This window comes from Rattus rattus, chromosome 6 (genome assembly GCF_011064425.1).
Source record: "Rattus rattus isolate New Zealand chromosome 6, Rrattus_CSIRO_v1, whole genome shotgun sequence".
Taxonomy (NCBI): domain Eukaryota; kingdom Metazoa; phylum Chordata; class Mammalia; order Rodentia; family Muridae; genus Rattus; species Rattus rattus.
In genome coordinates, this window is record NC_046159.1 from 48271379 (window position 1) to 48343467 (window position 72089).

Consider the following 72089-nt stretch of genomic DNA (forward strand, 5'->3'; position numbering starts at 1 on the left):
CAGTCGTGTGCATTCCCTCCTGGCCTGGACTATGTGCACAGTTCTGGCTGGCGAACAGTTGGTGGAAGGCCACCGCAAGGCTTCTTGGGGGGCTTATGTTCCCAGTCTTACAGACCAAACTAAAAAACAAAATAATCTCTGTTGATAACTTCCTTGATTTCTTTGCTGCTTCTTTCTTTCAGAAAAAGGATGCCACAGAGAGCAACTACGGAAAGAACAGGTGGCCAGCATGAAGGCAAAGCTGAATCACGGGGAAAGGTGCAGCAGCTAGAGGAATCGGGCTCCTGCCAGCCTTGGAGAGCAGCTAGAACAAACCTGGAGTACCTCTTGGCAGTTTTTGCAGCATACAGTTTGCAGCTTCAGTTAAGTGAGCTCCCTGCTGCTTCTTCACTGCTCTGAAACACACTGACTTCACTTCCGCAGCGTCCACAGATCTTGACTTTACCTGTGCATTTCTTGAGGGAAGGAATGGTTTCCTTTATCCAATGCTCCTTGTCATGCTTAACCTGAGGCTGAAGACCCAGGATACCCTGAAGTGATTTTGCATGGAGAAAAGGATGTGAGAAATTTAGATCTGCTCTCACAGGCAGACTTAACCAGAGCTGACCCCAGATTTACTGTCCCATATATGTGTGTAGACAGAAACACGGTCATTTACTGCACACCCACCTGAACCCCATCTTCAAACAGTAAGATTCAGAAGGGCTGAGATGGGAATCTGGCATCTGTATGATAACAAGACTATCTCCAGGACTGGGCACTGAACTCTACCAGTTAATTGCCTTTGTGAGATGAGGTCCTGTCTTGGGATTTCAAGCACCCACACAAAAGAATGACAGCATACTTCTCTGTATCGCCAGCATTGGGGCCTTAGAGATAGAAAGATCTGAGGCACTTTAGTTAAATAGGTAGAGAGCAATTAAGGCAGGCATTTAACAGTGACTTTTAACCTACATTCACTCTCTCTCATACCATGTATTATATGTGCTTTTCCATTCCTGCCTTCAAATTCTCCTTTCCAGAAGAATCTACCATTTAAGGAGTTCCTACATGGCTTATGCCACACCCAGAGCTTTTTATATTTGAGCCATTTGGAAAGAGTATAAATCAGATTAAGGAAGGGTTAATTCATCTGCCACATTCTCAATGAGGAGATGTCTAGTGTGTGCTTAGCAAGGAGTGATGAATATGACATTTCTTACATAATTAAAAACTTTCGTGGTGACTAAACTGTGAGTGGTAGGGTGGTGAGGGGCAATGGAGTAGGGTCACTTTGGGGCTCCTTTTAAATTTACTTTATTTTCTATTATATGTTTTATATATTTTGTGTACATGTATGTAGACACACTCATATGTGTGTAGGTGCATGTGCTTGTACTCATTCATGTGTGTGTATGTGGGCCCTCGGTGAAATTTGAATGTCATCTATCAAGGGTTGTTCACTTCATGTTTTGAGGCAAGGACTCGCTCGCATTGGCCTGGAACTCACAGAGTAAAGGAGGCTGGCACTGGAAGACCAGTGAGAGCCAGGGATGAATTTTACTGACTCTGTCTCTGCAGAGCACTCGTTCTCCCTTACAAATTAGGTTGTATGTCCACAAAAATTGTTATCCTTATGCCTAGTGGTTGCATGAGAGAGACACTGGGTACATGTTTTTTGTATTAAAAACTTAAAACTATTCATCGAGTACAGGCAAAGGGCATGGCAACCTTCCACTCTCCAAAGAATCTAGAGACAAACAGTCAACCAAGGCTAAGCAAATGAGAAAGGGGCCGCACGCTATCCAAGTGTGCTGTCAGAGCGACAGTTCAGCCTCCACCAACAACGGCTTTCCTACTAACCCCTCAGCGCACCAGTTTCCCTGATTTAGGAAGTCATCTGCAATGAAATGCAGCCTGGGTGTGGGAACTAGCGGAACTCTTAAGTAACTGGCGTTTTTATTGAGAACACGGAGGACACCATCACTTTCCATTGACCCCGACTTCTAAAAGGGAGGGCAGGTCACAGAGGCTGTACATCTTTCTTGTTTTATTTCCAAACAGATTTTATTTTTATTTTGGCCTCTTGAGCTTAGCCTTCTAATAATTGTACTGCAGAAGAGAGATGAGAAAATACATGGCTCTTTACGGAGCAAAGACACTCGCTTCCTGTTCAGCCTGCACATCCCCTTTGAAGTAGACACAGATGGGTTGATATTTGCATGGATCTATAATTTTCTTTCCTTTCCTTAAGCTGATGGAAGATAAAGCAAGGTGATAGGACATAGATTATATCCCCTAGAACAAGGGTGCCTTGAGACCTTGGAGCCTCTCTCCCATAGAAGGGTTTGCTATCCTAGCATCCTGAACGCATGACTGCCATTTCTAATTGATCACAGAACTCTGTCCTATGGAGACAAACCATGGACTCAGTAAGTATATACACCACAGTGTCTTAGTCACTCCTTACTCCTCACTATTGAAGTGGACAAGCTATCTGGACTCATTTGACTTCGGGTGAAAGCAGAAAGCCAGCCCCTTGTGTGACTAGGAGTAATGAATCGCTCAGGAACACACACCAGTGTGATTCTACACAGCTAGCGGCCAGGTCTGTGAGATGGTATCTCGTGTAGGCTAAATGCACTACACTCTATTCTCTTTCTGACTCTTTTTATTATCACCTAGAATAATGGTTCTCAGGACACGTGTGTTCAGAAACGTCTGGAATCCTGCTTCCATAGAGTGAGGTATGTCATGGTGGGTATCATTTGATGCTAGCACAAGCAATCCACAGTCTTGTCCTCTAGAAAGATGGACCCTTTGAAGTGGAAGTTTCATTTTGGTGTCTTCTAGTGGATGGACACAAAGCATTCCTAGATCCGTTGCTAGTTCTTTAGGCTCAGAACTTGAACGTCTCACATAACATAAAGTTGGATCTTAATTTTTCTCAACAGATATATACATGATCAGAGTTGGGTTGGGAAATGTCACTCACAGCTGCACGTGCTTTGATTTTCTCCTCAGCTGATGGGTAAAATGGTGGAAAGGGTATGACTGTGGCCCAGAAGCTGACGTGCTTCCTCTGGGATGGGTACTACAGAAGATACCTACTTCTTGGCTGATCTTGTTGCTTCCTGATACAGTGAGATGTGAGCAAGCCAAGCCACGAGCTCCCCCTCACAGGGACTGAGCTCTTCTCATGACCTGCTCTGGCCACTTGTGTCTGCTACCCTGATGAACTGCGGCCCTATTGAAACTGAGCCAAAGCAAACATCTCCCTTAAGTTGCTTTGGTCAGATACTTTGTCACAGTAAGGAGAAAAGTCATTAACATAGAAAGTCAGTGATGCCACACCCCAAACAATAAACCCCCGACACATGACACATAGGGAGCTCTTCAAAAGTGTGTTGGGTGGGGGTTGGGGATTTAGCTCCGTGGTAGAGCACTTGCCTAGCAAGCCCAAGGCCCTGGGTTCGGTCCCCAGCTCCGAAAAAAAAAAAAAAAAAAGAAAAAAAAGAAAAAAAAAGTGTGTTGGGTGGATGAATGCATGAATTCAATTTTACTTTAGGGAATGGCTCCCAGTGGCCTTTTGAATGTCTAAATAATAACTGGAAACATAACAATGGTCGTCTCAAGTTCTCAATCTAAAACCAAATGGTGTCTGTCATAATGTAATCGGAGGTGACCTGGTCAGCAAGCATTTCTGCAGTGGGTAACTTAAAAAGCCCAGCTGTCAGCTTATTCAATGGCCCCACCACTGTTCCATAGCTTCCCTAGTATACAAGTTTCCACCATGCATGAAAGAACAAAGTGACAGATGTCTGCATGAGGGGTGTGGACTTAAAACCAGCCCCAAGTCCAATTATGAATAGAAATTTATAAACTAGAGCACACTTGTTCAGAGACAACACCCTCACCTGTCTTCTCATCACCCAAGGTCAATGTCGCCAGATGCCTTTTGTATAGTCTGCTGGCTCCCATGGTATATTTAAATTTTTTAATGCCATCTGTTAAGCAAATCTTACCCTACATAACTAAATAGGATAGTGGTCTCACTTTCCTGGAGTTGGCCCAGGAGCTCTCCATTATCCATTTCTCCAATAGGGTATCATTCTGCCATGGGACTATCAATGCGAATGATGCCCTATTAACATACGACCAGGTCTTATCTGTTCAGCCTACGTGCAGTGGGATTTGCAAGTCGCCAGGCTTTTCTGAAGACGCATGAGTGAATGAGTCAACTGTGGCTTGTCCTCATGGAGCTTCTAAACAAGAGGTGGGATCTGTCTGGCTTCGGACAGGAGCATTTCTGAGGTGTGGTGACGTCTCAGAACACTAGCCTCAAGCCTATTAAACCCATAGGTTATAGAGAAAAGCCACAGCAATGAAAGTGTTATTTAAAGTGATTGAAAACTCTGACGTAATGGACATGTGCTTCTGTGGGAGTACACATAAAGTGTGCAGCACCTGCAGAACACACTGTAACATAGAAACGGTGCCGAGCATAGAGAACATTTCAAGAGACCAAGCAATAGCTGCTGTGTGATGGGAGCTGTTATCTGTCTACTGCTGACAAAGGCACAGCTCCTACTATGTGTTTCTGTTCTGTAGCTTCCCTCTGCATTAGTAAGATCGGATGCAAGTTTGAGGTGAGTTAGCGGAGACGTGAACTTCCCCCCTAAGGGATTCACAAACAACGCCATGAGTACCTATGCAGGCATCACATGGGGATTTGCCAAACCAGGTTCTAGACGATGAATCTGATAATTGTATGTGTATGCTGTACGGAAATGCACACATTTCCATCCACAAGGTGTTAAAATGTGTGGCAGGTTATGTAATAAGAAGTCACATGATGCTGTTGTAAATGCTTCGGACTCCAGCACTGGGGGTTGGGGTAGGGGTGGGGAGTAGCAGGTAGTTTGGGGCATGACATACATGATTAAATGGTAGCAAAGAGACACAGATAGAAGCGGGTACTGTACTGTACAAAAATCCACACTTGCCAAGTTCTTAAAGGAAAACAGGGCAGAGTAGATGGTGAGGGGCTGTGTTTGAGGAAGGCTGAGAACCAAGCCTGAGTAATGGAGACATCAGAAACAGGAGAATAAGGGAAACGCATGGTCTTCACTCCAGGACCAGTGAGAAACCATTATTGATTTATAGGATGTGTGTTCATTAAGAAAATCACTTTGGCTATTATATGGCCACTGGGAAAAGGATACAGACAGGAAAACCAATGGGAAGGCCTCTGAGTTAATTTGGCCACTGATCTGACATGGGGAGGGGAGGAAGTGTGGGAGCAAGCCGAGACTCGATACACAGCGGTGTCATTTACTGATGTTGACACCACAGGAAGAGACACGAGTTTAGGGCAAAGGTAGAAAGACTAAATTTCGTTTTGGACATGATGGAGTTCAGGTGCCTGTGAGAAAACCAAGTGGCTTTAATCCGTTCTCAGTTCTCTCCCTGATGGAGTCTGAGATGGAGAACTGGAGCTTGGTTGTAAGTAGAAACTAAATAGTATGTGTCTTCCTGGACACCAAGGCAAACAGCGAAACTATTATGGCATGTAAAAGTGAACATGCTTGAAAACTACCACCTACTGCATAGCATCAGACATGGTACTGTATTCTCTGTATGCCCTCCCTCCCTCCTTTAAAGATGGATTGAAATAGGCGTGTTTATGTGATCTGTGCACACAGGAAGAGAGAGAGTCCAAATAATTTACCAGTCACATAGGATGAGACAGATCAAGGCTTTAAGCCAACCTATCTGATACCAAATCAAGGCTCCTAAATACTGTGTTAAAAATTGTGGCCATCAGATGAAATCACACTGCAGCTCACCTATAGAAAAGAAAACAGAAATACAAAATTCTTAGTTGATTTTTACAAATTACTTGATACATTTTTACATCCGGGCACAGACGATGCCTAAGGCATCTTTCTTCTTGTAAACCTCTTCCCCATCTTCTTACCTTGAGTTGTATGTATTCAGCACATATTTATGCAATGAATGGAAATAGAAATTTCACCAGTTAGGTTGATTAAGGAAGAAGACCATGCATTGGAATTTTTATGAATTAGGGGAAATTATGTTAGTGGCGAGAGACATAAATGCATAAATCAGATTCAAAGCACCGTGTGTGAGGGACCTAATTATTTCCTGGATGCTTGAAAAGCTGCCATCTTCAGGACGGCAGGATGCTGGATTCAGCTCTGGTTCCAGTTTGTTGCAGTAGTTGGTCTCTGTCTTTCTCCTACTGTGTGGGATTTGTCACAAGGCTGCCCTGGTAGGTCCAGGCTGACACCCTCTTAGATTCATTTCTGGGAACAGGAACTCTCTCTTCCAGTCACTCCAGTAGAATTCTTTGAATTGAATCTCTCTGGTCTGGCTGGAAACACACATTCATTTTGAGCCAATCCCAGTGGCCAAGAGGAAAGGCTGTAATGTCTGCTTGGGTCTGAGTCACAGGTCTGCCCTTCAAGGGAGGCAATGGGGGGGGAGGTTTGTAGGAAAGGATAGAGTTGCTCCCCAGATGCACAAAGCGATGAGAGCTGGAACTGGGTCTCTCTCTAGCCCAGCCCAGGGTCTGCTAATAGTAAAGGGAGGAATATATGCTGGGCAGGCAAAAACAACAGATGCCCATTGCATTTGGCCACAGCAAAATAAGATTCTGGTTTGTTATAAAGAATGCCGTTTTCATACGAATGTATTTGAGTCTGGAGATAAGACTATTCCGGCAACAGTGAGTTCTATACTTAACCATTCAGTCACCTTGCATTCTTTTATTAGTCACTCGGTGATTTTATTACTAGAATTGAGTAAACTAACCAAGGCACAAAAATTTAAGCACTTAATTTAAAAAAAAAATATGAGTACAACAACCAGCAATGTCACTTGGCCTAGTGTCAGGAATTTCTAACTCAATGTATTCTGTGATTTTTTTTTTAAATCCCTGACACCAGTGTAACTTCTATGCAAAGAATAAGACTAATCTTAGAGCCGAATAAGAAAATTTGCCCTCATTATCTAAAAATCTACTCGGTTCCTGATTTGGACAGGGTAAGAGTAGGGGAGGGGGATGGGGATGGGGATGGGGAGGGGGTGGGAGGTGGGGGTAGAGTAGACTAATTCTTGTGCTTTAGATAGGAAAACTTCTACTTTTTGGTGTATCTTCACAAACACCAATGACATACACAATTATGTAAATGTAACATTTAACAAAATAAGAACAAAATTCTATCTGTTAAAGATGAACTATAGCATTCTCAAGATGTCTGAAAGCGTTAGTTTTGTCTAGAGGAAAAGTGGAAGTGCAGAGAAGAATAAATAGCTACCTAGTTTAACCAGCAGGCTAACATGCAACACCATCAGAGCTGTCTCTGTGGTACCGAGGCAAACATGGCGGCGGATGATCGGGGTCCAGACATTTTGAGGGATAATTTCATCATACAACAAGACAGGTCAAAATTAGGCTGGGGATTTTTCTTAGGCTTTCTTTCTGCCCCCTCATTTTATTTTTGGGACCTAGAGAGATTCACAAAGACAGATGAAACAAACAAACCAAATGTTCTAAGAAACAGATAAGCGTATATGTCTCAAGGCCAACAGACGGTGAAAACCAGTCCTAACACTGCTTGACTGCCTACTCTGGGCATGACTCTCCACAATGAGGAATCTTCTGGCACACTCTTGAGTCTGCGTGTACACACATGTGTAGATGTTTGCATGCATGTGTGTAGAGGTAAGAGTTACATCTCAGCTCTTATTCTACAGATGCCATCCATCTTTCTTTGTTTGAGACATGGTCCTGGAGCTTACCAGTCATGCTAGGTCAGCTGGTCAGTCATCCCCAGGAGTCCACCCATCTCTACCCATCCAGGGCTAGGATTACAGGTACAGGTCAGCATACCTGGCTTTTTGACAGGAGTGTGTGATTGAACTGAGGACCTTGTGTTTGCAAACAAGTACTTTAAAGACTGAGGCATCTCTCCATCAATCAATGAAAAACCTTTTTATTTAAAATGTTTTCTATTTAGATTTACTTATTTTATGAATGTGTTTTGTCTGCATGTATGTATGTGTACCATGTATGTGCCTGGTGCCTCTGGAGATCCAAAGAGGGCATCGGATTCCTCAGAGGTGAAGTTACAAAGGGTTGTGAGCCATGGTGTGGGTGTCAGGAATGGAACCCAGGTCTGCTGCAAGAGCAGCGTGTGCTCCTTACTGATTAGCCATTAGTCTAGCCCTACATTCCTTAGGGTTTAAGGCTGTGATACTTACACAGGATAGCGCAGTGTAGCTGTGCACGCGTCACTCACCTTGGCTGTGCTAACACTTAATGTAACCAAAGAACATTTATCAAAATTAGATACAGATTTTAGAACAATACTAATTACTCAAATACAAGCTTTATTTGGGTTTCGTTGATTTTATAGTTTTGCTTGTAGAATTCCTTCCTTTCTTCTTTCCTTCCTTTCTTCTTTCCTTCCTTCCCTCCCTCCCTCTCCCTCCCTCTTTCTACTTCCCTTTCTCCATTCCTTTTTTCTTACCTTTCTTTTCCCCTTCCCCCTCCCTCCCTCCCCATCCTTCTCTCTCTCCCTCCCACTATGCTTCAGTTCCTCCATTTCCCCCTTTCTTTCCTTCTCTTCCTTCCTCTCTTTCTTTCTTTCTTTCTTTCTTTCTTTCTTTCTTTCTTTCTTTCTTTCTTTCTTTCCTTCCTTCCTTCCTCCCTCCCTCCCTCCCTCCTTCCTTCCTTCCTTCCTTGCTTCCGTCCTTCCTTCCTTCCTTGCTTCCGTCCTTTCTGTCCTTATTTCTTTCTTTGTCTTCCTCCAGTGATTAGTATTGAGTGGATGGCATTGCTCATGAAACCAGTCTATTACTGAGCTACATGCTCGGATAGGGTCTCACTAATTTTTGACTTACTGCTCTGCCCACTTCAGTCTCCTAAGTAGTCAGAATTGCCATACATGCCATGGTAGCGATTCTATTTCTTACCCTTTTTTTTTCTTCTGCTCCAGGTTAGAAGAAAATATCCCATATTGTATTTAGCACAATTTTTTAATGTGCACATACATGTATGTTGAATTTGTGTTGTTTTCGTGTACATTAAATAGTAGTTACTAGGAGTAACAAAAATTCCATTTAGCTGACTGTCTGACCTCAAATGTTACAATTTTCATATTTTATACTTTATTTTTGCTTATGAGTTTATTGATTTGAAATCATACTGCAGTTTAGAACACATACCTCACAAATGCTAGACCCTGGATCTTTCCATCAGCAGCCTACAAAATCAAAAACTGTGTTGAGGGGCCAAGTGTGTAGTTCAGAGGTAGAGTATGTGCTGAGCATGCAGAGGGCACTGGGGTTAATTCGCTAACTAGACAGACCACAAATAGCATTCAAGAGATTTGTATGCTTGTGTGTGGAGGTCAGAGGGCAACTTTGACATTGTTCTCAAGGTGATGCTCATCCTATTTTATGAGATAAGGTCTCTTCATTGGCCTGGAACTCGCTGAGTAGATGAGGTTTGCTAGCTCCATGGATTTCACTGGTTCCCCTCCCAGCATGTTCCACCTAACTTTTGTTTTTAAATATGTGTCTTCTTGGGGGTCAGGTTTCCAGGACATTACCAAATGAGCTATTCCACCAGCCTCCAGAAGGTGTTTTCCTAAATATTTTCAACAGAGGAGTCACAGCTGGATTGACAAAGAGGCTGGTTATGAGCCCCTCAACACACATTCTGAGAATAGAACTCTGCTCGTCTGCAAGTGTACTATGGGCTTTCAACAGCTGAGCCACTGCGCTGGTCTCCTCAGTTTTTCTTTTTGAGAATAACTTCTTCACAGAGATTCCTGGTGGTGGTGCCATTCCTGTGCTACTCAGAGGAGGGACCAGCAAACTCCAAGAGCCCAGAAAGAGGCACAAGCCTTCACTCAATCTGGAACAGTTTTTCCGTATTCAGGGTCTTGAGCATTTAAGAATGAAAAGACTCAACAGTGGCAATCCTCCAGCTGCTCCTCACCAGACATTTCTACTATTTGGGTGTTTGTTGTGGTTGTTTGTTTGTTTGGTTTTGGTATTTTGTGATTCTCCCTGCCCTGAGTAATGGGAATTGAACCCAGGGCCTTGCCACTGGCAAACACTGCCAGTGAGGTAAATCCTCAGCTATGTTCTCACCATTAGCTTTTGACTCCTGTCGCATGTCTCTCTTCCTGCCTGTTTGGAGGATGTTTGGTTTTGCTGCAGCCATAAGTTCCAAGAATTTAACCTTCCAGCAAATTCCTTGTTTTTAACTTCTGTGACTTGTGGATAAGGCATTCTTTTTGAGTGCCATGCTTTTCGCCTCTACTTGGAAGTTGAGAGGAGTACTTTCTTTAAATATAACTTTTTATTCGATCTTTCCTTTTGTATTTAAATCTCGAACTCCTGCTCCTGGCATATAATAAAGTCCTAGAGCTTACTTTGGGTGAGATTTTTCATGTTATTATTACTTTTTAGATTTGAAAAGATTAGTTGATGTGTATGAGCATTTACCTTCATGTATGTTTGTGGGCTGTACTTGTGCCTGGTGCCCAAGGAAGTTAGAGGAGGGTGGATGCCCTAGGAATTATAAATGGTTCTAAGTCACCATGTGGGTGCTGAGGACCAAGCCCAGGGTCTTTGTAAGAGCACCATGTGCCCTTAACCTCTGATCCATCTCTCTAGCCCATGATCACACACAGGTTTTGCTGCCTGACCACCTCTCTCCCCTCCCCACTTTGATGATGTCTTCTGTGCAGTCACTCCCCTGTTCACCAGCACTGTATAGGGCACCTCGCATGCACTCTTACAATGGCAGGGACAAAAATAAGGGAATGCAACATCTCTCCTAACAGTTTAGTTTGAGCATGCCACAAACCGGTGACCTATAAAGCAAGCCATCTTCCTCACATGCTGTCAGCTGAGAAGTCAAAGGCACCAGCAGACTTGTTATCTGGTGAGGTAGCCTTGACTCACACATCCCTGCGTTCTTCTCGAGGTCCTCCCACAACAGGAAGAGGAACTGAGCTTACCAGGGTCTCTAACACTATCTATGAGGACTCCACTCTCTTAAGCTGATCAGTTCTCAAAGTTTCACTTCCCAATGTCAGTGCCTTCACAACTATGATTTCCAGTATATACAAGCATTCAGTTCACAACACTCACTATAATGTGCACCAATCAGAACCTTTTTGATAGTGATATTAGCCGCTGGTGAAAAGCCAGTGTTTGTGTTCAAGCCCAAGTTGGCAAAAGCCGGATATTAAGAAAGAATACACCCTCAAAGTTTCCCAAATAGCCATCGTGTTCTTGTCCTGTGGACTGCAGTGTGGACTCCATCTAATGGGGCCACATTATTTACTTGCTCTACAATGATTGAGTAAGAAACTACTTCCAGATGCTGCATTGAACCTCATCATAGATCATTAATAAAGGAGACTACCTTTTCCCTTAGAGTTTAGGTACATTTACAATCATGAGCTTATAACCAGGGGGGGAAATTACTCCTGACCACAGACAAAACAGCACTGTTTGGAAAATGATGGTGATGTTTACAATTGGACCAAATGTGGTGGCCTTCAAGGCACCAGGTACACATCTAGGCTTCTCTGGGCATAGTTCTGACAGCATGTCAGTTATAATTTTGTAATAGCACGGATATAATTTATTAGAATTCAAATACAGAATAGAGCGAGCACAGGCTTCAGTCCACAGTACTCATTTGTCTATTGCTGACAGTTTTGTGTGTGTTTTAAGTAGAAATAAAGACATTGTAATTGAATAAACGTTTTCCTCTTGCTAACTGTGCCCTCTCAGGGTTAACAGTGAGCAAACAGAATAATGTGGAAACCTTGCAAGAGTAACCACAAACAAGGCGAGCAGGAGAGGTAGGTTTTGGCTCCCCTGGTTGCCTGCTGCAGAGGTTGCTCACGTGAGATTGATTGCCTGATGACTAATATAGTTGGCAGACATTAGGAACACTCTGTCTTGCTTTTGGTACAGTTGGTAGCTTTTTCTATGTTTAGCATGTTTTCATATTTTAATAAGAATCCTGAATATATATATATATATATATATATATATATATATATATATATACACACATCGCCAGCATTAGCCTGAAAGTTGACACTTCTGATTGTGGGGTAATTTATAGCTTCATCTGTATTTGACATAACCACAAGATGCTTTCAACATATGGAATCATGTCTGTAAAATTTAACCTTAGTACATTCCTTTTCCAGCCCCTTTGCATTTTTATACACATCTACTCTCCATTTTATACATTTTGATTCTATATTGTTACTGGAGTTGGCATGCTTTTGTGGGAGGCTGGAAGGCTAGGAGAAAACCAGGGCATCTGGAGTTGGTGCTTTTATTTTTCCTTCTGACAACTGACCAGGAGACTCCGTTTCATTTTTGAACCAAGATGGATGAGGTACCAGTCCAGAATCCTTTGTGACTTTGCCAGCAACAAGAGTACCAAGAATGTTTTTTACCCCCGCGCTAAAGTATCCAATGAGGTGCTGGAAACATGTGGACCGTTCCAATATTTTGCGTGGTACACTTGCTCCCTTCTGGGAGTTGGACCACATCCACCAGGCAAGCCATGTGAAAGGCATGGGCCTCCGACAATGGTGTGATGGAAATTTAAATAGGCAAGGACCCGCGCCAAGTTCATGGAGTATTGTTACAGGCTGCCTTCGGCTCAAGCCATTGAGTAGCTTGGCTTTCTTCTTTCAAGCCGGAAGTTGAAAATGGCTCACTGTGGTCTTTAAAGTTCTGGGAGCTCTCGGGCATGCAAAGAGTTTCCCAGTCCTTAGTAGAAGACAGTTCTAAGGTCTGGTGCGACCTAGAACATCACCTAAGGAAGAAATCTCTGGGCACTTTGAATCCACACTGACGTACTGCACCTAAAATTGAAAACATTGCGCCCCACTCTACCTCGGCCTCCTCCTGCTCACGGTACCAGTGTAGCACATGTACATGCCTCATTATGTCTCCTCTATGGAGTTCAGTGGACGTCGGCAGTGGCCAGAAGCAGAAGCGACTTGGAAGATTGTCTTAAACAAAAGAGAAGAGAGCCCGCTCCTGAAGCAGGTTCCCCAAGGTCACGGCCACTTCTAATTACAATTCTAATGAAACATAAGGCGATCTTCCCAGGAGATCATTACTTGGTAATTTTTCAACAATAGCTATACCATCTCCTTCCTTAGTTGGAAAATACAGAAAAATGGCCCATCAGCGGCCGTGCCGTAGATTTCATTTTCGCACTCTGAAATATTTCTGAATCCCTGATTAGTTCTCTGACAAGCACCACATTGATACACAGTATGAAATATGAGTGTTATCTATGCCTTGGTCTTAATTTAAGATTTGCATTATACAGTATTTATGTAGACCTCCTCTGCAACCTTTCAAGTGCTCAGATGAATGATTCTCCATTATAGGAGTTTATCTTGAAATATCTGTCCGAGCATTGTAAATAGCGTGTTATGGATCATGTGTTTATTTCGACAAGTGAAATACAACATTCAAAGCTATCGCTGAGAAGCTAGGCCAATACGGGCATTAAAAATATAGCACCATATATCTTGGGCAAGAAAGTTCCGGATCCCACGTGCAAAGACGAGGAATATTTAGACTCTCGAGCAAAGATTACATGTTTCTTGATTCATCTCACAGCACAAATCTACTTCATTTGCAAAGTGATAACCTATTAGCATAACTAAACCGCCTATTGCATGGAGGCTCAGAAATAAAATAAAAAGATTAGCCAGTTATCTTATTTACATATATTGAATTGCAGTAATACAGCCCGATCTCTGCCTCTCATTTGATTCTAATTAAAGCGTAGCAGAGAAACTGCAATCCACACAAGAGCTTATTTTAATAGTCAGAGCTGGCAAAGTCCCAATATCACAATGTAGCAATTAACAGCATGGCTGTATTTGCTATTCATGGTTTGATGTAAAAACTTGTTTATTAAGATGGGCTGGAGGCGCTGGTGTGCAATAGACCTGCATGTAATTAGATTCCAATTATTTGTCTGTTTCTGATATTGTAAACTGGCACTTAGCACATCAGTTAAATTGACACACGGCGCTGCATGGTTTACTCGGTAATTAAAACATGTTCTGTTAATTAGATGATGACCACTTTATTTCAGGGCTCTTGTGTTTGGGTTTTCTAGTATGCTCTGTTTGTATCATGAGCCACCAGACGCTCCTCTAATGAGTCCTTGTTTTGTTTCAATTACCACCTGCTGTTCAAAAGCAAAGCTTGTTTTAACTAAACAAAATTAATGCTTGTCTCTTCCTTTGTAAGAACTTAAACGTTAGACAAATTAATACGCTTATTATCGAAGTGTTAAGCTCTGGTTTTAAAGCCCGCTAAGGCAATTAGAAGAAAGTTATAAAATGTTGTAGAGAGCAGCATAAATATTGTTTCACGTATTAAGAGGCATTACAAACAATGAAATATTTGCTGGGGTTGAAAGAGAACATGGGGGCTTAGCCTGCCCACCCCCAAATTAAATTAGCTCCTGCAATTTGTACGGAGATCCAGAAATGAGAGACACAGGGCATGTTTTAGGAGATGGGATCAGATGCATTGTACAGGAAGGCTGGCAGCATAGCCATAACTAAACTATGAAAGATATTAGACCATCCCGAATGTCTTCCACAGCTATGCGCTAGCTGAATATTCCCTTGCACAAGATTTTCTTGTTCTTGCGTGCCTCATGACTAAGGCCAGCTGTTTCTTAAAACTTTGACTGCAAACCCTGGGAGGAGGAACACTTTGTATTTCTTGAGGGTTAGGGTCTGACCCTTTAACTCAGGTTCCTATGTCATAGCCACCCCCTTATTGCACATCCTTCTGGAGCCACCAGAGAACAGTTCATCTTCACAGCCCTGCCCATCCCAACGTCTCCTCCCCCTGGCACATATAATGTCATTACTGCCAGGCTTCCAGAGAGGCAAGAACTGACACTTTGCAAGGATAGAGAGCAAAGAATGGCTGCTTGTGTCCCAGAATATCTTCCTCACTAGGTTTGGAGGACCCAGGAACGAGGACAATCAAATGAAGGCAAGATAGGCCCTTGTGTGTAAGAAACTACTCTTGGAAGCTGAGGTAGGCACCGTCAGATGGCGTCAAAAGCTTTGGGTTTGTACTCTGGCACTGGACTCAGAGCATCCAAGCCAGCAGCTTGGGACTTGTCCTCCCCAGACAGTTCTATGCATGACAATTTCAGAGAGCTTCACAGGTGCTTTTCTGTCAGGTCACATTCAGAGTTCATTTCGATACGTGTTTGGGTTGGCAACCGGCATCTTTTTCTGTGCGCATGCATGAGCTTATGTGCATGCAGTGTATGACATGTGAACACACACATGGAAGCAAGAGGACAAACTCAGATGTTAGCCTGCTTCAGGTACCGTCTACCTTGTCCTTTGACACAGGGTGCCTCACTGGTCTGGGGCTTGCCAGTTAAATGTGGCTGATTGGCCAGTGAACCCCAAACGTCTACCTGTCTCTATCTCCCCAACACTATGGTATCATCATGGTAGGCTTCTATATGGGTTCTAAGGATGGGCCTTTAGTTACGCTGACAGGGCCCAGCATTTTCTGGATTGAACTACGCCACCAGCCTGACATCCAACATCTTAAGGAAATTCCAACCCCAGAATGGAATCATATACGTATGACGTAAAGGTTTTAGAAAGCATTTTAATTCCAAGGTAAATTGTGTCCACAAGTGGCGGTGGTGGCTTTCTTTATACTGGTGCCATTCCATTCCGGAGTTGGAGTCCTCATGCTTTCTACAAACTCAGCACCAGAGGTTTCACTGCACAGAATCCCATCCAATTTCGGAAGTATCGGTCCCTAGCCCTACTGCCCTAGGTGATATGCCTACCCACAAACAACTCCATACTTTATTCTGAAATTTCAATTGAAAAAAATTCTGCAGCAACTGACTTCCGTACCTTAGGGGTACATCGTCAAAGCAATGGGCGGCACGTGAGCTGAGAGAGTTCCATTGATATCGATGGCAGCTGTAGAACAAAATTACTGAGCCCCGCCTGGCAAACTTCTTCCCTAATGCTGTGGCTGCCTTAAATGAATATTTCACAAAGACCCAAAGTAATTAGACTGTGTCTCACTAAATGCCCCATTTACTCATTAGATGTTGCAAAATGCATCTTTTGCTGCAGGCCCAGTGGGGCCATGTTAACTATTCTAAAATATATAAATGACTTCAGTGGGACCTTTTTTAAAAATGCTGGTGCAAGGGAAGGCCACGGGCTCCTCACTAGTGACCAATTAACATTGGCCTATTAAAGTACACAGCACTGGGGCTCGGGGGACATGGCTTGATAATGGCTATGAGGATCCAGGAAGCAGTGAGTTGTCTGCAGTAATGTTTCAAGTGTGCATTCTAAGTGTAAGACTTCGTTTACATCCTGTGAATCCGCTGCCTTTGCCCTGTAGAGTCTGTTTGTCTCTGTATTCCCGACCCTGTCAGGATCCTGACTTCTTTACCAATTCTGAGGTGAGGAGGCTAAGTTAAGCCCCATCATTCTTGGTTACAGTGACTGCTTCAAAGATGAACCCATTAACTAAGATGGTCCAGTCCCTTGAGTATATGCTTACTGGACGACCGGAGTTTTTTTTTCCTTTTTCTTCTTCTTCTGATGTATGAAAGGAGAAAAAAAAATGCCTCAAGAATGCCTATCAGAGCTGTCTCACTGTATTTCTAATCAAAAGATTTATTTTGTTTCAGCTTATGAATATGCACATGTGTGCCTGTGTGTGGATATATGCACATGGGACCAGGTTCCCATGGAGGCCAGTAGAGAGCATCAAGTAGTCCAGAGAGGGAGTTTCAGGTGGTTGTGAACAGCCCCAACATGGGTGCTGGGGACCAAACTTGGGTTATCCTCAGTGCAGCAAGCACTCTTCATCGCTGAGCCGTCTCTAGCTCCTGATCATACCTTTTGAGTAAAGTGTTAGCCAGCACAGAGGAAGCAGGACATCTTAGTCCAAACCTTGGGACATGTATCAAGCCATGTGAAAGCCTGTATTCTCTACGCTTCTACAACCCAATTTAACTCACCACCGTGTTTGCACCTAAGTTACTTTAAGGTTTTTCTCTGTCTCTGTGTCTCCCTCCCTCCCTGTCTCTGTATCTGTTTCTCTCTGTCTTTCTCTGTTTCTCTCTATTTCTTTCTGTCTCTGTCTCCTTTTCTGTCTCTCTGTCCCTCTCTGTTTCATTAATTTATAGGCAAAATGATCTCTAATGGACACACCCTGTTTTTTCGTATCACAAAATTACCCTAATTTACTCCTTTGGGTTCTGAATATCAAGAGATGAATCCCCCCATTTAAATAGATTATTCATCTGGGAACCCAATGATATATCTCAGAGGATCAATCAATTCTTAGAAGTGAGAAACAGTTTATGCTATATGCGTAAGATATGCAATCACAGAGTCCTCACCTCAAAGAAAGTTCCAGAAGGTCTCCAGTAATAAGAGTCCTAGCAGATTAGGAGGGAGAACGATAGCTACTGTACAGCATCTGTCAGGAGACGTCTGTCTAATATGTGTCAATTTAAAAGGGCCCCACCTCAGCTCCAAGGTTCAAAAGAATACATAGGGATTCCCTGGATAAACTTGTAGAGAGTAAAGTGAGGGAGCTGTGGAGATTGGAACTGCTTGTCCTGGGAGGTAGAGGTGAAATGGTCCTGTGTGTGGGTAAAGAAAAAAAATGCTTTAAAGGGGAGCGAACATTAGGCCTCAAGACTGGTGTGCTTCAGGGGCTGCTATGCTTGAACGCATGTGCTAACCATCCTACCTCACATGTGGAAGGATGTTCTAGGACCATAGGTGCACATCTGAAATTGCAGGGAGCGTTAAACCCTTACATCTATGTGTTTCCCCAGACATGACTATGTAAGATAAAGAATAATTTACAAATCAGGAATAGTCAAAGGTCAGCAGCTAAGCCTAACAGTAACGGAGCAATTATAATAAACACTGCAACAAAAGTTACCTGTAGTTTCTCTCTTAAGTGTCTTAAGATCATAAGTAATAGGTGTTTTTAACTTTCTAAAATGAATAATAATAACAAAAACAATAATAATAATGATAAAGATTATTGTAAATACTTTCCTCTTTTCTCCTAAGGGGATCATGACTTCTCTGTGGTATATTTGAATTTTCAACATTTTATATTTGGGGGACATTATTTTTTATTTTATTTTTTCCATCTTTATTAAATTGAGTATTTCTTATTTACATTTCAAATGTTATTCCCTTTCTTGGTTTCCATGCCAACATCCCCCTAGCACCTTCCCCTCCCATTCTATATGGGTACTTCCCTCCCCATCCTCCCCTCTCATTACTGCCCTCCCCCCAAGAATTCTGTTCACTGGGGGTCCAGCCTTGGCAGGACCAAGGTCTTCCCCTTCCACTGGTGCTCTTACTAGGCTGTTAATTGCTACCTTTGCAGTTGGAGCCCAGGGTCAGTCCATGTATAGTCTTTGGGTAGTGGCTTAGTCCCTGGTAGCTCTGGTTGGTTGGCATTGTTGTTCATATGGGGTCTCAAGCCCCTTCAAGCTCTTTCAGTCCTTTCTCTGATTCCTTCAACGGGGGTCCCATTCTCAGTTCATTGGTTTGCTGTTGGCATTCGCCTATGTGTTTGCTGTATTCTGGCTGTGTCTCTCAGGAGAGATCTACATCTGGTTCCTGTCAGTCTGCACTTCTTTGCTTCATCCATCTTACCTAGTTTGATGGCTGTATATGTATGGGCCACATGTGGGGCAGGCTCTGAATGGGTGTTCCTTCAGCCTCTGTTCTGCACTTTGCCTCCCTATCCCCTCCCAAGGGTATTCTTGTTCCCCCTTTAAAGAAGGAGTGAAACATTTGGGGGACATTATTAAAGAAAGTACCTGGTTAAAAAGTTCCACAAGTTTTGATAGTTTTTCTAATGATCAGGATGTTTACTAAGTGACTGGAAGTTGTATATTGTGTACTGGATGGATCTGGCAGGTCAAAGACAATTAGGAAACTTGGCAGGATGTGGATTGACCAAGATTTTATCTCGAGATTTAGACCAGCATGCAACTTAGAACTTACACTTATTTTTCAAGACTTCCCGATTAATGTCTTTTCTGACTAGGGTTTACTTCAGGTGGTTGATACCGTGGGAAATGAAACCCATAATAAAGGCCATATACAAGGGCCAAGAATAAGAAGCTATGTGTGTTTCATGGAGAATCTGACAGAGCGCAGAGTTGTAACCTTCAGTGCATGCAGAGAGGCATACTAGTTCATACTAGTTCAGTGTCATGGATTACAGGCACAGAATCAAATCTATCATATCAACTTCCCAGCATCTTGCAGACGTTCACCAACATCTGTCTTATGAGGAGTGATGGAGCGGAAACCACAATGACAGCACAAGGAAAAGCAAGGCAGACCCCAATTCAGCCAACGGGCTTGCCATTGATGCTTTCCAGTGCTGCTTAAAGGTTACGGCAGGCAGATCAAGAACATGTCTCTGGAGCCAGATTGTGACTCTAATCCTGGGTTCAACTCCAGTGTTTCCACCTTGGATATACCCATTTACATTTCTTTGACTTGGTTCACCTTTTAGAAAGTCAAGATTGGCTGAGTGTTAGGAAGTGGCTTCTCATCCACAGTTGCCTAGAAAAACGGGAATTGTGTGTGATTCAAACCAATACCTGCATGTAGTGGTTCCTTAGAGCTGCCCCGACAAAGAACTAAAATAACAAGAATTTACTCCTTTATGCTGGGGAGTTCTGTAGTCCAGCAAGGCAGGAGTCCCCAAGACCCTGATTTCTCTAAAGCCTTCAGGAAGGACATTCCATACCTCCTTCTGTTTTTGGCTGTTGCTTCTTTGAAGATGCCTCATTCCCACCTGTCTCTGGCTTCATATACCATTCTCCCTTTTGGAGTCAACTATAGATTCTATACTTCTTTTTTACAGGGACATCCATCATTAGATTTGGAGCCCACCACAATTTGGTTTGACTTTATCTTAATTTTTAAAATTAAAATTAAATTTTTGATGGTATATGCATATGTGCGCACATGGGTATTCGTGTGTACAGGTTTGTATGTATGCAGGTACATGTGTGTGGGGAGGACAAAGGTCAACTTTAGGTGGCATCCTGAGGAGCTGTCTATCCTGTTTTCACAGACAAGGTTTACCACTGGCCTGGAGCTTACAAGTACGAGATGCTGGCTGATTGGAGAACCTCAGAGATCCACCTGCCCTTGACTCCCTAGCATTGGGGTTATCAACATCCACTACAATGGCTGACTTGATTACTTTACATGACTTCTTGCAGCTCTTCATGCATGCACGGTGAATACTTTAAGGACAGGGTTGTCTCCTCAGACCCATTACTATTTCGTTAGCATAAAAACAATAGTCTTCACTGTGACATTTTCATGCATGTATACCATTAGACTTTGTGCCTACCTGTCTACCCCATCATGATCACGTCTGTAATGGCCCTACTCCCAAATAAGGTAATAGTCCCAGGATCTATGCTTTAGCCCTTAAGCATTGTACTGTTAGCCCTTCAATCCACTCAAATCCTCTCATCTTCTTTCTTACTTGAACGTTATCTAAACCTCAGGCAAGGCTTTTATTGTGTCTCCTGCGTCTGTGAAGCATGTTTTCTACCTCGATGTGATGGAATTCCCAATTCTTTTTACATATCTTTCTGTTTACCACTATTCAGAAATTCCTGAAATGTCATCAAAGATAGTCCCAGTGTGGCGGTTAGTTGTTGTCACCTTAGCACAGACTAGGGTTACTTAGAGAGAAGGAAAATCAACTGAGGAGGTCCTTCCAGTAGATCTGTCTGCAGGCAAGTCTATAGGGTGGTTTTTTGTTTATTTGCTTTTTTTTTTTTAATTCGGATTGGTGACCTTGGTGACTTATGTGAGAGGAGGGCCCAGTTTACTGGGGGGCAGTGCTGCTCCTGGGCAGTGACCTTGGGTTGGACAAGGAAGTAGGCAGGGCAAGCAGAGGGGAGCAAGTGAGTGAGTCACATCCCTCTATGACTTCTGCTTCAGTTCCTGCCTCAAACTTCTTGCCTTGAATTCTTGCCCTAACTTCCCTCAGTGATCAGTTATGATCTGGAGGTGTCACCCAAATATAACTTTGCTCTCAAGTTGCCTTTAACCATGATGTTTATCATAGCAGTGGGCAGCATACTAGAACACTCAGGAAATATTGCTTTTGAAAGGGGATTTAGTAAAAATTAGCAAATGTACATGTCTATTTCATGGTAGGAATTTTACATTGTATATATTAAGCTCAAAGGCAATAAAAAAAACTTATTTAACTTGATCTGATGCAATATTTCACTGTCGTATCCTGAATTTGTATTTATACGGTCTGAGGGTAGCTGAATTATTTTGGATTTTATGAGTTGGTTTTTCACTACAGTTGGACATAGTTGAGCATCATATCTTCAAATGCATTCCTTTTCTTGTCTCCACTTATACAATTGGACCATTTGGTCCTATCTCATAGTTCACTGAAGTTTTCTGTCTGTATGTAGATTTCCCCTACCCCAATCTCTGGTACAAACACCTCTCATTGACTTGCCATTGTTGCCCTTATTTAATGGCTATCGTTCATTAGTCTGTGATGGCCAACCTTAGACTAAGCGTCTCCGCTGACTGTTAAAAACAGCAGATTCTGGGTTCTCCTGCTATAATTTCCAGTGGGTGCTTTAGAAAGTTTTCATCTTTTTGCGTGAACTATCCTATATACCTATCTCTTGACGTAAGCCGTTTAATGCAGTTGCGACTGTTATGCAAGCACAGCTCTACTAGCTTCAGGAGCTCAGCAGTTTGTATGCCTTTGGTTTTCAGTTGTTCTGAGTATCTGTCCCACCCTCCATTCTTTTTTTCCCTTTCCTTTTCCTGCTTAATCCTCCTCATTCCCTCTCCTCTCCCATTTCCTCCTTTGCTCTCTTTCTTTTGTGTTAGCGACCCAAGCCAGGGTCTTGTACGTGTTATCCAAGTACTCTACCACTGAGCTCCATCTTCAGTCTCTTTGCTTCTTTCCCTAGTTCATAATTATTTGATAGCTGACAACATTAAAACCCACAGAGTATGTGTGCTAAAGGAAAGGTTAGATGAAACCATGGATGTTGAAAGAAAGTGGTGTGGCCAATTCCTCAAACTCATGAGGGTTTCACAACATGATCCTGAAGAGACAGTGAGGCTGCAGAGAAGACAGATCAGACCCCACCTCCTACTGTGGCTACAGAGAAGATTACTTAGACTCCACCTCTTCCTGTGGCCCTTGCTTTCTGCTGCCCTCCGTTCTTCTTTGTCCCATTTTCAACATGACAAAAAAAAATTTCTATGAGTCAGTGTGGCAATGTGGATGGCAAGGAATCTACCAATTTTTTTTTTCATTTTTTAATTAAAATTTTTATTGGATATTTTTTATTTACATTTCAAATGTTATTCCCTTTCCCGGTTTCCTGTCCATAAGCCCCCAATCCCATCTCCCCTACCCCTTCTTCTATGAAGGTGTTCCCCCTCCCCAACCACCCCTTTCTCGCCCTGACATTCCCCTACACTGGGAGGGGGGTGTCCAGCTTTGGCAGGACCAAGGGCTTCTCCTTCCGTTGCTGCCCAACAAGGCCATCCTCTGCAGCTGGAGCCATGGGTCTGTTCATGTATATTCTTTGGTTAGTGGTTTAGTCCCTGGGAGCTCTGGTTGGTTGGGATCATTGTTCTTAAGGGGTTGCAAGACCCTTCAGTTCTTTCAATTCCCTTCTCCAGCTCCTCCAATGGGGACCCTGTTCTCAGTTCAATGATTTGCTGCTAGCATTCACCTCTGTATTTGTCATGCTCTGCTGAGCCTCTCAGGAGACAGCTCTATCAGGCTTCTGTCAGCATGCACTTCTTCTACCAATGTTTTTAATGCAGGAATACTGTGCAAGTTTGTGTGGCTGACCTAAATCTTTCAGGTTATACTCCCTTGGGTAAAGCATAGGGGTGAACCCTAAGAGAGACTGAAGTATCAGAACAGCATAGCAACACTAAGGACACCTAGAGGATGCTACCCATGAGCATTACTAGATTATTAAGGGCCTCGAAAGGAAGACTGACAGAGCATGAATGAAAGCAATGGCCAGACCTCCAGAGGGCTGCACCTCCCCATCAGGGCTAAACATGCTTCATAAACTCATTGCACTGAGGTCTCTCTCTCCAGTGGTAAGGGATAAGCTAGAGCTTTTGTCTCTTTTGCTTTGTTTCCCAATCTGGCTAGCCTTGTACCTGATATACAGCTGGTGCTCAAACATGATAAGTGCGTTTGAGAAAGAAATGACTGTGCTAGAGTATTCTTATTTCTTCCTATACCTTTACTGCCCCCTCCCAGCAGTTATCAAAATAGTTAACTTCAATATTTCCCCCATATCTGCCCTCTTCCTATTGTGTTCACTTTCTAGAGCACGAGAACCTTGTAGAGTGACTGGCATGGTCAGTCATTTATTGGAATGGCTCTATACAATATGAAAATGGGGGTGAGTGGGGGAAGACAGCAGCTAAAAGGATACGGTCTTGGGAAATGAGATGTCTTTTCAGTAGCACAGATAACGCTGAGGCAAGAGAGAATTTTCATGTTGGTAACAACCATGGAGTCTACTCTGAAGAACCTTTCTTCTTTTAAATCAATACCACTGTGAATTATAATATGTATATTTAAATGGGTACCTTTGCGCAAATCTTTTGAAAATTGTGGCATTTTTAATAATTCATAGTAAGGCCGGCATAAAGAAACAACTCCTGACTGATAGAATTATAATGGAAGGAGTTAGTTGAACACCAAATATTTGCAAAATCACTTCAAAAGACATTTAAGGACTAACTACCATGAGGCTTCATATAACTGCTGAGTGTGCTTAAGCAGAGAGGGAATATTGGCTTTGAGAGCAGGATTTTGTGTTTTTTAAAGGACGGTTTAATATGCAAATAAACCATCACTTTAGAACTAGAGTTTCTTTATCATACAATAAAGTTATGATCTGTGTTGGGGTGGAATGCTGCTGCTCTCAGATCCCTGTCTCCTCCTCGTTCCTAAGACAAGAACTGTATGTCTCTCAGTTGAAGGTAAATGGTGAAAGTCATTGACAGGTGGCTTGGTATTCAGTTGATGTAGTGAGTAGCCCTGAGGTTACACCAGGACTTCAGGAACACCTATTTTAATAACCATACTTTCTAAAAAAAATGGGTCGTGACGTCAGAGAAGGTGTTGTTTGACCACGCACAGAAGTAACTGCAAGAAAGAATCTAGAGGCAGTAATTTCTCCAGTAATAGATTTTGATGAATATTTTTTCCAAAATGTTCTGCTGATGCTTGACATTATAATGAATCATGCCAGATCACATCAATCATGTGTCACTTAATACACAACAACCCCCGAACCACAGAGTGGCTGTGAAAGACAGAGTGGTAACAGACTACAGTTAGGAGGTATTGATTTTTTTTTTTCATTTTAAATAGGAAGTTTATTTAAACAACAAGATGCTTGGTTTGAGTGGAAAACTATCCACAGTCATTTTGTTCAAGAGTAATTTACCCTTACTTAAAGACAGGCTGCCCTACATTTAGCAGGTATGTACAAAAAAAAAAAGTTATAAAACTGTCCTTAGTTTTACAGTGATTGAAAACATTGGACTTCTTTAATGGAACAAGGTATGCAAGGATTTTATGTGCTGGTTTGTTTGTTAAAACAATGAGATCTAATAACTTACTGGAATATAAAGGTAAGAGCAGAAAGAGCACGCCATTAGTGGGGAAGGGGGCTATTTTCACGGAACCAGTATTTTCCTTCAGACCATCTCCATTAGATGTCAACCAAAACAGATAGACCACTGGCCATTGTCATTAAAAAAATAGAAAAGGAAAAAAAGCACAATATGCTTGTGCACATATTGCAGTTACACTAAAGAATGGGGATAGGGGAGTAAGAGAACAGAGAAAACTCTCCTGAAGTAGTTGGAATGTGGTGGAACCAAAGTAGGGCTTTCTAATTGAGAATGTATTCTTGGGCTATGGCAAAATTCTGGAGTAGCAGGTTTCCTTTCTAGTAGATAACCTCCGTCTGCTGCTGGAACACATCAACCATAGCTTCACCCTGCATTTCAACCATACAGGTATGTCTGCTTCATTGACTGGTTACCTACCCAACAGGAATCTGACCGCCTCATTGACAAACCCTGTCATTCACAGCAGGCTTTCGCTAGTCTACTAAGTGGTGCCTGCCTCTTAATCTTAAACTCTACCACAGAACCTTCCTCCCTCATCATTTTCCAATGACTATGACTGTTGCTCTTGGTCTTGATTCCTTCTGTGGCTTTCTCATTGGCCACTATGAGCAATGGACTCTCTTCAGCTTAGTTATTGCCTCACAAAATAGGACCAGGTCTGCCCTGAAGAAACAGACAAGCAGGGCTGGAAAATGGAGGCTCCAAAGGTCTGGTGGCAGAAGGTACACATTTTTAGAAAGGAAAAAAAAATTACTGCAAATACTTTATAGTTTTACTCAAATGCTAAATCAAACAATGTTTCAAGGTTCCCTCTGGAATGTAGGTAGTAGAGAACAGCTTTATAGTTGCAGTTTTAGTAGGCGGTGTCTACTAAGAAAAGTGATTGCCCAGACAAATATTTTAGAGTACTTATGCTATAAATTCACAAACATTGATCAAGTAGATTTTTAAAAATCGTAAGTTTTCTCCTTTGCTTTTGCAGCTTTAAAATTTTATTCTTATACAGTTTTAGCTCAAAACTTCCCTCTTCAAATAAAATTTAATATAACAGAGATGAAAGGTGCCAGGTAGAACGGGACTGATAAAGTTGAACAGGGCTGGCTGACTATTGTTAGCATGAGTGGAACCGTGGGTCAGTCCTAGAGTAAGGTTTTGTTTCTGAGATCTATGGCACAGTGAAAACTTCTGCAAGTTGTATCAGTCTGTCTTTTTTCTTTTTTTGCTACTGTTAACAAGAACTGAATCAACCAGTTTACAGAGAGAAAAGATTTATCTATGGCCATAGCACTCTGGATGTGTCCAGTCTCAACCGATGAAGAGAAAAGGTCTATCTTGTTTCTTAATTCTGGAAGTTTCTGTAAAAGTATATTTTATTCTCCTGATGTAATTGTTATCTCAGAGGCTTACAGATGAATAAGCTCACCCTTTCTAGCTTTTTCTGAATTCTGGCTCACTGGTTCAATTTACCTGTCTTGGCTCAAACTCTTCTCCAAGCTGACTGATTCAAAGTGGCTTCTCTCAGCTTCTGACTGAATTGCTCAGCTTGTCCTCAAACTATATCAATCCGTTCTAATCGTCTGGCTCCATCTCATTCTCTGGATCATTCTGTCTTCACCTGTGTCTAGCCTATTCTCTCTATAACCTGTCTCTGTAAAACTGTCCTCGTAAAAACTGCCTCTGACCTCTGACCTCTGACCTCTGACCTCTGACTTCTCCCTCTCCCTTACCCTCTCCCTCTCTCTCCCCCTTCCCGTCTCTCCATCCCCCTCTCCCTCTTCCTCTGACTGCTCCCTTAAGTAGCCTCTCTTTCCTGTCATCAGAAGAGAAAATCTTTCTCTGATTTGACACTTTGTTGGCCCCTAAATTAGACATCACTATCCAACATGGCTGCTTCCTTCTATGAACTAACCTTACTGACATTTAGAGATTAAAGTTTACTGATTAAAGGTGTGTGGTCCCTTGCCAGAACAACCTTGTTGCTGGATTAAAATTCCTCTACAAGTTTCAGACTATTACCTGTATGTGCAACTGCTTTTAGGACAAGTAGCATACTGTGACAGCTATGTATGGCAAAACAGATCCTCATAGTTAGAGTATGGAAGAGAAAGAGGAAGATACTGGGCTCCCAATATGTTTTTCAAGTGATTGTCCCCAGCGACAGTCTTCCTCTAGCCATTGTATCACAACAGTTCCCGTATACAGTATCATGTGATGGGAACCAAGCCTTTAGAACATGAGCATTGGAAGGATATACTGGAAGGATAACCCATATCAAAGCTTCATTAGTTGCTATTTTACTGATGCCTCATTCCATTTATGGCTGCATACTATTCCACTGTGTAGCTATAACACAGTTTATTTAACTATTGGTTGATGAAAATTATTTTTTTTATCTCTTGACTATTATGATTAATGCCATGTATATTATTTTTAAAATGAATATTGGAAAATGAGAAAACAAATTATTAAAACTTATTTCCATACCCTTTTACAACCCTAGGCTGGAACAAAACACCAAAGATTCGCATTTTACATATGACTGTAACTATCTAGTCAAGGGAAAGCAGTCGTGTCCTGTTTGTCATGACACACACTGAGGGCAGTCAGCTCACTTATTAATGGAGGGTAGTGTACGTAGCCACGGGGGGCACCGTCTGCTCAGAGTTCAAATCCTCATACTCACTACTAGTTGTGCATGCTTATCAGTTCACTTCTGTCTGTCTGTCTGCCTGTCTCTCTCTCTCCACCCCTCACAGAAAAAATGATTTTTAAATGTGTAAAATGGGAATTTTAACCACCATCAATGACATTGCACACATGGACATCGAATACTCTCGTTTCACATGCAGCATATCAACCATGCTCCATACTCTGAGAAACTATAGCATTGCTGTGCTTTTATATGTCACTTTAAGTCTTTTATGGCTCAAAAATGTAAGTGAAACCTAGCTTGGTGAGCATACATGTAGCCCCGGAACAGGGAGGCGGGGGCGGGAGGTATGAGAGCTTGAAGCACGCCTGGGTTTACCAATTATGTTTAGGGGACTTGACAATACTGTCTCAGGAAAAAAAAAAACAGCAAAGAATATGTGAATATTTTTCTAATTTTCTTATGATTAAAAAATTTAACTCAGCTTAATCATAGATTTTTAAGTAGAGAATCACAGCATCTAAACAAGAATTAACTCTTGCCTGGTATGGGGGTACAAGCCTTAATCCCAGCCCTTGTGAGGCAAGGCAGGAGGATTACTGGGGACTCGCTCAGCCTAGACTACATAGTGAATTCTAGGTCATTCAGAGCTACCTGGTGAGCTATTGTCCCATTCCCCTATGCCACACACACAATGGAGAAAAAATGAATTAATATTCTCCCTTTTCTTTGACTCACAGATATATACACAGAGAGACAATGCAGCGACTGAGAATAACAGCCAAATTTTTATACCTCTCGTTTTAGATGCTAGAGAAATATTTACTCTTCAAAAAATGTCCCTCTACCCTTGCGTCCCTTGCACCTTTGGTCATGGACATTGGCTGAAACCGGTTTGGGTCTTTTCCAAATGACTAAGATTTTGAAACGGAAAGTGTAGGAGTTCAGAGTGATGAACTGTGGCCTTTGGCCCTTAGTACAGTGTTCATTTAAAAACCATAGCGTTCCACTTGTGCTCCGTGAAAATCAGAGGTGTGTTGGGCAGCTAGAGGCTCATGGCTTACACAAAGCCTCTTCCCCCAACCCAAGTTTTAAACATGTGAGAACAAGTCACATGGGAAGAAAAGCGACCATGGACTGCTTTGATGACAGCTGGCCATCACCAAGGAAACTGCTCCCTTGGTAACCGTGGTCAGTACATCTGTCTAGTTGCATTTCTAAGACTCAGTCTCTACCATAGAAAATATATTTTAAAGTGAAAACACATAGAAAAAAATACTATGGTAGCATAAATAAGAAATAATGGAGTTGATAAAGATTCCTTCCCTTTTATGGCACAGGTGTTAAGAAGGAATTGTGATATTAACTAGGAACATGTTTAGGAGTGTTGTTATAAATGAAAACTAAAACACCAGCAATTTAAGACAAACCCAAACCATACAATCACTGGCTTTGATATTCACAGTACACAAAGAATGTGAGACTTCATAAAAGTATTTGTAGGGAGTTCATGTCAAACATGGACCACTCACAATTAAACAAGGCTAACACACTCACAACTGCATCCACCTTAAAGCAATGTGGTCAAGAGGAAGGGAGATGAAGTCAAAGGCCAGATCCAGGAAAGGATAGAACGCTAAGGTGCCAGGAATTAAGAAAAGTAATTCTGAAGTTAAAAAAAAAGATAAGATGGCAAGAAAACATAATTTAAAAAATTTGTTGCTGTTTTGTATATGAGTCTACGTGTGTGTGTGTGTGTGTGTGTGTGTGTGTGTGTGTGTGTGTGTGTGTGTGTGTGTGTGTTGCATGTATGCCTGGTGCCTGAAGTGACCAGAAGAGAGTATTGGATCACCTGGAACTGGATTTACAGATAGTTATGATCCCTTATATGGGTACCGAGAATGAAACTCAGGTCTTTGGCAAGAGCAGCAAGTGCTGTTAAACCCTGAGCCCTCTCTCCAGCTCTGAAAGCATGATTGGAAAACTCCACACACATATTTGATTCATCCACAGCTCTTAAGAGGTACAAAAAGCCTGCACTGAATTATCATTGATCTTGAGAGACTAGAGAGAGATAAAATTCAAATTTAAAAAGTTGATCATAGGTAGAAATATAAATATTTTAACACATGTTACTCACATAAATTTTATTAACATTTTTATTTCTATAAAAATATCTTATAAATCCCAAAGGACACAGTCAATGAAGGCCATCATTGGTATTAGAATATGAAGAGTCTATGCCAATAAGCAGAAAAGAGGAAGTAAAGACAAGATGTGATGTCATAGCACAAATCTGGGAAGCAGTAGGTAACGAAGCGACTAAGACAAGCTGTTGGTTATGTTTTGAGATGAACCTTAATCAACACATGGAATTTTACAAGTTCTCTACATACATTTTCCTCAACTTAACATAGAACACCATTTTGGAAGAGGCATCATCCTTTGGGCTTGCTCACAAAAGCTTGCTGTATGAATGGTCAGCCGCTTGGACGCAAGTCTCAAAGACAACAGTGGAACACTCTGAGGGATGCTGTGATACGAGATGGCACGGGATGAGAGCAGGTGGAAGAGCACAGACATCACCGGTTACGTCAAAGATGAATTCCTAAGGGTTGGACCATAAATATGCAGAGATTTCAGGAACACTTTAACCAACTTATTTTACTTATGTTTTACTTTTTATGTTTGTACAAGTGTGAAATATGATAAAAATATGTGTCTAAGTCTAAAACTGTTCTTTTGGTAAGTACAGAGTAAAACTTCTAGGTGATAAGAAAGCATTACATTATGGCTTAGACAGCAGAGCAATTTCTTCCTCACTGGTGAGGGAGTCTTGCTGTGCTGTATATTGGCCAGTGTCATAGGGATAATGAAGGGAAGGACTGTAGTTGGCCATCAGCTTTTACTGTTATAAACGTGGGGAACAAAGGGGGAAGTTGGGATGGAACCTCGGACAAAGAAGGACACCATATTCCTACCATCTATCCCAAACGGAAGGAAGCAATAAAGATCAAAAGTACGCATTAGGTCTGAAGGGATGGCTTAGCAGTTAAGAGTGTGTACTGCTCTTGTAGGGAAACACTATCCTCATGGCTCAAAATTGTCTGAAATGCCACCTGCATTCACGTACATATACCTCCATACGTGCACACACACACACACACACTCACACACACACGTGCACTCACACATACACGTGCACTCACACACACGTGCACTCACACATACACATGAATGCATGCATGCATACATATACATACATGTACATGCACACATATACATGAATTGAAAAAATACTTAAAAAGATGGACAATTAATATAATAATATAATAAAAAAAATTGATAAGCACCTCTTTATGGCAAACCACTAAATAATCAATCAATTTGGTAGACGACCTTAGTATTCAGTCTTAGTCTGCCCTTGTCACTCAAAAACCCAATTTAATGTCACATTTGGACATCAAAGAGCCCAACCAAGTTCATTATATGTATTTTCCCAAAGGGGGGGGAGATGTTCCCAAATACTAAGGTTGATATAGACACGTTAACCAGAGGATCACTAAATTTGTCAGTTCTATAGAGCAAGTCGATTCTTTTTGCAGATAAATTATTCTTTGAGACTAGCTTCGATGTCAGACACAAAATGGTGTCTTTACAATCCCGGCAGCGAGTTGCCGTACACGGTCTCTTTCGACTGACTTATCTACCAGGGTCTTTTTGTGCCTGTTGATTGAAAAGTCAGACTGCACATTCTCCTTCTTCCTGATCTGTTTGACAGCGCCCCAGACAAACGCTGGAGGAAAGGATCCTGCCTGCAATGTTACATCACTGCCTTTGAGAGTCTGCTGCAACTCGGCAAGAGAGAGCACGGTCGCTGCCTCTGAGTGTAACTTCCATTTTGTGCAAAGCTATTTTCACTCTGGCACATGCACACAATTCGAAAACGAGAGAATCCTAAAGAGAATATGGAAATCTGCACACACCCTCTCGCTGATTCTTCAGAGTTCATTTTGAGAAATGTATGTGTTTTGAGATTCACTGTAGCAGAAAAACTGTATTTACCAAACCATCTAGCATATTCCTAGACAGATATAATACCACCTCGCCTATCCAGCCCATGCTGGTGTTTCCCTTCCTTGAGAAATTGGGCTTAAAGTCCATTCCCCCCCCTCACTGATACTAATCTTTGGGGTAGCCAGTAACTGTTGGAAAATCTTAGTGACCTCATCTAGTTGTGGTAGAGGCCAAAACCGTGGGTATCACTAGGAAGGCCACGGTCCCCAGCCTTTTCTGCAATGAGACGCAGCCATGCCATGTTACTCAAGCTAAAGGGTGTGGACAAAAACAATGCATTTGTTTCCACTCCTTATCCTTTTCCTTTTTTGCTTGCCATATGATTAATGCCAAAACCCGGGAAGGCCTCCGAGGCTTCCGAGATGGATAAGCAGTAGAAAGAAAATGTCTGAATCTATGCATGACCCCGCGGAGCAGAGCAATTGCTCAGTTCAAACCGGTATTTGAGCTAAGAGAGACACATCAGATTCTGACAGGTTAAAGTGATGAAATGCCTGGAACATTTGTTTTTGCAGTTCTAGTGTCCCTTAACCAGATTAGCAATGGCAGCAGAAAAGAGAGGTCCCCAACTATGTACCTTAGGAGCTCCAGCCCACATTTGTGTTTCAATGGGGCATATAGTCCAGGATGTATATGCAAATTCATTGAACAGATAAATGTAAAATCATGTTCATCTTTGGGACAAGGAAAAACATGGTCCTATCAGAAACACACGTATAAAGGGTTTTCCTCAGAACCCCAAATAGAAGCTCATAGTGAGGGGAAATGATGTAATACGAGATGACAGAGTGCAGGGACAAAAGTAGGCCAGAGGGCACGCCTTGATATTAGAGAATCAATTGTGTTTTGCATTTGAAAACTATTACTCTCCCAGTATCATCAGGGAATGGCTTGGATCTATTCCCATAGAAACAGTGTGTGACAGTCTCCCCAGTATAGAGAAAAGGAGGCATACAAACTCTTCGGCACGGGAAAGCAAGCAGAGGACTGGGGAAAACAATGTTCTCATAAACTTCTAGTCGCTTTTCTATTTATGCCATTTTCTTAATTTACAGCAGCAGATGACCTTGGTCAAATCTGAGCAATTTTTTGCATTCCACTGAGAGTGTTCAAAGCAAGCAAACCTACAGAAAAAAGCGAGGCTAGTTTTTAGTGAGGTTTTTTTTTTTTCTTTTTACCGTGAGTCCTTTATACCCAAGGCACTTTGGGAATCTCCCAGCCCCTTATCCCTTGCCATCCCTGGGGCGTACTTTCCGTAGGACGCATTGGGACTCCCTCTCTAGACCCGCCTAGGAGATGCTTCGGCTTCTTCACCAAACCCATTTCTGATTCCCTAGGTTTCCAACACTCATGTCCCCTGTCTCGGAGTATTTCTCAATTCTCAACTGAGTTGCACGCTGATGTTTTGAATCTGAGATACTTTTAACAGTTTATAGAAAGGTCTCAGCTACAGACACTGATGCATAAACAATTATCTTGAGATGTTCTTGGTCCTTCTCTGGGTCCCAGTCTTGTTTCTTTCCCCAGTGACTCATACGTGGAGTCTGGCAATCACACCTTTCCCAACCACATAAACATCAGAGCAGGTTCCAACTAGCCCTGTGTTCTCCATCCATGAGAAAAAGAGCCAGACGGTCAGCCTTTTGTGTCTTTGGATTCATACTCACCTCCCCTTCCCAGAAACAATACACAGGGGGTGGGGGTGCGGGTGGAGAATGCCCTGAAGTGAGATGTTTCTACTTCTAAACCGTGTCTCTTCCCACTTGAGAGGGATAATTGACTCCAGGTAGCTACGTTTGAAGGCACAATGGTAGACTTTCAAAGCCAGGCTGTTAATTTGATCATGTTAACTTTTGAGTCACTTGACTGGACAGTTTAGGAAGCAACAATTCTCTTAAGACTCCTATAATTACATTTGGACAAGCTTGTGCATAGGACAAGTCCACCAGCTTATTATAACCGTGATGCGTTTCACACACCATCTTCATTATCTTGTGCTAAAGAAGAACACACACTCTTCTCGGGGTAATTTTAGATTGGCCACTGACACACTCTGCAGTGTTTATAAAGAAAACAAAACTTGGATGTTGGCCCTTTTAATTATAACTGGCAGAATCGCTACACCCCAAATCACATAATCTCTTCATAATATATCTTGGAAGACATCTGCTTGCAAAGCAGAACAAGGAACTTGAGTTCTAAAAACAAACTTTGCACTAGATTGATTGGTCTGGCGAGCCCTGCTTCTGAAGTACTGACGGATCTTGAAAGATATATCCCTGAACTTTTAGAAAAGTTTAAATAATCTGCTGTGGAGAGCTATCCAACTGTCCTTGGTTTGGACATTAAGATTGGCGACTCGAGCTCCTGTTTTATTGCCAAGTTTACTGGCCCAATGGTCGGCATCATACATTTCACCAGGCCTCTCTGCTTTGTACCAAATAAATGTCTACCTCGTGTATCATGCGGTGAACTCTAGCACACCATTTCACCTGTGAAATGACCACCCCTATGTTCTAGGTGCTTTGTCTGACATGTTGGAGACAATGGAGCACACAAACTATTTCGGAACACAATGAAAGCTCATCTATGACATCATCTTGTCTGTCCATTATTTACGACTTACTTCCCAGACTAGCGACATGATCAAATCCATCTCTGAAGGGCTATCTTGTCTGTCACTTACTTTAAGGTCTTTAAACTTGCTGCGTTTGGTCATCCTTACTCTGCAAATGCATTGAAACCCTTCCTCTTTAATGGGACACTCGCTCATGTGCTCTTGAGTTCCCGGCCCAAATGCAAGAACCTGAATGTGGAGCCAAAATGAAATTGCCTACATTGTATGCAGTCATGTAACTCATAAGACCCCACCCTTCTTCCACAACTCTAGCCAAAGAGTCTGGTTTTCCTTTCCTAACACAGCATTTTCTGGAGGCCGGGATGAATTGTTAAACACTAACAGGACTTTAAGACTGCTGCTGGGAAAGTGAAAGCAATTGCATTGTACTGAGGAGACCCAGCCAAAATGACTACAGATTCCAGCATTTAGAACATTTGAGAGAAACAAGTATTTAGTGTTCTGTTAGACAGCTCTTCTCAGGAGCTGTATTCCAAGTAACCGAGCTAGTTATTTAATGTAGGTCACTGGCTATATTCTAGATGAAGAGATTATTCCCTTCAACATTAAAACTTCCATAAATAAGAATCTAGACTTTACACAGATGATGTGTATATTTCTCAAATGTTGGAAGTATCTAAAAGACTGATGTTGACATTTGCCACTATTTTAACACTTAGTTTATTCTAGAATCGTCTACGTCTGAGGTTTCTATTTTTCTGAAAAGTGTAGAATAATCGGTTTCTCTTAGACTCTAAGACTAAGAGAGATGAGCTCTTAGGGGTGGCTCTAAGGTCTCGTGGTTCAGCATCACGTTTGGAAGTGAGGGATTTTGCTTACGTTCCCTCTCTTTGCAAACTGAGAAGGACAACGATTTTGACGCACATTAAATGCTGTGTGGGATCTCACATGTATAGCACCATGAATGGACTTGAGAAACATGGGAACTAGCAATACTTAGAATGAGGCCAAGTATGAAAATAAACTGCAAACGCCAAGAGAACCAGGAATAATTTATTCTAATGGAGTCAGTTTCCCACTTCCACTTTGTACATTTCTGGTAAAATTATCCTAAGCTTTTCTTTTCTTTTTTCTCTTTCTTTTCTTTCTTTCTTCTCTCTCTCTCTCTCTCTCTCTCTCTCTCTCTCTCTCTCTCTCTCTCTCTTTCCTTTTTTTTTGTATAGGTCATGCCAAGAAGCCTATGGCTGAAGGAAATAATGAGAACAGACTAGAGATAATGCAAGGAAAAAACTATAACCTTGTGTGAGGATGTCCTTCTAGAACTTTCTGTTACCAGAAAACGAGACTACAATGTTCTGGGATAAGTCCATTTGTGGTATGCCTTGGCTTCAACAGAAAATAAGAAAATGGTGGAATGGTTGGCTAGCAGGGGTCTTGGAGAGAGGTATGTAGCATGTACTAATTCCGACTTTGCTAATGTGTGTGACTTTATGCCTAGGCCGATGCCCAGTTCCAAACTTGTTTTCCATGGACAGTATTCCAACACATTTTTTATGGGTCAGGTAAATCTTCCTCATAGAGAAAGGATAAAAATATTCATGTATACTGTAAAATTATTTGTCTTAAACGTGGTTTTGTGAATCCAAAAAGCCCTTACCAGACTCAGAGAACCTAGGAAAATCTGTGGCTTTGGCGCAGCTCTCTCCCCTGTGAAGGAAGCAGGCACGGCTACTCCGATTCTCACAGGAAATGTAAAGAGGTAATTTCTGAGTGAGTAATGGCACAAATAAAATTATGTTTATTATTTTATTCACAGCATTTAATTATGGAGGAGATGGGTAGTCAGATAGCAAAAGAGCTATAAATGAAGAAAAGGCCCGTCTGTTCTTTCTAAATGGATGTCTTAAGACAACTGAGAAGAACATTAATAGAATGCCCAGACTAAGACAGACTCCAGGGGCGTTAGCATCCACTTGGGATTTGTCAAATACCACACTGCTGGCCCCTTTCCCAAACCGGTTGTCTGTGGTAAATTGACATTTGGTCAATTTGACAAAGGATTACCTTTGGATCTTGGTCTGAGTCTTTGCTATGCCTAAGGTCGTCTCTCTCTCTCTCTCTCTCTCTCTCTCTCTCTCTCTCTCTCTCTCTCTCTCTCTCTCTTTCTCTCGATAAAAGAGCTATCCATGAGAAACAGTTCCATAGTTAATCAGTTACTCACAGACAAATAGAAAACAAACAAACGAAAAGATGTCATCTTCAGCCACGTTCTTACCTCACTGCCCTCAACTGAAGTGAGCAAATGACGACTTTCACTATAAACACCAAGTATTTATTTTACAAAAACTCTTGGCATATTTTTTAGCGATGAAGCACAATAGTGTCATAAGGCTCCAAGGCAATTCTCTTCCCTGAAGACTCACAGCATTTGCTGATTATAATTTGAACTCCAAAGTTTCAACCAGGACAGAATTTTGCCAGAGCATAGTGTTGAATCATTAAAAAAATAATAATAACAAAGCCTGAGCAGGTCATAGATGAAATCACATTATGGGGCAATATAATTGTGTACGAAGCAAACAAAACACACCTTAACGCTGGCAATACACTAGGCTATTCAAAAATATAGTTAATAAGTTTCCAAACATGCAAATTCTAATTTTAAAATTAAGCCTTCCAATTGCCAATTTCTAAAAATGTAATGAGTTTAGAGTGGCCTTTTTATTATGCATGGTTTTATGTCTTTGGATTTTGAAATTACCTAGCGTGCATTTTCAACTTTGCTACAATTTCCCGGGCTGTTTTCATTTCTATTTTAAAAAGGCTAAACAGTAAGACGTGCTTCTGTTTTGCATTCTAATTGCACGTAACTGATTTGTACAGCAGAACAAAAACTCATTTTCAGATTAAGAATTGTGCACCAAGAAATAATTATTGTTCTACTAGAAAAAATTTTTTTCCCCGTCTTTCTCTCATCTTTGTGAATGGTTCGCCAGGTTCTTCCCAGGTTGCCAGCTTTCCTAAGCCAGCATGCACTGCTGTTTGGGGACTGAAATAACGCAAATGGGAATGGGGGCTGCGTAACTAGTTGGACCCTGTCCCTCCCCACTTGCAACATAACACTTGCCTTTTATTATTTCATCTTCAACAATCAAGGGGTGACTAAATGGTTGCAGGTGGTGACGAAAATAAAAGCTATCCATCATTATTTATTAGGCATGAAAAAGATACACAATAATGTAATTTAATCTCGGAGCAGACAATTATTTCCACATATTGATAATACAATGTGAAAACTGTCATGAATTCTAATATGATATTTGGGCTTTATTGGTGCACCGCAGCCAGCATGACAAATAATGAAATTGTATCAAAAGAGGGGGAAAAAAAGGAAAGGTAATTACGTGCATATGTCAATATCACGGGTGGAAAACATATCGCTAAATTTTTATAGCGTCTTCATTACAACTTGACCAATTCAAGTTTCAAGTCAGAAAAAAAGTATAGTTTTCCGTTTTCGCAATGGAAAGCAAAACCTATGGCATGTACTCTCGGCCTCAGGTCTGAAAAGCGGCAACTATGTTTAATCAGGGCGAACTTTTGAAGACCAGCCAGTCTGCTAAAATATTTGTGAGAAGGGCTGGAGAGATGGCTCAGCCATTAAAGGCTAGGCTCACAACCAAAAATATAAAATATCTGTGAGCAATACATATATATACCATTGTCTCAAATTTCCACCATGTTCTTTGGCTCCCTTCAGTCTGGCAAAAATCCACAGATAAAAAGTATGATCCTTACTTTGCTTAGCACATAGAGACTAGAGGGCCCATCTTTCAGCCCAAGGAAGCAAATGCTTGAAAATCCTAACTGACTAAAGGCATGTTCAAAAATAAAAATAAAAGCAAACTACTTTTTAATTAGGGTAAATGTTTAATGCTTTTCTCCCCCAAGTGAATCTATGAGAAAACAGGACAAGGGACAGGAAAGACAGGAAGCAAGCTTTGACTTTTATAACCAGGAACCTGGAGCAATGTACCACTTTTTTAAAAAACCCAGTAACAATGTATTTGTTTTTCTGAAATACAAAACAAACGGAATGATTAAAAAATTACTTAGAGTTTCACATACCTATTAAAATACAGAAATACCTCAATTTTAAGAAATTCTAAAGGTTGGGTATATGAACTGGCTATACATAGTATCTATACCTAGTCCAAAGAATATACCACAGGTATGGAACGATCAGGCAGAGAATGTGTCTACTTCTTGGGAACCTTTGAATTTTATGGCTTTTTCTCTATAAATACTTTGGTTTCTACAGACACTGCATAGTTAGACATGAAGGTGACAAGGGCTGGAGAACTGGCTCAGTGGTCAGGAGCACTGGCTGCTCTTGCGGAGGACCGAGCTTGGCTTCAGCAAACACCCACATGGTGATTCATCACGGTCTTTAATTCAAGTTCCAGGACATCTCAGGCCCTCCTCCTGTCTCCGTGGGCACCAGGCATGCAAGTGGTGGACAGACATACGTGCAGGCAAAATGCCCATACATAGGCAAGAAAGATTTAGAAAAAAAAATAACAAAAATGAAATGACAGTGACGGGTTCCAGAGTAACTGTTTACATCACAACACACTCACATGGTGTCCATGATGGTACACTGGTGACTGCCGTGGGATGAGTTTGTTCGCTTATAGATTCATGGTATAAATACAGACTTACAGGGTAAGATGAATGCCCAGTAAAAAACACCTCTTAGAAATATTAAGTAAGAGCACCAGTGGAAGGGGAAGCCCTTGGTCCTGCCAAAACTGAACCCCCAGTGAATGTGATTGTTGTGGGGAGGGTGGTAATGGGGGGAGGATGAGGAGGGGAACACTCACAGAGAAAGGGAGGGGGAGGGGTTAGGGGGATGTTGGCCCGGAAACGGGGAAGGGGAATAACAATTGAAATGTAAATAAAAATATTCAAGTTAATAAAGATAAAAAAAAACCCAAGAAATATTAAGAAAGGAAGAAGAAGAAGAAGAAAAGAAGAAGAAGAAGAAGAAGAAGAAGAAGAAGAAGAAGAAGAAGAAGAAGAAGAAGAAGAAGAAGAAGAAGAAGAAGAAGAAGAAGAAGAAGAAGAAGAAGAAGAAGAAGAAGAAGAAACAACTATGTCAGAGTAATCACAGCACTGTGACCATTCTGGGTTAGAAGAGAAAAATGTATATATCACGTGGTTACCCAATTTGAAAAGAGGACTTAAGAACAAGTGTAGGCACTGGTAAGGAAAAACAAACGAAAGGAATCATTTAAAAAGTCAACAAGCCACAGGAAATCTGGAGACTGTTTAAAAACACCTTATTGGAAACCCAGCAAAAGTATGTGCTGAGATCAAAGGGATGCTTGGAAATGTGGCCCATGTAAGGAAACCAGGGAGATCCATAAGCTATGGCAGGGCAGGTGTGAACAAGAATGCAGGCGGGCCAAAAGAGAACTCAAGAGTACCTTGTAAGTGACTCCAAAGCTAATAAAAATGTTCTTCAAAATACACCCATGGCAAAGAACCAAGCTAAGAATGAGACTCGGGCAGATCAGGAGACTCACTCAGAGAAAGTCTTCTGAAAGAACAGGAAGTCATCCAGAGACTGCCCTACTTGGGGATCCATCCCAAATGCAGCCACCAATCCCAGACACTATTGCTGATGCCAAGAAGTGCTTGCTGGAATACCCTTGGCAGGGAAGAGAGAGGCAAAGATTAAAACAGAGACTGAAGGGACACCCATTCAGAACCTGCCCCACATGTGGCCCATATATATACAGCCACCCAATTAGACAAGATGGATGAAGCAAAGAAGTGCAGAAGTGTAGATCGCTCCTGAGAGACACAGCCAGAATACAGCAAATACAGAGGCGAATGCCAGCAGCAAACCACTGAACTGAGAATAGGACCCCCGTTGAAGGAATCAGAGAAAGAACTGGAAGAACTTGAAGGGGCTCGAGACCCCATATGTACAACAATGCCAAGCAACCAGAGCTTCCAGGGACTAAGCCACTACCTTAGTACATGGTAGTACCTTACATGGACTGACCCTGGACTCTGACCTCATAGGTAGCAATGAATATCCTAGTAAGAGCACCAGTGGAAGGGGAAGCCTGGGTCCTACTAAGACTGAACCCCCAGTGAACTAGACTGTTGGGTGAGGGTGGCAATGGGGGAGGGTGGGGGGGAACACCCATAAGGAAGGGGAGGGGGAGGGGGATGTTTGCCTGAAACCGGAAAGGGAATAACACTTTCAAATGTATATAAGAAATATTCAAGTTAATAAAAAAAAAAAAAAAAAAAAAAGTGCTTGCTGTCAGGAACCTGATATGGATGTCTCCTGAGAGGCTCTGCCAGAGCCTTACTGATACAGATGAGGATGCTTGCAGCTAACCATAGGACTGGGTATGGGGATTCCAATGGAGGAGTTAGGAGTAAAGGAGCTGAAGGGGTCTGCAACCCCATAGGAAGAACAACAATATCAACCAACCAGACCTCCCAGAGCTTGCAGGGGCTAAACCATCTACCAAAGAGTACACATGGAGGGAACCATGCCTCCAGACACATATGTAGCAGAGGATGGCCTTATCTGGCATCAGTGGGAGGAGAGGCCATTGGTCCCGTGAAGGCTTCATGCTTCAGTGTAGGAAAATGCTGGGGCAGTGAGTTGAGAGTGGGGGATGGGGAAGGGGAGTACCCTCATACAAGCACGGGGTCTGCGGAGGGGAAACCGGGAAAGGGGATCACATTTAAAATGTAAATAAATGAAGTATCCAATAAAAAAAAAATAAAGAGGATAATATCTGTGTTAAAATCTAGGCCGCTTAATAGCAGAACATTGCAGTAGATATAGGCAATACAGGCAATAAATATTAATTATAAAATCAACCATTTAGTATTAGGAGAGGCCGTTTTAGGTATCTGAGTGCCTAAAAGTAGAAAATAGTTCTCTATTTAGAGATCCAGTGGAAGGAGGCAGGTGAAGGACACCAGGAAGTGGGAATGGTTAGATGGTACAGGATCAGATGTGGGAAGGACGCTGGAGTCTGTCCAACGAGCAATAGACGGCCCTGTAGTGCTTTACATAAGAATGATGGTCTTTTTTTTTCTTTATTAACTTGAGTATTTCTTATTTACATTTCGATTGTTATTCCCTTTCCCGGTTTCCAGGCCAACATCCCCCTAACCCCTACCCTTCCCCTTCTCTATGGGTGTTCCCCTCCCCATCCTCCCCCCATTGCCGCCCTCCCCCCAACAATCACATTCACTGGGGGTTCAGTCTTGGCAGGACCAAGGGCTTCCTCTTCCACTGGTGCCCTTACGGGCTATTCATTGCTACCTATGAGGTTGGAGCCCAGGGTCAGTCCATGTATAGTCTTTAGGTAGTGGCTTAGTCCCTGGAAACTCTGGTTGGTTGGCATTGTTGTTCATATGGGGTCTCAAGCCCCTTCAAGCTCTTTCAGTCCTTTCTAAGATTCCTTCAACGGGGCCCCGTTCTCAGTTCAGTGGTTTAATGATGGCATTCGCCTATGTATTTGCTGTATTCTGGCTGTCTCTCAGGAGAGATCTACATCCAGTTCCTGTCAGCCTGCACTTCTTGGCTTCATCCATCTTTTTTTAGTTTGGTGGCTGTATATGTATGGGCCACATGTGGGGCAGGCTTTGAATGGGTATTCCTTCTGGGAGGCAAAGTTTAGAACAGTGGTATTTTTTTAAAAATATCTGCATTAACACCTTATTTTATCCCAGTAAAACCGGAAGTTCTCAGAATAATCTATGAACTCCTCCATGTCCTACCCTCTGTTTGGGCTTCATGTTTTGTCTACCACTGTTCCTTGCTCCCTGTGCTCAAGCTACCCCTATCATTCATACCTTCTGGCTGTCTACCCCACTCCCTAGCACCCCACCCTTGTTTACCTTCTGCAAATTTTTGCTCAAGTCAGTTCCGTTCTGTTGGGCAGATGTGAGCCTCATTTCTAAAGCTGAAATTGCCTTGGCATGCGTTCTTCTACCTTGTATAATGATTGGTTTTGGTGGTCAACTTGACCATGTCCAGAACTAACTAAGAGACATGTCTCTAGGTTTGCCTGTAATGGTATATCTTGGAAAGATTAACTGAAAGCAAAGACTTTCATCAACCCCGATAGAAGGAAGCTCAGGAGGGAAGCTTTTGCTTACTTTCCTTTGCCTGCTGCTTGTAAGCTCGCCTACCTCACTGCTGCTGCTTTTGCTGCCATTTTTTAGACTTTAGAACACAGGCTCTTCTCCTTCAAGTGTTTATAGAAGACCAATGGCTATCTGAGAATCCTTCAGTTTCCAAGGTTGGATTGGGACTGTGGAAGCACCCAGGCTTATAGACCAAGCAGATAGCACGTTCTCATCCTGTCCAGCATCAGGCAGCCATGGTCAGACTACTCAGCAGTAAGCCCCATATGAGATATATATTCATCCCATTGCTCTGTTATTCTAGAGAACCCTAATACTCTTTGCTTTGTGCTTCCCTCTTCTGATATGAGTTATTATTATGTTTCTTTTGCTCATTATCCCCATTCTCTTAGTAGAATATATTCTCTAGAAGGGCAAGAATTCTTTCCTTTGGCCCACATATTTATGCTCATCAATTAATATGGTGCTCAGAACAAAAAAAAAACCATAATCATTTGCTGAATAACCAAATCAAGGAATGTATTGGTCATGTGATCATGCTGACATTTTTAGAAAATTATACTGTTGATGATTAGTGGATAAGCTTGGCAGAGGTAAGCATATCTTATAGGAAAAGGAAAGGTTACTTGAAAGACTATGTGGGGTTGGAGAGCAAGGTGAATGTGGGCCAGGGAGAGGATGGTAGAAAATGCTAAGCTAGTTTATGATAGTATTATTAGGACCTAGATTGGATACCTACAGGAATATTCTCAGTCTGCCTCACTCTGGTTTTCTCATTAATAAATATTCAACAAATTCATAAGTTAGTTATTAAACATAGGCACTAAGAAAAATTAAATTACATAAACTTACAGTAGCCTATATCAAAACACAGGTGATATGAATTTAAAAGTCACTGCTTCCTTCTTATTTTATTTCAGCTTTGCACTATTGACACTGTTGAGGGTGTTGATATCTGTTCTGTTTCCATGGTGAAACACTCCATGATGGTGTGCTCTTGTGAAAAATTTTTTCATCATCCATTTTATGTCTCACTGTGTGTTGAAATCAGCTATAGTAGAAGTATCTTTTTTTTTGCAATGGTCAAGTACTATAAATCAGAGCTTGGCTTATTGTTCTGCTAATTTTGTAGGCTTGAGAAAATGGTGGAGAAAATGGTGACAATTCCTATTAAATTTTAAAAATTCATGTAAAATTTAAAGATATGTCTAGTCTTGTCTTAGCTATCTCATTGCTAATACTTCAAAAACTCGAGGCAGTCTTCTTCCAGTGTATGACAATAGTGATTTGTTTTAGGAGCTTGTCCACAACATTGACGGAACAATGGAATGCTAATATTGATCTGATACACATTCACTATGTCACTTGTGAATGCGACACAAACTATCAACCAATCCATGTAGCAGAAATGCAATCTCATAGAAGTTCCAACTATAAGGTAGCAGTCTATCAAAAAAAAAAAAAAAAAAGGTAGCAGTCTATCTAAGAGCTTTGTAGAAAGCAGTGAGAAACACTCTGTAAGAACCAACTGGCTTTTTGAAATTTATAATGAAGACTAGTGTACACTGAACTTTTATTTATAAGCTAATGCTATGCATTTATTTATTTAATTCATTAACTGAGTGCCTATACCCAGAACCTCCTGTATGTAGGGCAAGTGCTCTACTAATGAGTTATACCTTTACCCCTATACATTTTTATAACAATGAAATATGAAAAATTTAATTATACTTGCATATGCCTTTTTTTTCCTGGTGATGGAGAACTTGTGAAATATGTAGTAATGGTATAAATATCAAGAGATACAGAGAGAGGCAATTGTCAAAAATGATGTCTTTTTATTTCCTATTCAACTACTGGATCACTCATCTATTCATTTCCCTCCATAGATAACATTAGGTAAGAAGTAGCTAAAAGGTAGGGATAGGGAAAGAGTATTAAGTATTCAAGGTTGCTAACAAGAGAGCAACCTTGAAGTTTAAGAAGCAGATATTAAGGTTAGGTAGTATGATGGTTTTGTGGACTTGCCATAATTTAAAATGACCTAGGAAAAGAGTCTCAATGAAACACTCGGTTTGGTTTGTGGCCATGCCATTGGGAGAATTATCTTGACTATGGTCATTGACCTGGGCACAATTCCACCCATAGACATGACCACCCACAAACTTCCAAGAAGACAGTGTGAAATGCAAGTTAAAATGATCAAGAATGACTATGAAGTTTTTCTGTTGTTTTGTTGTTATTGAAGTCCAGCCTTAGGTTTGTTTTGTGTCTGATCATATGGTCAGTTTTGGAGAAGGTTCCATGAAGTTCTGAGAAGAAGGTATATACTTTTGTTTGGGGTTGAAATGTTCTGTAAATATCTGTTAAATCCATTTGTTTTAAAATTTCTGTTAGTACTCACTGATAAGTGGATATTACCTAAAAAGTACAGAATACCCATGATTCTAAGACATTAAACATGAAGGAAGGCCCAAGTTAGGATGCTTAAATCCCATTTAGAAGGGGAAAGAAAATAGTTATAGGAGGCAGTGAGAGGGAGGTGTTTTGGGTGGGAGAGGGGAGGTGGAGGGGGACTAGGCTGGCAACAATATATGCTGAGGACCTGGTCCTGTCCCCTATCAGAATGCCTTAAATGAAGCTCAGGGGCAATGTATGCTGATATGAAGAAACTTGATCCCTCATATTTGGAAAGCTTGGTGGTTTCTTTATAAAAGCACCACCACCACCATCACCACCACTACCACCCTCACCACCAACAAAAACAACAAAAGAAAACAAAAAACTCTCATGATTTGTCAATTCCACCGTTCTCCCACTGAGTGTTTCAGAGAAGTGAAGGCGTATAATCACACAAAACCTGAACACAGATAGTTACAGCAGCTTTATCGGTAACAGACCAAGTGGGGAACCATCTACCTGTCTTTCCGTAAGTGAATGGTTAAAGGAACTCTGGACCATCCAGACTGTAGAATATTACTTAGTAATAGCAAGATGCAGAATTGTAATACTACAACAACTTGGAATAATCTCCATGAAAAAGAAAAACATATTTTGGGTGAAGGAAAGCCAATTTTAGAAAGTTATATAGTGTGTGGTTTCATTTATAGGTATGGTTCTGGAAACACTAAAGGTTAGATGTTGCCTGACTCCAGGCTGACAGAGAAAGTTGCTGGGCATATTCTTCCTCTCTTCAGCAAATAGCTTCATGCTCTCTCCTAATTCCTAGACACCTTCCAGTTTTGTGGAACTCCCTGGCCAATCAGTTGTAAGGATCAGAGATGGATTTGTCCTCAGGGGCAAACTCTGTTAAGCGTTAGAGTACAATTTTGTAGCCACACTGGTACCTCCTGCAGCCACACGCTTACAAGGCATTGACAGGAGGGTTACCTGGGAAACAGATGTACACGCAGCTGCTCACCCTATTTTGAAGATAAGCAAGACATACTTTTTTTATTGTGTTAATCCACTGAGGATTGTTGCCACAACACAATTAAAGTTTAAAGAGTAGTATGCTCAGTGAAGGACGTAAAATTGTAAAGTACTCGGGGCTGGGGCAGTCAGTCAGCACAGAACATCTAGAACAGCCTGGCTGAAACTGTCAAGGCAAACCTCAGTGGTTCTCTTTGGATCCCAGAGTCCCTTGGATGCCCCCTCTTCTTTCGTACAGCATTAATTAGTTCTCTTGGAATTGCTTTATTCTTAGTAATGAAAAGGAGTGCCCCAAACCCACCATTCTAAGCCATAAGCCCTGTCCCTAAACTCTCTTCCACCTACTCTTACCTTCTCGTGGGAAATCCAGAGCCAGTTCTCACCCTTTGTACTTCTGAAGAGCATTTGAAAGGTCATTCCTGTCTCTCTCTCTCTTCTTGGTTACAAAATGCTTATCCATCCTTTTATTTAGCAATGCTGTGCAAGCTCTACCTCCTCCTGCCCATTCTCTCTTCTTCCCTTACCCCGCCCCATCCCTTTGTGTTCTTTAAATCTGCATTTGCCTCATTTTCAGGGCTGACTTCTTGTTAGGCTGTTGACTTTGTTCTTCCCCTGTTCATTTATCCTGCAATTAAAAATTGTTCTACATATGTGTTCTTTTCCTCTGTCTGTCATCTATCTATCTATCTATCTATCTATCTATCTATCTATCTATCTATCTATCTACCTACCTACCATCTATTTGTATGTGTGTGTTGGAGTATATGCACCATGGAGTAAAGGTCACAGACAATAGAGGACTCAGTTCTCTCCTTCCACATACAAGTTCCTAGGATTGAACTAGGTCATCTGACTTAGCAGTAAGTCTCTTTCCACTGAGTTATCTCCCTGACCCTTATTTCCCCCTTGCTTTGTCGTCTTGAAAAGCCCATGGCTCAATCCTAGGCCCAGCTATTCTCAATCTCTCTGCCCTCCTAGATGTAGTGCACCTATGCCCAGGTTACAGCCCACTGGATAAGACCATCAGTATAAAGGGGGAACAATGTTCCTAGGAGGAAGGCATGTGCCTGGGAAGAAGGCTCAGATGGGGAGGGCTGTTGCCATCTCACAGCTGCTCAGCAAACTTTGGGTCCTGCCCGCTATGGTAAACTACTTCACTCCAAGCCTTCCACTCAGCTTGGGACAACTTGGATAATTATGCACTTTTTTTCTTTTCCCACCTAAAAATATTTGCCAGAGTGATTAATGATAAGGTGAAAGAAATTTCAGGAAAAAATCCTTAAGCCGCTCAAAGAAAACTTTTAAAGCAAGGGTGGGAAAATTGCAGGGTATAGGTTGACTCCAGCCAGCTGTGTGGTTAGACAGCATACAAGCGAAGAATGGCTTTTATATTAATAGATATGGAAGAAAATAATCTAACTAGGAGCACTGTTTCCTGACACATGAGGCTCTATGACATTCAAACTTCAGCAGCTGTACATAGAAGTTTATTAGATTAGTACCACCGTGCCCACACTTTGATGGCTGTTCATTGCAGTCCTGGCTTTGAGTGGTTGCCGCAAGATTATATGTTCTAGAATGCCTAAGTTATTTATCACCTGGCTCTTTAGAAGTTTAAACCCCTGTTTAAATGAATGTAAGCAGCATACACCTTAGTGTTGACCACCCAGTCAATAATTAAAGATCCTGTGATGGCATTCAGAACTCTCAGATCTTGGTGACCTGTAACTGCAAGCTGTAAAATGGGATACACCCACCTTTTCTCTGACAGACACTGGGGGATCTGTCCTCCCAGAGCCAAAGGACATTTCCAGAAAATATCCAGATGTTGCTGTTTAAATCTATATGCATACCTCTATTTTGTGTGTATGTGTATGTGTGTGCATGTGTACGAGCACACATAGGCATGCACGCATATGTGTGTAGGTACATATGTATATGCATGCTCAGGCAGGGCAACCTTGAACAAAGCACATCAGGCATTATGCACCTTGGTTTTTTTGAGACAGGGTTTTTCATTGGCTCAGAGCTTACCAATTTAGCTACTCTTGTTGGCCTAGGCATCCTCCTGTCTCCTTTTCCCCACCACTAGTTTGATTTTATGAAGGACCTAGGTATTAAGTCAGGCCCTCATGCTTATGCTACAAGTGCCTTATTGACTGAGCCGTCTCCTAGGCCCTATTGTGCAGCTCTGCAGAATAAAGAGCAGCACCTCTGGACACATTCTGCAACTTGGAATTCCTTAGTGCATACGGGCAATACTTCATGTGCTATCTAGAATACTTGAATGAGAACGTAGACTGACAAAGTCATATGGACTTTTCATGAAAGAAAACAACAAAAAACAAAACCAAACACAAAACAAACAAACAAACAAACAAAACCCTCAAAACAAAAACAACCAAGGAAACTCCAAGTGTGTCATGGTTGGGACCCAGGACAAGTTGCAACCCGATCTGTCCTGAAGTGTCCTGTGAACTCTGCTCTGGCGTTTCAGCAGATGCTCACCGTGAGCGTGAATATCCTTCGTATGGAGGCCCTTGTTAGAGCAAATGGCTTTGTTAGAAGAGAACAGGTCACAATCTTCTACCTCCAACCAAAAGATAAGGGAGTAACAGCCTTTTGCTTAGTTCTGCATCACCCCTTGCCCCTGACTACCACCCGGAAGTCATTTTCAGGTGGGCCTGTCGTTTCGTTTTCTCTGTAACTCAGTTCGCCTAGCGCAGGAAGAAATGAAGTAACTTAAAGCAATGTGGTGGTCTCAGTGAGGACCACTCCCCATGGTCTCAGGCCTTTGAACACTTGGTCCCCAGTTGCTGGGGCTGTTTCTGTAGATTTAGGTGGTGTGGCCTCACTGGATTACATACATCACTTAGGGCTGGCTTTCAGATTAAATGGCCGACACCACGTGCAGTTTGCTCTTTCTGCTTCCTGGTTATCCTTTGAGATTGGAGCACTCAGCTCCTGTTCCTGCTGCCATGCCTGAGCTTGCTGCTATGTCTCCCTGCCATGATGGGGTCCTATCTCTCTGGAACTGTCAACCCAAATAAACACTTCTATAAGTTGCTGTGGTCATGATACTTCTTTTCTTTCTTTAACAGATTCATTTTTTAATTTTAATTGGATATTTTTTTATTTACATTTCAAATGTTGTCCCCTTTCCTGGTTTCCCCTCTGCAAACCCCCTATCCCATCTCCCCTTACCCTGCCTCACTGCCTCACCCACCCACCCAATCCTGCCTCACCGCCCTAACAATCCTCTACACTGGGGCCCCAAGCCTTCACAGATCCAAGGGCCTCTCCTCCCAATGATGCCAGACAAGGCCCCTTCAGCTCTTTCAGTCCTTCCCCTCACTCCTCCACTGGGGTCTCTGTGATCAGTTCGATGGTTGACTTTGAGAATTCGCATCTGCATTGGTCAGGATCTGGCAGAACCTCCCAGGAGACAGCTGTATCAGGCAAGCACTTCCTGGCACCACCAACAGTGTCTGGGTTTGTGTCTGCATGTGAGAAGGATCCCCAGGTAGGGGAGTCTCTGGATGGCCTTTCCTTCAGTCTCTGCTCCACTCTTTGTTCTTATATTTCCTTTAGACAGGAGCAATTCTGGGTTAAAATTTTGGAAATGGATGGGTGGTCCCATTCCTCAACTGGGCCATGCCTAACATCTAGATATGGTCTTGACAGGTTTCCCCTACCCTTTGTGGAATATTTCAGCTAATGTCATCCCCATGGGGTCCTGGGAGGCTCTTGCTTTCCTGGCATCTGGGACTTTCTGGTTGCTGCTCCCAGTTTCCCATCCCCTATTGGGTCACACCTCTGTTCAATTTCCTGACCTCTGTACATCTCCTCCATCTCCTCTCATACCTGATTCTGCCCCCTTTTTCCCCCTCCCTCCTTTCTTCCTCCCAAGTCCCTCCCACCCTCTACTTCCCTTGATTATTTTGTTTCCCCTTCTAAGTAGGACTGAAGCACCCACTCTTTGGTCTTCCTTCCTCTTGAGCTTCCTGTGGTCCATGAGTTGTACTGTGGATATGCCAAGCTCTTTGTCTTTATCAGTGAGTACATACCGTGTGTGTTCTTTTGTGACTGAGGTACCTCACTCAGGATGATATTTTCTAGATCTATCCTTTTGCCTAATAATTTCATGAAGTCATTGTTTTTATAGCTGAGTAGTATTCCATTGTGGAAATGTACCACATTTTTTGTATCCATTCCTCTGTTGAGGGACACCCGTGCTGTCTCCAGTTTCTAACTATTATAAATATGGCTGCTATGAACATAGTAGAGTATGCACCCTTATTACATGTTGGAGCATCTTTTGGGTATATGCCCAGGAGTGGTATAGCTGAGTCCTCAGGTAGTACTATGTTCAGTTTTCTGAGGAACTGCCAGACTGATTTCCAGAGTGGTTGTACCAGCTTGCAATCTCACCAGCATGGAGGAATGTTCCTATTTCTCCACATCCTTGCCAGCATCTGTAGTGACTTGAGTTTTTGATTCTAGCCATTCTGACTGTTGTAAGGTGGAATCTCAGGGTTGTTTTGATTTGCATTTCCCTGACTAATGATGTTGAACATTTCTTTAGGTGCTTCATGGCCATTTGATATTCTTTAGTTGAGAGTTCTTTGTTTAGCTTTGTTTCCAATGTTTAAATAGGGTTATTTGGTTCTCTGGAGTCTAACTTCTGGAGTTCTTTGTATATATTGGATATTAGTGCTCTATCAGATGTAGGATTGGTAAAGGTCTTTTCCAATCTGTTGGTTATCTTTTTGTCCTATTAACAGTGTTCTTTGCCTTACAGAAGCTTCACAATTTTATAAGGTCCCATTAGTCGATTGTTGATCTTAGAGCATAAGCCATTGGTGTTCTGTTTAGGAAAATTTCCCCTGTGCCTATGTGTTCTAGGCACTTCCCTACTTTCTCTTCTATTAGATTCATTGTATCTGGTTTTATGTGGAAGTTCTTGATCCACTTGGACTTGAACTTTGTACAGGGTGATAAGAATGAATCATCTTGCATTCTTCTACATGCTGACCACCAGTTGAATCAGCACCATTTGTTGAAAATGCTGTCTTTTTTTCCACTGGATGGTTTCAGCTTCTTTGCAAAAGATCAAGTGAACATAGGCATGTGTGTTCATTTCTGGATCTTTGATTCTATTCCATTGATCTACCTGTCTTTCTCTGTACCAATACCATTCAGTTTTCATCATTATTGGTGTGTAGTACAGCTTGAGGTTAGGGATGGTGATTCCCCCAAAAGATCTTTTATTGTTGAGAATAGTTTTCATTATCCTGGATTGTATTTTGTTATTCCAAATGAATGTGAGAATTGCTCTTCATAAATCCAAAATCGAGTTGGAATTTTGATGGGGATTGCATTGAATGTTCAGATTGCTTTTAGCAAGATGGCCATTTTTTACTATATTAATCTTGCCAGTCCATGAGCATTGGAGATCTTTCCATCTTCTGAGATCTTCCTCAATTTCTTTCTTCAGAGACTTAAAGTTCTTGTCATACAGATTTTCACTTGTTTGGTTGGAATCATCCCAATATATTTTAAATTATTTGTGACTATCATGAAGAATGTTATGTCTTAATTTCTTTCTCAGCCCATTTATCCTTTGAGTAGAGGAAGGCTACTGATTTGTTTGAATTAATTATATATCCAGCCACTGTGCTGAAGTTGTTTGTCAGGTTTAGGAGTTCTCTGGTGGAATTTTTGGAGTCACTTAAGTATATTATCATATCATCTGCAAATAGTGATATTTTGACTTCTTCCTTTCCAATTTGTATCCCTTTGACCTCCTTTTGCTGTCTAATTACTCTAGTTAGAACTTCAAGTACTATAATGATTAGGTAGGGAGAGAGTGGGCAGACTTGTCTAGTACCTGATTTTAGGGAAATTGTTTCAAGTTTCTCTTCATTTAGTTTGATGTTGGCTGCTGGTTTGCTGTATATTGCCTTTACTATGTTTAGATATGTGCCTTGAATACCTGATCTTTCCAAGTCTTTTAACATGAAGGGGTAATGAATTTTGTCAAATGCTTTTTAGAATCTAATTAAATGATTATATGGTTTTTTTTTTCTTTGAGTTTGTTTATGTGGTGGATTATATTGATGGATTTCTGTATATTGAACCATCCCTGCATTCCTGGGATGAAGCCTACTTGATCATAATGGATGATCATTTTGATATGTTCTTGGATTTGGTTTGCGAGAATTTTATTGAGTATTTTTGCATCGATATTCATAAGGGAAATTGGTCTGAAGGTTTCTTTCTAGGGTCTTTGTGTGGTTTTGGTATCAGTGTAATTGTGGCTTCATAGAATGAATTGTGTACGATTCCTTCTATTTTTATTTTATGGAATGGTTTGAAGACCATTGGTACTAGGTCTTCTTTGAAGGTCTGATAAAATTCTGCACTAAACCCATCTGGTCCTGGGCTTTTTTTGGTTGAGAGACTTTTAATGACTGCTTCTATTTCTTTAGGAGTTATGGGGTTGTTTAGATATTTTATTTGTTCCTGATTTAACTTTGGTACCTGGTATCTGTCTAGAAAATTGTCCATTTCCTCCAGATTTCACAGTTTTGTTGAATATAGGCTTTTGTAGTAGGATCTGATGATTTTTTTTAATTTCTTCAGATTCTGTTGTTATGTCTCCCTTTTCATTTCTGATTTTGTTAATTTGGACACACTCTCTGTGTCCTCTCGTTAGTCTGGCTAAGGGTTTATCTATCTTGTTGATTTTCTCAAAGAACCAGCTCCTGGTTTTGTTGATTCTTTGTATGGTTCTTTTTGTTTCCACTTGGTTGATTTCAGCTCTGAGTTTTATTATTCCTGCATCTACTCTTGGGTGTATTTGCTTTTATTTATTTATTTTTTTGTTCTAGAGCTTTCAGGTGTGCTGTCAAGCTGCTAGTGTATATTCTGTCCAGTTTCTTTTTGGAGGCACTCAGGGTTATGGGTTTTCCTCTAGCACTGCTTTCATTTTTCCCCATATGTTTGGGTATGTTGTGCCTTTATTTTCATTAAATTCTAGAAAGTCTTTAATTTCTTTCTTTATTTCTTCCTTGACCAAGCTGTCATTGAGAAGAGTGTTGTTCAGCTTCCATGAGTATGTAGCTTTCTGTCATTTTTGTTGTTATTGCAGACCAGCCTTAGTTCATAGTGATCTGATAGGATACATTAGATAATTTTAGTCTTCTTGTATCTGTGGAGGCTTATTTTGTGAAGGATATATGGTCAGTTTTGGAGAAGGTACCATGAGGTGCTGAGAAGAAGGTATATTCCTTTGTTTTAGGACGAAATGTTCTGTAGACATCTGTTAAATCTGTTTGGTTCGTAGCTTCTGTTAGTTTTACTGTGTCTCTGATTAGTTTCTGTTTCTGTGATCTGTCCATTGCTGATAGTGGTATGTTGAAGTCTCCCACTATTATTGTGTGAGGTACAATGTGTACTTTGAGCTTTTGTAAAGTTTCTTTTATGAATCTGGGTGCCCTTGAATTTGGAGCATAGATCTTCAGAATTGAGAGTTCCTCTTGGTAGATTTTTCCTTTGATGTATGAAGTGTCTTTCCTTTTTTTTAATTTATAATCTTTGGATGAAAGTTGATTTTATTTGATATTAGAATGGCTACTCCAGCTTGTTTCTTGGGACAATTTGCTTGGAATTTTTTTTCCCAGACTTTTACTCTAAGGTAGTGTCTGCCTTTGTTACTGAGGTGTGGTTTCCCGTATGCAGCAACATGCTGGGGCCTGTTTACATATCCAGTCTGTTAGTCTAAATCTTTTTATTGGGGAATTGAGTCCTTTGATGTTAAGAAATATGAAGGAATAGCGATTGTTGTTTCCTGTTATTTTTGTTGTTAGAGTTGGAATTAAGTTTGTGTAGTTCTCTTCTTTTGGGTTTGTTGCAAGAAGATTACTTTCTTGCTTTTTCTAGGGTGTAGTTTCCCTCCTTGTGTTAGGCTTTTACATTTATTATCCTTTGTAGGGCTGGATTTGTGGAAAGATATTGTGTAAATTTGGTTTTGTCATGGAATATCTTGGTTTCTCTACCTATGGTAATTGAGAGTTTTGTTGGTTATAGTAGCTGGGCTGGCATTTTTATTCTCTTAGGGTCTGTATGGCATCTGTCTAGGATCTTCTAGCTTTCACAGTCTCTGTTGAGAAGTCTGGTGTAATTCTGATAGGTCTGTCTTTATATGTCAATTGTCCTTTTTTTTTTTTAAACCGCTTTTAATATTCTTTCTTTGTTTTGTGCATTTGGTGTTTTGACTATTATGTGACGGGAGGAAATTCTTTTCTGATCCAATTTGTTTGGCGTTCTGTAGGCTTCTTGTTTGTTTATGGGCATTTCTTTCTTTAGGTTAGGGAAGTTTTCTTCTATAATTTGGTTGAAGACATTTACTGGCTTTTTAACTTGGGAATCTTTGCTCTTCTATACCTATTATCCTTTTGTTTGATCTTGTCATTGTTTCCTGGATGATATGTGTCAGGAACTTTTTGAAGTTTGCATTTTCTTTGACTGTTATGGCAATGTTTTCTATAGTATTTTCTGCCCCTGAGATTTTCTTTTGAATCTGTTGTATTCTGTTGGCAATGCTTGTGTCTATAACTCCTGATCTCTTTCCTAAGTTTTCTACCTCCAGGGTTGTCTCCCTTTGTGATTTCTTTATTGTTTCTATTTCCATTTTTAGATCCTGGATGGTTTGGTTCAATTCCTTCACCTGTTTAGTTGTGTTTTCCTGTAATTCTTTAAGGGATTTTTGTGTTTCCTCTTCAAGGGTTTCTACCTGTTTACCTGTGTTCTCCTGTATTCTTTAAGGAACTTATTTATGTCCTTCTTAAAGTCTTCTATCTTCATCATGAGATATGATGTTTAAATCAGAATTTTGTTTTTCCAGTGTGTTGGGGTTATCCAGGACTTGCTGTGGCGGGAGAACTGGGCTCTGATGATGCCAAGTAGCTTTGGTTTCTGTTGCTTAGGTTCTTGCACTTGCCTCTTGCCATCTGGTTATCTCTGTTGTTAGCTGGTCTTGCTGTCTCTGACTGTGGCTTGTCCTTCTTGTAAGCCTGCATGTCAGCACTCTTGGGTGAGCATCTCTCTCTGGGCAGGATTTGGGACAGAAACCTGTGGAACATGGTCAGCTCCAGTGGGCTGACTAAAACCTGAAGTACCTTGACCCAGGCTGTTCCTTGGTTCCTGTGTCCTGAGGGCTCTGGGTGCATCCCTCTTGAGCCAGGTATTTGAGCAGAAGTGGTGGTTTTACCTTTGCTCTTAGGTGTATCAGCACTCCTGGGAGACCAGCTCTCTCCTGGTGGGATTTGTGTATGGAGAGCTGTGGCACAGCTCCAGGTGCAGATGGAAACCAGAAGGCAGTCATGATATTTCAATACTGCAACAGAAAATGCATTAATACATCCATTGTTTGGGAACCTAAATAAAAATATTTTCTAAATTTTTATTGAGGAACTATAGTCACCGATATTTGCAAGCTTTCAGCCTGTGTGTATTTTTAAAACTTGAAAATATTCAAGCCTATGGAGGGAAACAGTCACATTTCACATTGATTGCCTGTATCAACCAAATGTATCCAAATCTAGTCTCCTATTACTGGTGTTTAGAAGTTTCATTCCAACTATGGCTGCCAATTCACTTTAAAGCTCTTTTACTTTCCAATAATCTACTTCTTCCCAATAACTCACCCAATACCTTAATGTTTCAATGGTTATTAGACTTTAATACAACTTGGTCACTGTGATTTCTGTCAGTGTGTAAATTACATTGGAGCTGCATATTTGCTAGAAGAGTTAACGAGTTTATCAGGTTCCTCCTAAGAAGTAAATAGAAGACTACTAATTCATGAGACTGGAGGTCTCTCATTCAGTGATGTAGGCAAGTGTTACTAACTTCCCAAGTCCAGTCTGTATCTGTAACCTCAGGACATGCTCCCTCCCTTTCTTGTCTTCCTGTGAATACTCTTTGGACTGCTTGTAGGAGAGTTCTTTGGCCACCCTTTCTTGCTAACTATTTTGGCACTTTCAGACTCCAAGACACTTGATACTTGGTGATAAAGGATGCACTCTGTGTCTCTAGCATCCAGAAGAGCAGCTTCCAGCTCATGTTGAGATGCTGAGCACTGAGGATAGTCACGATCCTGAAGACCTGGGATTTTATTTAATTTCATTTGTAGTGGTTGAAGTCGAAACATTCACTTCTGTTCATATTAGATAGCACAGACCTTTATGGTCTCTTTCTAATTAGAATCTGTAATTTTTTTAAAAAAAAACTATATCCTGAGTTCCAAAAGCACAGGGACCGCATTTTGACTATTCTGTGCATTCATATATTGACCACACCCAATATCATCTCTGGCACACAGCAGGTATACACTTAAAAATTGTCCTACAGCTTAGCTCATGTTATGGTGTTCCCACCACAGTTAACCCAGTCTAGAGGCTCCTTCTGAGACAGGCTCTGAGGTCTGTTTCCTAGCTGACTGTAGAGCTCATCCAGTTGATAATATTAATCATCATGATGACCAAATGAAAACTACACAACCCAGACAAATGGACTCTAGATTAATACTCCAATGCTGTGTAGAGAGGAATTGTTTGCTTATACTTTTAAAAAATATTTGAAACATTCGGCAATAAATTTTATATATCAGAATCTTAACATAAATATGGTAGATTTCTGTCCATTATTTCTTTCAGGTATACTAGGGAGAATCAACCAACAGAAAGTGTCTCTGGGTTTCACAATGAACTTATGCTAACCATTTACTAATATTTTCAAACTAATATTATATTTTTTGTTCCATGTGTACTAAAGGGAAGGATGTATGTCACACTATTTTTGACTAAAAGGTATCCAGGTTTAGGGCATTTGTGAATGACGTGTGGAGAGCTAGTGTCCATTATGGTAATCATAGTTGAAAATATGACACTGTATACCAGAAACATACTACAAGGTATATCTCAGGCATTTCTTCATGGAAAGTGTCTAAGCAAGGCAGTAGAATAATAGTTGGCTTGATTGTGATAATTATCTCACAGTATATAGATCAAATTTATCACTATGTTTCTTAAATGTGATTTGATTTTTTCAGTTACACTTTAATAAAGTTGAAAAGATAAAATACACAATGCAAGATATGGTTGAATATTGAATTAGTTCCAAAAAATGATTGGAGCCACTGAAATTGTCTACATTATAAATTCCAATCCTTCATATCCCATAATATTCAGCCACGACACCAGGTACAATAAAATGGTCAAATTTGCAATCCCAGCCAAGCTAGTGAAACCTATAAGGTTAAAAATTTAGGATAGCCATAACTTTCATTCTCAGAATTCATAGGTACAGGTACTGGGTGAACTACGTGTTTCACTCGTAAGTAATATTTTACTTGGTTTGTGTGCATGCATGATTTTATGACTGTGGGTACACATGTGTGTGCATGTATGGGGAAAACCTTGGGCATTGTTCTTCAGGCACTGTCCATCCTTTTGAGATACATTCTCTCAATAGCCTAGACTGTACCAAGTAAGTCAGGTTGGCTAGCTAGTGAGCTCCAGGTATTCACCCTCTCCACCTCCCCACTGATGGGATGTCAAGCATCATTCCCACGCCTGGCTTCCTTTACTGACTGAGCTCTCCCATTCATGTAGGTGGTATTTTGAGATTCACTGCATAGATGAGGATTTCGAGACAGAATACAGAAGTGCACAGTCTTCTGAGTGGCAGAGGCGAACTTTTAAACACATGTTTCTGTGATTACCAACGACACCTTTCCTTTATTTCTATACTATTATGAATAATTAGATATTTTCATGCGCAGAATGCCTTGCTCTATCTTAGTAAAAAGGACAGTTTTGGGGCCTTGTATTTTCTGATTGCCTTCATAAAGTAAAACATACTTTTAAAACACCCTAGGTTGTATTCATTAGACTCCTCCTCCCTCCCTCCTCCCTCCCTCCCTCCCTCCCTCCTCCCTCCCTCCCTCCCTCTCTCCTGCCCTTCCTCCTTCTTTTTAAATTGTTTCATGAGATGTTCTTCTTTGTAGCACAGGCTGGTCTTGAACTTGTAATCTTCCCACTTCAGCCTCCCATGTGGCAGGATTGCATGACCACAGCTAGTGTCTCCTCCACCTTTAAGATGGTTCCCCTGAATGGCAAAACCTTCTCTGCTAAACAAATAAAGCAGCATCTGTACTCTGGCTTTGTCTACTAGATACGCTTTCCATTGACCTAATGAATAAATTCCCTACTCTATTTGCTCAAACCTTCAAATCCTACATTGGGGGATGGGGAGCAAGCAAATAACAAGCAAATGGAGGGAGGGAAGAAAAACAAGCGAACCCTTCAGATTGCTTTCTGTTCTTGGGCTGCTGATTTTAATTAATGACAGGCATTTGTTTAAAGTGATGCTTACGGGAACATCTCCAGGTTGATAAGAAGTTTCTAAATGTATCAAACTGCGGGAGTTGGAGATGCTAAGGGTAGAAAATAAAAGCACAGGGGCTTGCTTTCAATTGCATGTATATTTTGATGGCACACCCAGAGCCACACCTACCTACCTTTGTGATTTAGGCAATTCTATAAAACAGCTCAAATTATTTTGTAGAAGTTTAGAAGTTACCTTGTGGGGGGGAGGGGTGCATCTCTCTTGTCGATCATTTTGCTTTACTTGAAAACTTCTGTTGACAAGATATGTTGATGTTCTCAGAATTCTCCCCAGTCCAAGATTAACTTTCAATATTCTCAGATGTAATTTTTTTTAAACCTACACCCAAGCAAAATAACATTCTAGATATCATGGAAAATTCTCTTTTTCCCTCTGCAAATATTATGCTGAAATCTGTCATTCAGTCTATGTCCCAAATCAACAAATGGTAAATATTTCAATATAGTTGTCTGGTATATTTTGGTACCTTCCTCTCTAAATTCCCTTTAAAGGAAGACTGTGTCCTTCACTTAACTAGAGATGTCTGCAAAGCAACTAAAAGCAGTTGGAGGAGATAAATTAAAAGTGTCTTTGCTCTCCTCTCTTGTCGGCTACAAGGACCTTTGTACTTACAATGCAGCTATGGAGAAATGTCTTTGTGTTCCATCAATAATACATTGAGATTCCGTTTATTTCGTTTTATGTTGTTTTTACTTCTGCTAGGCAAACAAGACTTTCCCAGCTCTCTCATTCTAATCAAACGGTAGAATGCTAATAAAACAAATCCAAACTAATAAAGCCCATTTCCTTTATATTAATCCTGTTAAAGGTATCAGGGACTCATATCCCTGGCTATAAATAGTGCAATCAGACAAGAGGTCGGAAGATGAAATATGGATACAGAGAATATTAACATACAGAGTATTAAGACCGAAGCATAATGACAAAGGCTGAATTGAATTGGATGATTATTTAAAAGGCACGTGTTGGGTGGAGGCCGGACTCCACAGGGAACATTGCGTACTCTTGAACCCCAATGACCTCCACACAAGCTCATTCTCAGCCTGAGGTGTAAGGGGGCAGTTCTTGAGTTTTATTTTTACATTGATCAGATTGTTTTGCAAAAGGTTAAAGACTGCAAACCACAAATCTGGTAATTGTTTTCCTCAATGCTTAGGAAGACTGACTGTAACTACTCTAAAGACTCTTTTTCCCAACGAAGAATTTCCTCTAAAATCTAGTTTATTTTAATTATAGCACTCAGGGTGTGATTTCTGTTTATAATTCCTCCGGATGAATCTGCTCCGGCTGGGTTTGGGTCAGAGCTATTTCTAGGAAATGCCTGCTACTTTCTCTCAAACTAAAACTTCTTCGTGCTTTTCTTTCTTTTCTTCTTTGGCCTGATGCCGGATTGCTGCTTGAATACAAGAACAGGTGATCCATGTGCACTACGCCGATAACCGGGCATGTGGGTGGGATAGGATGCAGCCGGCTTTCAAGGAGGTGGGAAGCATGGGAAAGTGGTGAGTGTTTTCATTGCTTATTAAAGATAAGGTGTCAGTAAAGATTCTTCAGCACCAAGCTTGCCTTTAGCAAGTTAACCAAGGAAATGAAAACAAAGATAACTGTATGAGAATAAAGAGGTAGACAGTGGATTCCTGAGCAAGAAAATATTTTAGTAGGACCTCAAAGGAAGCCTTCAACCCAGGAGACTCTGTCTCCCATAATGCAGACTTCTTGACCCTATGCTGTAGTTTGGTTGTGGAATATCCCCCGAAGCCCATGGGATAAAGGCATGGTCCTTAACCTGTAGGGCTACTAGAGGTAGTGGGAACTCTAAGAAATAAGATCTAGTCCAGTAGTTCTTAACTTTCCTAATGCTGCAACCCTTCAATACAGTTCCTCATGTTTGAGTGACTCCCAACCATACAATTCTTTTGTTGCTACTTCATAACTGTAATTTTGCTGCCGTTATGAAGCATAATGTAACTATCTGATACCCAGGATATCTGATGTATGACCCCCGTGGGTTGAGAAACACTGGTCTAGAAGGTAGTCTTATGGATATCAAGGGTTTGTCGTTGAACTCTAGCCTCTTCCCTTCTCTTTTGCTAACAAGCCATGAAGAGTGGAGGTGTATTCTGCTCATGTGTCTGCCATCAAGTGACATTATGAAATCTAGCCACTTGCCCAAAGTAATAAAGCTCCTGATTAGGACACAGACTGTGAGTTAACGGGAGCTTTTTATCTCTCCACACGGCTTATCTCAGGTATCTGCTACAGTTGTAGAAAGCTGACTCACAGCTGCTCAGTCCATTTCAATTCCTTCCCCCAGCAAGAGAGCTTGATCTGACGTGCAATCTAGACAGAAGGCAGGAATGTAGAGAAATCAGTTATTTTCTCATGGAGAAATTAATTTTCTTTTGTTCCCAGTTCCAGATTCTTAGGAAAGGGAATCTGATGCAAAGAAAATTTGGGAGATTCCCATCCCTTCAAAATTAAAGTACCTGGTGACTTGGGACTGAGACCTCATCCTCACTGCAAGATGCTAACAGGGGTAGATTAGGGTGGCTGTTGTGGGCATTTGTTGATATTAGGCAGATGGCCTGTGCTCCCATGCTATTGTGATAATGAACAAATGCAAACACCAGAGAAGCGCAGACATGGGCCTCCTGTTGGCACTTGGGCACACACAGTTGTCTGAGGCTCAGAAGTGACCCAGTGGCCATCTTCACATGCTTTTCACCAAATAGCCAGAAGCAGTTCACAGTTCTTCAGACCAGGGGAGACCAGTCAGGATGGCATCTCCCATTTTGATATGCCATTAGATCAGGCTTACATTTTGGAACTGTGTGAGATTCCAACTTGGTGTCCTACCAACCGCAAAGGCACTATATGACATGAGACTCTCGGAAGATTTGTGACCATGTAGGTAGGCTGGATGAGAGAACTTCGGTGTTATCAACTCAAGCTTTATTTTCAATTCAAGGGGATCCTGTAATAGAAAGTTTCCCATATGTTATATCAATGTGTCTAGATCAAGAAATCAAATACGAATTATAAAAAGTAAGATTTGGATCAAAGAGTTCACATTGTCTTCTCGACACCAGGCTTTGGTCCTGATTAAAGCTATCTTTCTAAAAGATCAAGGATGAAACCAAAGGCTTTTAGACCATCCTATCAAAATTTCATAAACGTATTAATTCTAGACGTAGATTACTGCAGCTCTCAGACCTCATCAGGGAAGTTTCTTTGTACAATGGATAGATGGTGGTTAATGCCGAAGCTCAGAACTAGGCAAGTTGCAGAGAATAAATGTCTGTGGGCCAGGCATCTATAACCCACCCCTTCCCAAGGCTTAGGGACCATTGTGGAAGAGGGGGCAGAAAGATGCTAGGAGCTGGAGGTCAGGAAGAACCACAGAGAACTAATATCTTCTCAAGACAACAGGATGCTACTACACTCATGAACTGAGAGCAGTTGTGGTCAAGACCAACGCAATCCGCATTCTAGCATGGACAGGCAAGGGGTGATGAGCCCTACCACTAACATAGGAGCTATGAACAGTTGATGGCTCTTGGGAGAGGAAGAAGAGTCAATTTTCTTTAAAGGTGTGGTTCTTGGCAAGTTGACCATGCCTGAGTAGATGACCCAATACCCAGAAGTATATGAACTGCACAAATTGAACTCTATTGGGTTACTGAGTGAAAAAAAAATGTTTTTAAAAAGGACATGTGGTCAGGTGAGGATAGAAAAGTAGGGGTAGAGCTAGGAGTATGTAGGAGTCGGGATAAATACGATCAAAATTCATTGTACATAATTTTCAAAGAACTCATAAGAATATTTTTTAAATTTACAAACCTGTACTAACAACAACCAACCATGGTTTTACACTACACGATACCTTATGTTGTGATGACACTCTTCCCTCACCAAAAAAAGGCCACAGCAACTTTCACGGGTACAGAGTAGTGACAGTGTTGGCAGAGTCCTGAGGTGCCACTGATGCACCACTCCGCTTCAAATAAATGGTGCCTTGACATGGGCTCACACTCTCCAATCCAGACAGTAAGGACGGTGAGAAAATAGACTAACTCAGAAGGGCAGCCCGTCACTCACCAAAACTCAAATGCATATTTTGCGTCTGTGCACACACATTTTCTACATGTCCCACCTTAGGTTTATTAGACTTTGTAATTGCTTTTTTTTTCTTTTTTGGTACTTCATCATTTAGTGTCACTATTGGATTGTTGTCTGTCTTCCCATAGAACTATGAGTTACCTGAGGACAAGATGTCCTACATCCTGATGTTTAGAACATCTGGAATCGAAACCCTAACACAGTGCCCAACAGTTGTGTGATGTGAGATTGAAAGCACAGTGAGGCTGACTGTTGGGTGTGACAGTCGCCATGTCACCAAGGCTTCTGGGATCTCAGGTAAGCCATGTCACCTGTGTGCTAATTATCTGACTGATAAACGAGAGATACTATTCTGCATTGGGAAGAAGTAACACAAAGATCTACACCGACAGCCCTAAGATGGCCCAGATCTGACTGCTCTTCCAGTGGACCTGGATTCAATTCCCAGCACCTACATGGTGGCTCACAACTGTCTGTAACTTCAGTCCTGGGATCTGATGCCCTCTTCTTGAGTCCTCAGACATCAGGCACAAAAGTGGTGTACATGCAGACAACACACCCATACACAGGAGGAAGGCTAGGAAGAGGAGAAAGAAGAGGAATGAGGAAGAGGAGGAGGAGGAGAGGGGATGGGATAGCTCTGGTCCACAGTAAGTGAATGCTTGTCAAATAAGAATATACTCTCATGTGTTTGCTGTACAGATATTGAACAAATTAGGGAGAGAAGCATTTATCATTTTATACAATCGGAGGCTTAGTTAAACAACTTTAAATTTTATGACCAAACCTCTGTCAATTATTTCTTCCCAGCATATTACTTTTGAAATTATTGAAATTTAGGAAACTGCTCCTGGACCCTTTGCTACAAAGTGTTGTGGGAAAACAGTCATCAACCCAAACCAGGTGTACCTTACTCTTCTGCTCGTTCCCTGTACCGGCTAATCTTTGTATCACCTTGGCTGTACATAGAACCAACCAGGGATATACCTCTGAGCATGATTTTGGTAATATTTCCAGAGAAGTTTAATGGAGAAGAAAAGACCCTAATCCTGGGGTAAATCTGATGGCCTGAGGTGGTATTTCTTTGTGTTTTCTGAGGGAAGATGTGCTGTGACTAGCAGTCTCAGAAACTCCTACCACTGTGCCTCCCTGCTCAGCAGTACTTTCAAACCACGAGCCATAAGAGACCCTTCTTCTTGAGGTGGTTATTGCCAGGTATTCTGTCACAGCAACTGGAAAAGTCACAGACATTTCCTAAATGTGGGCAGACCCTCTACTGAATGAAAAAAAAAACATTAGGATATTTTTCAATTACTAATTCTTTTCAGACATGAGAAAAATTATAGTGTCTAATTTTAGTTTCATCATAAAAGGATTATATGCTCATCACAGAACATAACTTTTTAAAAAATGTTGTCAGAGACACTAAACAAATAACCCAGCCATACTACACTGACTAAATCCCAGCTTCATAAAGGGTTGTTGATACATTATATAGCGATAAAAAGTGCACATATAAATCAATATTATAGTGAATGTTTCATTCTAGTACATTCTTCACTTAACCCTACATAACCACTCATAGGAATCTTTAAATAAAAAGCCTTAAAACCGTATATTTTCTATCACATGGGAAAATGTTTTACCATTCTAAGATCTATGAACAGGTAGGGTAGCGTGGTTATGAGCTTCTTTCTGAGATAACGGCGGTATAATTAGCATCCTCGAAAGATGACAAACGACTCTTCCTGAAAATGCCAAGGAAGAGAAAGAAAAAAAAATCCCTACTAAAGAGAAGTCCTGGCTTTCATACAAATCTCCATGTTTAAGGAAATGGCTTTCTGGTCAGGCATGGCCATTGAGTTTGGTATGCACACTTGTAATCTTTCAGCCTCCGTGCATTTGTGAACTGTGTGCAGCTATGTTTTCTTCCAAGATGTTGAGACACAAATATATTTACATTTATTCTAAAATGCTGACCCTAAGGTCACAGTGATAGGGCACCATCTCTGTCCAGGGAATGCAAGCTAAGTGACTACTCCCACCTGCGCTGTCTGAGACAACTTTTAGAGTTGAATCCACTGAGCAAGGTCCCAGAGATCAGTAATTTGGAGATGAAGGTATTGGAACAATGCTAAGAGCTGTTCAAAGAATTAAAGATGCTTAATAACCAGGAGATTTGACCTGTTAGTTTAATGAACACTTACAAATTAATTCTTGCTTTCGTAGAGTGTCAAGATTTTAGTAAGATCCAGAGGTACCGAAAGTTTACCCAAGGGTTCACTGAATAAAATCCAAATTCTTTATCCAAATTTACCAAGTCTTCCTGGCTGCCTCTCCCACATCTCTATGATCAGTTGTCACCACTGTCCTTACACAGGGCTCTGTCTGCCGCACACTTCCGTCTCCTTAAAACCTTCAGCTTTAGGTAGGTCCTTTCCGCTGCCAAGTAAGCTCACTGAGCCTGCCTGGCCAACAACATCTGCCACTCACCCCTTCTCTAAGTCCCAGCCTTACTCTATTTGCCTGCCTCAAATCCTGAGTAAAATGGAATCGATGAGGACAGAAGTCAACGTGCTCCTATTGCTGTCTATGGTCATTGACCAGTCCCTTCCCTTACATCCTCTGCCTCCTTATCTGCTAACACAGCCATATTTCCCGATGTTGGAAGGGTCAGAGGACCGCCAGAGGAGAAAGTGGAGGAACCGAGAAAGGGTGGAACTGTAGGTATGCTCTTGCAGAGAGTGGTGGCAACCAGGGGCAGTAGTGTTTGCCTATAATCCCAACACTCATATATTCTTGCTATGTAGTGCAATGTGGCTGCAAACTTGCATTACTACTGCCTTAGCCTCTTGAGCGTTGGGAATATATACATATATATATATGATATGCATATATACATATACATATATATGATGCATATACATTCATACACAGATATGTATATAAAGTATATTATTTGATATATAGGTGAATGCATATAGTGTGTATGCATATGTATATAGAGATATAAACACACACACATACATACATACATACATACATACATACATATATATATCCACTATGTATGCACATAAACATACATACATTGAATCAGGTTAGTCGTCCTTGAAGAACAAGTTCACAGTAGTAAGAACGACATCTCTGCTCTAGGAAAGCTGCTGGATAATTGACACTTGTCATCTTTATCTGTGGGACATTTTAGAGATGAGTCTACAAAATAGACAATGTGGAAGCAGTTAGACTCTAGGAAAAATATTATTTTAATCAAAGCCACTTAAACAGGTCAATCATAAATTCTACTGTAACATGCATTTGGCAAAACTAGGGTTTGCTCTTGCGTGGAATCCCTGTAGTGTCCATGTCACCACAGCTTCAGCACAGAGAGGGAAATTTGGCCAACGCGGATCTTCGGAAGACTCTGGTGTGTCAGTCCGGCTTTCTTCTGTACCATACCCACAGGTTCTGCTTCTATGTTTGTCTCCTCTGCACTCCTCAGGCAACTTTCTCGTCCTTACTCCTCCTGTGGCATGGCATGGGATATGGGTCTGTCTGAGTTTCGGGAATACTCCAGGGCTGGTCGTTATGTCTCAAGCCTGTCCATGGGCACGGGGTTGTGGGTGGGGAGTAGGAGTTCAGGGCCCTAGGAGAACAGAATCTCTCATTTGATCTGGGGAGTAGCCTGTGGCCACTGTGTGGTGGTGGTGATGATAAAACCAAGGAAGAGAACGTGCCTGAGAGAGGCAGCTGCTAAGAGGAAGGGCAGAGGGACAGGAGACGGAAGAAACAACCCACACAGCTGCGGAGGTTTTTGAAGTCAGCCAACGGACTCCTGCGGCTTAAGCCATTCGGGGTTGGCCCTCATTTGCTGATGCCACATCTTCACAAATAATATCAGCTAACACACAGAGCTTACCCTGGAGAGTCTCATTTATACCAACAAGTCTAATCCCCCAAGAACACCGAAGCAGAAGATGTCCTACACGCCAAAGTCTGCAGTCCTCCACAATGGTCCATATGTGGTGCAAACGCAAACAGCCTCATTTTGGAACTGCTGACCTCGACTGCTAACTCTAGCTCAGTAGCCTAAATGAGCACAGGCAGGCTGAGCTCAAGAATGGTTGAGGTCTTGGGGTGTCTATTTCAATACTATGTAACCTTCTTTTGGACAGAATACATTGTATTCTTTAAACCCCAGAGTCTAGCCTGTGCTTGCTCCCTCACAGTCTACCCTGAAGTCAAATTGAAACTGAAGGCAGGATTCTTTGAAAAGAAGAAAATAATGGTTTGCCTATAGGATTAAAAAAAAAAAGATTAAGAGCAATGAGACCCGAAAAATGCATTTGCCTAGGCTTGTCTCCACAATATTACCAGAGGACAAGCGCATATAGGACCGCACAGTGAATTACAGCCCACTCAGCTTCCCCCTCTCTTTTCTAGCAGCCATTAGGCTTGCTGCTTAAGCCACACGGGAGATTGATTTTCTGAAGTCTCTTTGGGGTGCCGGACCTTCAGCCTCTGCACTTGGTGAATGTACGTGTCTCTCTGGCCCTTTGGAGATTCTAAGCATGAGTTTTCTGCCCTTTCCCTGGCAATCCTCTCCAGCCCCCATCTTCCCTCAAATGTCCGTTCTGATGGACAAGCCCAGCTTCGTCCAATTAGTCCACTTTAAGTAGCTTACCCTGTACTTTATTAAAAGAAAAATCCACACTGGGTTGACAAGATTAGAGGAAAATATAAAAATAAATTACTGTATTAAAATTAATTAAATGAAAAGCTGTATCTAATACCAGGAAATGATAAACTTCACAGGAGAAGTGAAGCCCTTAGTTCAACAAATGATTTTTAAAATTCCTAAAAACTCTCAACCTAGGGCTGAATTAAATATTCCACACTGAATGAAAAAGCAAAAAGATGTTAATGTCGGATTTTTTTTTTCTCACTAGATGCATACAGGGTCCATTGCTTCCTTTGCACTATAGAATAGTTCTTTTGATTGTAACACCATCTCAGAAGCTGGGTGTTCCAGGGGACAGCATGTTGTAAGACTAAGGCCATGACTCTGCCTGAGAACTTGATTTTGACTTTTGAAAGGTGTGCACCACCAATGGTTGTAAGGAGAAGGAAACAGTGGAATGACAGGCTCAAGGATTCTATGTGATTACTTATGTTGTGTCTACCAGTAATCTTGACCAAGTAAAAGACACACTAGAAAGGCACAAAAAAACCAACTCAGCCTAACCTAATCCACAGCAAACCATATATATATATTAGACGTTAAATTCATCCTTTTTTCTTTCTTTCCTTTTTTTTTTTTGGTATGGTTTTTCTACATCGCCCAGCTTGTCCTGGAACTCACTGTGGAGATAGCAGGATGGACTCAAACTCATAGACAGCCACCTGCCTCAGCCTTCTGAGTGATGGGATTAAAGGTGTGTGCCACTAACTTAGAAACAATTCTATTTTAAGGTTTAGTCCTTGGCTTTTTAAAAAAAACAATGATTTTTTATTTCACTTATTAATAAAAGGAAGATACTAATAAGAATGAAACAGGTCACGGGAAAGCAAAGCTCAGATTAGAACAAAGACTGAATGTCTCTAATCTGAATGTTTGAAACCTAAAATGTTTAAAAATATCTCAAACTTAATAGCATCAAGGCCACAGGTGGAAAATTTTACATGGCACCACTAACTGGACCTAACTTTATGAGAAGGAACTTGTTTGCCCTATTGCTGGGCATTGGCCTGCAGTCTAGAACAGTGCCTAGTACACGGTAGGCACTCAAATTTCATTAGCTCTGTATTAATCAACTTTCCATCTTCTATAATGACTGATTACTTCTGTCCTGTAATGTACTATAAAATACTTCTGTAATTTAATATCCGGCTCCGACTCCTTGGGAAGGAAAGAGTTGTTCCGTTTGGCTCTTGAATCTTTAAATTCAAAACTGAGGTCTATAGACCCCATGCTCTGGGTCTCTGGTGAGATCCACCACTGCAGGGCTGTTTATCAGGTTGATTATGAACATTTTGAGTCAGGAAGCTGAGGCAGATACAGAGAAATAAAGGGATGGGTGGGGGAGGAGAGGGGGAGAGAGAGAGAGAGAGAGAGAGAGAGAGAGAGAGAGAGAGAGAGAGAGAGAGAGAGCACACATTGGAGAAGAGAAAGGCCAAAGTTCAACAGAACACATCACTTTCTAAAAGCTCCGTGCTGGGAACTTTTACAATATGAGACTTGGGGAAGATGCATCCAAATGACAGGAAGAAATGAATAGGACAGAGTCTAAAGAGCTCTGTCACTGATGTCAGGGAGGTACGCTCCTCTTCCTTGACTGTGAACCTACCATTGAGAGCTGAGTATGCTTAGAGATTTTGATCTGGATGGTGGATGCTCAAGGGCTGTATCTAACTATATTGAAATAGATGTTGCAGTGAGTAGAGAAATAGCTTAGCAGTTAAGAGCACTGGCTGCTCTTCCTGCTTCAATTATCAGCACCTACATGGTGGCTCACAACTGTCTATAATTCTAGACACAGGAGATCTGATGCCTTCTTCTGGTCTCTGTGAGTATGAGGCATTATGGTGGCAACACATCCATATAAAATAAAATTAAAAATAAACAAAAAGAAACACAACACACACACACACACACACACACACACACACACACACACCCCAAAACAAAACAGATGTTGCTTCTCCTGAGTATGCAGTAATACACAGTTCCCATGACCTTGAGAAGTGAGAATAAACTTGCTGCTTAGGTGCAGAAATGGTCATGTATTTCACTAAATATGAAAATATGGAGAGATATTAGACAAATACGAACCATCTTGTGATCGCCTTATGAACCTAAATTTCACAGTTTGGGGTATGACTTAGATGCCTCTGAGAGGCTGAACCCCATTTAATGCAGTGTTTGTCTCAGTTGGCTATAATCCCAGTCTCTCCCCAATGTCTTTCTGCTGTGATAAACATTCACCATTCCTGTTTATCATTGCAACTAGGCAGCATATTCTAACAGTAGCATATTCTAGCATATTCTAATATCTTTTTGATGATAGGTGGAGAACAGAAGACTTGGTACTTCAAGAAAAAGGGAAAAGTTTTTTTTTTTTCATACACAAAAGAAAATAGCAACTACTCTGAAATGCATGTGTGGGACTGCCAATCAGTCTTGACTCTTAATGCTAGCCCTCCCACTCCTGGGGTATTTCAGCTTGCTTTGCTCTCTCAGGGAAAGGGTCTTGTGGTTTGGATCACTCAGCCATCTTGGGTTTCTGTTAAATTGATACATATTTATTTTTCCTTGCTGATGTGAACAAGACCCATTTGGGTGTTGATGTACTGTATGCCATTGAACTTTGTGCACGTGATGCTTTGAGTAATATTTCTGTAGGGTATTAATTCGCCAAATTGTGAGAAATTGCTGCTCATGTTGGCTCTGAAGCAGTAATCTGGCTTGAATGCATTAGAGCACTTTATTTCTGATTATATTCATATAGCAGGGTATGTTTCAGCCTGGTAGGCACTATATGGGGAAAATGAGCTTTGGTAGAATAAGACTTAAAAAACTCAGTACAAAACAGAATTCTTCACTTTATTTCACTGTGAACTGTCTTTGCTTTCAAAAACAGCAACAACAACAACAACCGTATTGAGAATCTCCAAAGAACTGAGGCCTTAGTGGATGGGAGTGGCTGATATATCTTATTTCCCAATCTTGTTATACTTGGACATAGGCCACTATTTTTGTTTCTAATTACAAGAGCTTTGTTGGGACAGTCCTCTGGTTTCTTGGCCTTTCATTCTACATCAAGTATTTGCCCTATATTTTATGAAGAACTTTAACCTTATCTATGAAGATGATAATAAAAACTCCTTGCCCATATTCTATTGTCCCCAGTACAGTGCCTTGCCAATATATATGTCACTGATTTAAGAATCACCAGGTACTCCCAATTATTAAGCTCTTACTAGCCCAAGCAGTTGTCTTATACTCTTTCTGAGTGTTTGCAACAACTCTTTCAAGCTAGCAAATATTATCTATAAGTTACCACTATGGGGACTATGGCCTTGGGATGTTAAAAAAATTAGCTAACTCATTAAATAAAGATCCCACCTAGAGGTGAAGCTCAACCATCAGAAAACAGTTCATGCATGTGCATTTTGGAAACTTGTTCTCATTGACAATGTGAAGAAGTGTCTCAAATTTTCTTGAATACTTATTGTGACTCATGCACACATAGATTTTGTATGCATTACCTAATTTAACACCCCCACCATGCTATAAACCCTACTGTAACTGTTTTCACAGGTTGGGGATTGAGACTATCAGAGGAACACCACTGATAGTCTTGTCACATGGTGAGCAAGTCTCGAGGCCCACCCTGCACATCTGGTAGGATAACATGTGTGCACTGAACCACTTTCCTGGATGGTCCTGTGATGTGCCTTGAGCATCTGTTTCTAACCAACTTGTGCCATAAATCCTGATGTCCAGCCATCATTTAGAAGCCGACAAGGAAATGGAATAATGTTTACCCCCGAAAATCAAAACTCTACCACTAAGATGACTTTTCAAAACCTCCTGTCCACCTTTCAGCAACACCAGGGAAGTTTTTTCTTAGCCTTTTAATATGTTTACATGCTAGCTTTATTTTTTGTTTGTTTGTTTTTGTACCCACGCTGCTTGCTGATGTTCTCGATCTTAGAAAAAGAGACTGGTTCCAATAAGTTCCATGTGAGAAATTAATTACACAAGCATCTGGCCATCCCAACTTTCTGCAGCTTCCTCTCCTTGTTGATGTCAATTGGAAGGGGTGTCTGGGCTACAACATTTACCTGTCTTATAGTCAAGGGGTTCCCGAAGAACGTAACAAAAGCTTAGAGGAAGGCTCGCTTGGGGAGGGAATTGGCAGCGAATGCTCAGGCTTTACAAAGGCGCTCCTGAAGTAGGCCTTTGGAAGAGTGAATAATGAACTGTGTGGACTAGTTCCTTCACACTGAGCGCAACACACATCTTTAAACATAAGATTGTCGAGGAAGCAGATACTCGGAAACCCTTTCATCTTAATTAAAGTTATGTGGGCTACGGAATACTTCTCCTTTATATTAAGCTCTTATTCCTGTGGAGAAATTTCTATTTGTTTTTATCTAATTTGAGCTTCAAGGTTAATCTCGGTTTAAGACTTTCACTCACTGGGAGAGACGGTCCATCCGGTTCACCCTGATCCCATGTATATGCATACGTCCATCCGGCCCGCTGGGCTCCAAAGCCTCTTGCTGGCTGTGCATTCTTTACACTGCTCCTTCCCTAGAAAGAATGAGCTGTGTATCTGGGAAGGATATACGGGATAGGGAGGATTTTGAGAAAGGTCACAAAGCTTTCTATTTTAGGGAGCCACATGCCGCAATCCTTAAATGTGGAGTCCCTGATAAAGACTCGCTCTCTGATGTAGAGCGTGAGATTTACACAGTGGCAGAAGCAAGGGGAAGAAGGAGACAGGGCAGACAAAGAAGAGGGAGGCATTTGTTCCAGAAAAGGCTTTTTTACAGATTTTCAAAGTCGTCATAGAGGGGATTGTGTGGTGTGTTAGACTCCCTCATTTATTCAGTGAATGTATGTTTGATTGGATTAGGCTAATGATGGAAGTGACTTGTGCTCTTGATTTCAAAGAGAAAGTGCGGGGCCTGGGGCTGTAACTCAGTTGGTAGAGTG